At 44.3% G+C, this 72,089-nt stretch overlaps 1 long non-coding RNA gene across 1 annotated transcript; it reads right to left on the bottom strand.

Annotated features, from left to right (window-relative positions):
- Positions 1–38,796: 38,796 nt before the first annotated feature.
- Positions 38,797–66,974, bottom strand: LOC135982071 (uncharacterized). The gene is made up of 3 exons (XR_010599279.1): positions 66,411–66,974; positions 48,933–49,079; positions 38,797–39,965 (listed from the first exon to the last, which is right to left on the bottom strand). It is a non-coding gene; the product is annotated as an uncharacterized LOC135982071 (long non-coding RNA).
- Positions 66,975–72,089: the final 5,115 nt, after the last annotated feature.

Genomic DNA, 72,089 nt, shown 5'->3' with positions numbered 1-72,089 from the left:
ACCTCTTCCACCTGGTTAGGTGGCCTGTAGTAGACTCCTAGCATGACATCTCCCTTGTTTTTTGCCCCTTTTAGCCTAACCCAGAGACACTCAACACTTTCGTCTCCTATGTCCATCTCTACCTCAGTCCAAGTGTGTACATTTTTAATATATAAGGCAACACCTCCTCCCTTTTCCCCCTGTCTATCCTTCCTGAGCAAGCTGTACCCATCCACACCAACATTCCAATCATGTGTATTATCCCACCAAGTTTCAGTGATGCCAACAATGTCATAGTTGTATTTATTTATTAGCACTTCCAGTTCTTCCTGCTTATTCCCCATACTTCTCGCATTTGTATATAGGCATCTAAGATACTGGTTTGATCTTTCCTCCCAGTTTTGTCCTGACCCTCCTTTCTCTCTGACAATATAGCCCACACTCCCTCTCGTTTCCGACCCATCTCCCCGGTCTCCATGTTCCCCACTTACCTGTGGGCTTTGCTCACCTGTCCCCGTCAAACCTAGTTTAAAGCCCTCCTCACTAGGTTAGCCAGTCTGTGTCCAAATAGGGTCTTTCCTCTCCTCGAAAGGTGAACGCCATCTCTGCCTAGCAGTCCTTCCTCGAATAGCATCCCGTGGTCTAGGAAGCCAAAGCCCTCCTGGCGACACCATCTTCGCAGCCAGGCATTCACCTCCATGATGCATCTGTCTCTGCCCGGGCCCCTACCTTTGACAGGAAGAATTGAAGAGAATACCACCTGCGCTCCAAACTCCTTCACCCGTACTCCCAGAGCCCTGTAGTCACTCTTGATCTGCTCAGTGTCACACCGCGCAGTATCATTTGTGCCCACATGGATGAGTAGCATGGGGTAGTAGTCAGAGGGCTGGATAATCCTCGACAATGCCTCCGTAACGTCTCGGATACGGGCCCCCGGCAGGCAGCATACCTCCCGAGATGAAACGTCAGGGCGACAGATGGGCGCCTCCGTCCCCCTCAGCAGAGAGTCTCCGACCACCACTACCCTACGTTTCCTATTCGCAGTGGTGGCAGCAGACTCTCCAGCCTTAGGGGTACGAGGCTTCTCCTCCTTTACTGTAGGGAGTGATTCCTTCTTTCCTGTTTCAAGAAGAGCATAACGGTTACCTATAACCATGGCAGGAGGGTTCGGAGCAAGGGTGGAGCACTGCCTGCTGCCAGAAGTAACCAGCTGCCAGTGTCCACCCTGAGCCATCTCCTCCTCCACCAGTGGTGTATCAGCAGTCCTGTGTACTGGGACAGCTACCTCAGCTGTCTCCACATGGACACTGTCGAGGAATTGCTCGTGGATTCGGATGCTCCTCAACCTAGCCACCTCCTCCTGTAGCTCTCCCACCTGCTGCCTGAGAGATTCCACCAGCAGGCACCTCTCACATTGGATGGTCCCCGCAGCCTGGATATCAGTAAGTGGAAATTGCAAGTTACAGTCTTTGCAAAACCACACCAGGATCTGGGTAGAGGCATCCATGCTCAGGCGCTCTGTCTGGCTACAGGCAGAGGTGGAGGAGACAGTAGCAGTGCTGGCACAGGTGTTGCGGGTCTTCCTAACCATCGTAAGCCTCCCTCTGTCAAACTCCCGTCTGCAGCCCCCTGTCGGCTGAAAGGGTTGTTTAAGCAAGAAGTTTTGAATGTAGTTGGTTTATAGGTATTAAGGGGAATAAAGAGAAAACAGATGGAACCGGCAAGGGACCCTCGCCCCCTTCCTGCTCCCTTCCAAACTCCCTTGCGAAACTCCCTGTTAGCAGGCCCTGGTCGCTTGTGCGCTGCTTTATAAAGCCCTGGCCTGTATGAATGCCCCGCCCACTGATTAAGGCTCAGCTACTTACCAGAGGCTTCTAGCTTTCAAACCTTCCTTTGAAGCTCACAGCTTCCAACTGCCAGCCACAGCACACGGTCCTTCAAACAACCAAAACAAACAAACAGACTGACAAACACAAGCTCAGCACACAGCAAGTAACCCTCAAACACAAACAAACACACACTACAGACAGTCACTTACCCCAAAAGTTGCTTCTATCTCTGCCCGAACCACATGCTGCAATGCTGCCGGGTTGGCCTCAGTGCTGATTTGATGGATGCCTTCTCAGCAGGTGTTGTTGCCTTCCTCTTCCCCTTGAATAAAACGTGGTTAAAGGGACAGGGAGGTGTTGAGAGGGATTGGGGCTGGGTTCACTGCCTTGAATTGCTGCTAGTCTCCCTCCTCTTAACCTGAAAAAGGAGTCAGCAGAAAATTGCTCATCACCCCCTTCCTAACCTGGGCAGGAATGCCCGATGGGTGCTCCCTCCCCACACCTAGCCAGCAGACACTACATCTGGGGGGAATCCCACATGGCTCCCCAGTCCCTGAGGGTGGGGGAAATCCCCTGCAGCTCCCCAGCCACTGCAGCTGGGGGGGAATCCCCCACAGCTCCCCAGCTGCCATGGGCCATGGGTAAGGGGGTGGTGGGGAAATCCCCTGTGGCCCCCATGCTGGTGCTTGGGGGCTAAGCTGGGATCCGATGAGAGAGAGCTGGTCCAGCTAGTGTGGGAAGTGTTGGATCTGGCCCGCAAGAAGGTATTTCTCTGAGTATGGCCCCCCCAGCCTCAGGAGGGGAGGGGAGGCTGCTGGAATGGATTGCCTGGGCACGTTCAGCAGGGGGCTCTCTGGTGGGGGATTAAAACAATCGGCTAACTAGCTGTCAAAGGGAGTTGGGGCTAGTGCCTGCGAGCATTGAACCTCGGCTAGGAGCGCAAATGGAGTTAGGCGACAGCCCAGACCACTCCCTGACAGGGGTTGTGGTCAAGCAAACAACATCCACCAAGCCACATGGCACATCCACCCACACGGGCTTTTCTCCTGGGCCTCCAGTTTGCAGGGCAGCTGTCCTACATGCGAGTGGGCACTGAAGGGGGAAATGCAAAGCCCTGCTTCCCACAAGCCCTCCCTGGCCTGGGAGCTTGCTTGGAAAGGCGGGCATGGGGGAGCAGAGAGTGCTGACTTCTTTCTTCCTCAGAGGTGGGGATCCTAGATGAAGTGCTGGTCAGACCCGAGCACTTGGTTGTTTCCTTGCAGTCGTCTGTCATGACCAAGCTTTCATTGAAGATCGTTGGGTTTTAGTTCTTTCCTTGAATTTCTTTATTAAACTTACTGAAACTTTATTTCTTTTCTGCATGTGAGCTGGGGTAGGGACAGACTCCAGCGTGACCAATCTTATCCCCACAAAGTACAGGGGTGCTCTCTTCCTCTTTCCTAATAACCAGGAGTTGCCATAACTCATTGCTGCAATGCTGCTCATTTAAAAAGGCTCTTATTAAGAAGTGCAGAATTGAAGAAAAAAAAAAAAGAAGAAGAAGAAAAAAAGCCCCAGTGAGTCTGATGCCGGCCCTGCTTGACTGAGCCCCTGAATCCTGCTCATGGCTCTGGACCCCAGGTTGGGAACCACTGCTATATACTACAGTCATAGCTAGTGCTCTCCTGTTTTCTTTTTTTTATAATAAAAAAACCTAGCTAGCTAGTGTTACATGGGCCATCTAAAAAGAAACCAAAAACCTACAACTTCCATTTGGAATGGGAAAGTGAATTTCTGTTCACAACAATGAAAGATAAGTGCATATGTCTTCTATGTCACACAACTATATCGATAAGTAAAAAGGGGAATTTAGAATGACGCCACCAAACAATGCATAGTAAATTCAAGGATAATTTTCCCCTGAATAGTGTGTGCTGTACAAAGAAAGTTAATGAATTCAAGGCCTTTTTCAAAGCTCAACAGTCATGTTTTACTAAACCAGCAGCAAAATGGAAGACCTCTACTGAAGCATCATTTCATGTTTGCCATCTGCTGGCAAAACACAAGAAATCATTTACAGATGGAGAAGTATTTAAAGATGCAATGACTGTGGCAGTGGACTCCTTATTTAAAAACTTTAAAAACAAAGAGGAAATAATGAAGGCAATCCAGAGCATATCACTTGGTGCTTCCACATAGCAAGACGTGTGGAATCTTTGTCTGAAGACATCTTTTAGCAGCTACAGCAGGGTTTGAGTGACTGCGAATGCTTTTCACTGCAGTTTGATGAATCAGTCGACATGACCGACACAGCCCAGGTAATTGTTTTTGTTTGAATGGTTTTAAAGGAAGCAACAACTAAAGAGGACCTTCTGACTGTCTTGCCCATTAAAGAGAGAACAAGAGGTGAAGATATCAACAACGAATTCAAAAAGTATTTGCTTGAGAAAATCATTCCAATCAAGAAACTTGTTTTGATCACAATGGTTGGTACACCTGCCATGCTTGGCGCACATGCAGGCTTTGTTGCATTTTGCAGAAATGATCTAGATATTCCTTCATTTGTGAATTACCACTGTATAATCTACCAGCAAGCACTAGTGAGTAAAGGTATGGACTTCTCACATGTAATGAAAATTGTTGTCAGAATTGTAAAGTCAATTCGAGTAAGAGCCCTCCAGCACCACTTGTTTAAATCCTTTCTTGATGAAGTGGTTGCTGTTTACGGTGAGCTGCTCCTCCATGCAGATATGAGGTAGTTAAGCAGGGGGAAAGTCCTGCAAAGATTTTTGGATCTAATGCCCGAAATCATCACTTTTCTAAAATCAAGGAACGACGTGTGCAATGAGCTGTCAGACAATGCATGGCTGCTAGACTTCGGGTTCCTTACTGACACAACATCCAAATTGAACGAGCTGAACTGAGAACTGCAGGGAAAGGGCAGAGATTATCACATATGATCAGTGTGGTAAATGCATTCAAATTGAAACTGGGTCCCGAGTCTGGAGAAAATACTAGAAAAAATTGAAGACAAAGAAAAATAGTTCCACCCACAAAAGTTCTGTGCACAGCCGACCAAATTATCAGAGGAATTCAACAGGCGATTTAAAGAACTAGATGTGATGGAATCAATCGTCATGTGTATCTCAAATCCATTCCTTCCAGCAGAAATTGGTTGGTTGGCTGCGACATTCCATTAGGTGTTTGATTTACAAAATAGTGGAATTGATATGGAAATAATTACCATGCAAAGTGAAATTGAGCTGAAAGTCAGATCAAGGGACAGCAATTTTTGGGGACTTGTAAACCAAGAAAAGTAGCCCCCCCTATTGTACTGTGTTTTAAAAGTGAAAGAATACTTTGGTTCCACCTATCTGTGTGAGACGGCGTTCTCAAAAATGAAAATTATCAAGTCCAAGTATCGCACCCGACTTAGAGATGCTCATCTGCAGGACTGCATCCGACCAGCTATTTCAAATTACAACCCAAATTTCAAGACGCTGGCAGATAATGTGCACAAGTGTCACACTGAGACTCAGTAAGTAGGGAAAATGTATAATTATGTATGTTAAGCACTTGATCTCAGCTTTATATAACATCATAAACTGTTATTTCTACATTTTTTTAGGTAGAACCTGGATTGCACTTAAATTCAAAAAGTGATCTTGTGCTTAAAAAGGTTGGAGACCACTGTATTAGAGGAACAGAGGAACAGCCATCAATTTACTAGATTTGACCTCACATGTTTTTCTCTTTGCCATTTTGAGGATTAAGGAAACTTCATTTGTGCTAAAGAATTGGCACTGAAGACAAGATCAATTCTTCATTTTCTGTACTGGTTGTGTATATAGTGATGGAAATCAGTGTGTGTGCATTGAATGGATACAAAGAGTATAGATATGATGGGGCTATACAGACTGCTTGCCATGAATACTTCCATTACAGATACTGATCTTTCTATTTAGAACTATTTATAAATTACACACAAAAAACTAAGTTAAGAATGTTTTTAAGGTTGCAAAGTCATGCACTCAAAAGTTAGAAATGCCAGAATTAGGGTTGCCGGTGCAACCATAATTTTGCCCCCCTTGTGTATATGCATTATGATACAGTTTTTAAATTTAGGATATATATTATTTTTTCCACAGGATCCCTGCCTAATTCAGTGCACAGGATGGATGGTGCTCATTGAATGAGCAGCTAGTCAATATTTTGTTTTCTCCTCACTGTTCAGTGTGGGCCCCATGTCTTATTTACTGCACACTGTTCAAATCCTGCTTTGAATACAGAATTATTAATTTCTTCATGGGTTTTTTTATGATGCGCATGGCTGTAGTATTGGAATGCTATACAAATATTAATGCATTTATTTTCACAACATTCCTGCGACATGAGGTGGTATTACTTTCTCCATTTTACTGATGGAGCCTGGGTGCTTGAGCTAAAATGATCCTGGCAAGGGCATGGCAGACTTAGTTTTCTGAAGTTCCTGGCTCCGTCCAAAGATCATCCATTCACTCTTCCCCTGAGACTGGATCTCTTGTCACAGCAGATCAGACAGCCTACCATATGGCACATTCCACAAAGACAGGATAGTATGCAGGGATCACTGACACATTTCTGACTAAAGACTTTCATCTTGATCAGCCTGTATCACTGCTGGTGCTTTCCTTAAAGCCCCATAGACAATTGAGGGAGGCGACGTTATACCTCCTGGATATTAAAAGCTATTAGTTACTACTTAGACAAATAAGCTGTTTAGAAAGTTGGAGACTATTTGTGGCTTTTGGATAAAATTCTAGAAGTCAGGCATCTCAGCTCAAAGATTTTTTTTCTCCAGTCATGTCAGTAGCAATAACCTCTGGAGCTGGTGGATACTGACGTCTGTCATTTCAACAGAGTATTAGGCTTGGGACCTTAAACCCATTTTGTTTGACTTGGGCCATGGAAATAGTTTCGGTTTCTTGACTCCTATGGGTCTGACTTGTATAACAATGTTATGAACTAGCTGATGTTCCTATGTCTGAATATCTCAAGGCTCATTAAATTAGGGGGATGTCACCATCAATGACAGGCATCCATTGTGCGCCCCTATCTAAAAATCTGTGGAGACATTAGGAGTAGTTCAGCTCACACCTTCACAAATCACTATCTTCTCAATGTTGCATCAAAACCAGAGATGAGTTTTTCAAGAAGGCAGTGCTTCAATCACTGTTCAGCTGGCCATGCTCTCAGTCTACATCATTGGTTCTCAACTAGGGGTACAGGTACCCATGCAGAGGTCTTCCAGGGGCTACATCAACTGATTTAGATATTTGGCTAGTTTTACAACAGCCTACATAAAAAGCAGGAGCGAAGTCAGTACAAACTAAAATTTCATACAGACGACGACTTGTTTATAGTGCTCCATATACTATACACTGAAATGTAAGTACAATATTTATATTCCAATTGATTTATTTTATAATTATATGGTAAAAATGCAAAGTAAGCAATGTTTCAGTAATAGTGTTCTCTAACACTTTTTTGTATTTTTATATCTGATTTTGTAAGCAAGTAGTTTTTAGGTGAGGTGAAACTTGGGGTATGCAAGACAAGCCAGAGTCCTGAAAGAGGTCTGAAAAGGTTGAGAGCCACTGGCCTAGATTGATGCTACTTAGTCTGACAGAATCAGACTTAGTGCATGAGGCCGTACCGCATGAGCTGAAAGCCAACTGGAAGACTTTCTCTCTCTCTCTCCCTCCCCCTCCATCCCTCTCTCTCCCTCTCTTTCTCCCTCTCCCTCTCTCAATCTCTCTCTCCCCCCTCTCCCTGCCTCTCCCTACCATTCCCTCCCTCTCCTGCTCTCTCCCTCTCTCCCTCCCCTCGGTGTCACTAAATGGGACAGAACACCACGTGGTCTCTCTCCCTCTGTCCCCTTTCCTTCTCCCTCTCTCTCTCTCTCCCCCTCCCTCTCCATCTCTTTCCTGTTCCCCCTCACCATCTCTCTCCTTCTCCTTCTCTCTCCCTCTGTCCCCCTCTCCCTCCCTCCCTCTCTCTCTCCATCTCCCTCTCCCTCCCCTTGGTGCCACTAGATTCTCTCTCTCTCCATCTCTCTCCCTCCCTCCCCCTCCTTCTCCCTCTCCCTCCCACTTTCTCCCCCCTCCCTCTCTCCCTCTTCCACTCTCTCGCTCCCTACCATTCCCCCTCTCCCTCCCTCTCCCTGTCCATCTTTCCCCCTCCTCCTCTCTTCCCCTCTCCCTCTCTCTCCCTCCCCCTCCCCATTCCCCCCTTTGCCTCTCTCTCCCTCCCACTCCTCTCTCTCTCCTTCCCCCTCTCCCTCCCTCCCTCACTCTCTCTCTCTATCTCCCTCTCCCTCCCCTTGATGCCACTAGATGGGACAGAACACCACGTGGGTTACACAAGATACTGGCAACATCCTGAAAGATGCTGAGAACCATCAATTCTGAGTGGCTGCTGAGTGCATTCAACACCTGACAGCGTTGGGCCTTTATGGTGCATAGAAATGCTTCACAGTGGGTTACAACAGCTTTCCTAGGGAGGGTTTTCATGGTTTGTGATTGACTCTCTATATTATGGTCCAGTAGGTTTAATCAGATTGAAGTGTCTAATGCTAAGAACCCTCTTTTATTTTCAATTTGAATATGAAATGTTCATACAAAAGCAAGACCAGTGTTGGCTTAAAAATGGGCCTTTTCTTGAGCTGACTTTTCCCTGCAACATACAGACACTTCAAAATTTTGCATCACTTCACAGCCAAATTACCCTGATTTACATTTCAGAAAAAAACATCCCTCCACTCCTGGAATGTGGCTGGTGCAGAAACAGGTGAAACAAAAATGTAGACATTTTTGCATAGCCTGTAGCTTAGTCAGCTACTTACCTGACTAGTGGTTTGTAAGCTCTAGTTAGTGTTTGAACGGTATTCTGGAAACATCAGAGTGCTGTATAAGCACTCCAAAGAAGTGAGGTTTTTACTCACGAAAGCTTATGCCCAAATAAATCTGTTAGTCTTTAAGGTGCCACCAGACTCCTTGTTGTTTTTGTAGATACAGACTAACACGGCTACCCCCTGATACTGTATAAGCAGTAAGTATTATGTAGTTGGACAAAGATTTTCAAAACTAGGTGTCTAAAGTTAGGTTCCCAAGCCAGACTGAAGTACTAATTGGACATATTTTCAAATGTGCTGAGCACCCAGCAGCCAATAGTGAGGTCAATAGGAGCTTCTGGGTGCTCAGCACTATGAAAATCTATTTAAGTACCTAAGTATGGATTTAGGCTCTTAACTTAAGGCACCCATTTTTGAAAATCTTGCATCCTATCTATCCTATGTTTTGCACTGGTGCAGCTACATGAATGTAACTATATGTAACATCTGTGCCACTTACCCTGGTAAATAGCAGTAGTGCAGTGTATCTATATTAGGGGTTTGGTGTAGTTAGATTTGATGCAATCTTGTTACTACAGTGCAAATTTCACTAGTCTAGTCAAGGCCTATGTTTATATGTCAGTTTGGAATGGAACTGAAACACTTGGGGTCATGTTAATCCCCTGTGTAATTTACTCGCTTCATTAGTATCAGATGCCATGCAGCTGAATTCCAATGCAGAACATGCAAGCACAGAAAGTGTCTGTGTAGTTTACGAGATGTGTGAGCAGATTACGTATATTTGCTGCAAAGTGGTATGTTTGCAAAGGGTAAATAAGCTTTCACCTGGCTCCTGTGAACAGTTCTGACAAACCAAACGCACAGTGAAAATATATATATATATATATATACTCTTTGAAAGTGGGTACTTCAGATAGAAAATACTGCAAACATTTTTTCCCGTACATAAAAAAAATAAAATTGTGCTATTCAGGGAGAGCCCACTGCTACATAAATATATATTCCTGGAAGTATGCATCTGCTGATTGGCACAAAATGAGCTCAGTCTGCAAAGAATCATTATCTACTGAAGATGAAAATGTTCTCCTATACCTCAAGCATTTAAAAGCAAGAGAGACTTCTGGCTGTACATCAAATGGAAACGGCATCAAAATGTACTGATCTCCACATGCAGAGTTTTTAGGACTGTGAGGCAAAGGACTAGTCTTCGGCACAAGCTCCGTGACATTGTTTTACTTCCAAATTTGAGTCCCCCAGCCTAGTTTCACTCCATATATCTAGTCAATTGTGTGTGCACAGGGTGGGATTTTTCAAAAGCATCTAAGTGAGCTAGATGCTGTAGTAAGAGGAGGCCCTGAAACATAAATCCTTGTATCAGAGGCCTGGTATGAGGCCTAAGGCCTGAACTAAAGTAATGGTCAAGACTTTGCTAACATAAAGCAAAGGTAAGCTGTGAGCCAGAGGCAGGCCCGGCTCACAGAAGCTGGCAAGGAAAGGGCTGATGCTGCAAAAAGATACATACCTAAAAGGTACTGGACACTAGATATCAGAACAGTCGGATACTGGCACATTCCACACAGATAACAAGGAACAAGCTGACCCACCCTAAAGACAGGGTCAAAAGGGTAATATGATGGATAGAGTTGTTTTGTTCAAACCAACATGTACGAGGTGAGAGGCGGCACCTTACTGCGTAGAGGGGTTGTACCTCAATACGTCAGGAGTGATGTCTAACTTGTTTGTACCTGTGTATAAGAATGCATCCCTGGGGCAGTGTCTTTGTCTGGTCTAGAGGGCAGTGGAAAGTCCTGCCACTGATGGAGCCGGTCCATTGCCAGGGAGCACATATGTACTAGCTAGCAGCACCTTAGATATCTAATCCGGGGAGCTAGAGACTGTGTTTCTCTTCGACAATAAACCTGGCCCAGGTGCCTTCGTACTTTACTAAAGTCTGTGGTCATGGGGGGTCCTCTCGGAGTCTGCTGTGTCAGCTATCTGCGCAGAGCCGGGACAGCACGCAGAGGGAACACATGCACACAGCCGACTGATATCAACATTGAAGAGAGCAGAGCACCACACCGGTGGGCATCTGACAACAGATGCCTAATTTCCATTGAAAGCCAATGGGTGTTGGGCACCTAACTCCCTTAGGTATTTTTGAAAATCTGATTTTTAAATTTTTTTTTTACATAGGGTTATATTCTGTTTGCAATACTTGGATCTTTAAAGCTCTTAAAAGGGATTAGGGTTGCACCATATATCCCTAAACCGTAGGGGTGTCCAGACTGATGAAACAAATGTTTAAATATTCTATCTTTTACTCCATCTGGATTGTCCATTCAGGGCCAGATCTTTATGCCTGCCGGGTGGTACCTTACTCAGCACTTAATTACATTGATTTCAGCAGGGCTATTTGAAAGGTATCGTATTACTTAGCATAGCAAAGGTGGCAAAATCTGCGTCTAATTATTATCATTATTATTTTAGGCATGTGTTAGGCACCCATCACTGAAATGTCAGGGTGCACTTTACAAGGCTTAAACTGGGACATTTGATGATATAACACCCCCTCAAAAAACCTTAAACCCCATCATAAAGTGATGCTGCTTGCAGCTTGCCATCATAGAATCATAGGAATATAGGGCTGGAAGGGACCTTGAGGCCATCTAGTCCATGTGCCCACACAAAGGTCATGGAGATGCATCTTGCAACTTTTTTTGACTATGGCCAGGTTTGTGCTCATGTGTTTCTCTTCAGAATAAATTGCCGAAGCACTGTCCCTTTTCCGAGAATGTTTTGTCTCTAGTTCCTGTTAGCTTTATCCTTGGGACATCAACTTCCAATTTTTGGATGAGTGCAGGGGGTGGAGGTAGTGAAGTGGTCAGTAAGGTAACCTACACCATTTAGTGCTTTGTATACAGCAACCATGATTTTGAATTTCACACTACAATCAGTTGACAGTAGGCATAGAGATCAGAGCACAGGTGTGATGTTTCTTTCATCAGTCCATCTCACCCATAAGGTAGGAGGGGCCATAGTTTTCCCACCTATGTTGTAGAGTCAGGGGTGGGGGGAGGGTGAAGTATTCTTTCTAGCTAGGTGGCTAAGAACGCATAATATTATTTGACCCTAAAACCTTGAGACATCTTTCAAAATACTCCCCGTTCCTTAAGGACAGCCATTTTTTACAGTCACAACTAAGCACCATATTTAAGATCATTTGGCAACTTCGGCATGGTTGACTTGAGAGGAAAATCTACATTAAAGCAAAAGGAATAAAAAATTTACTTGTTCCTTTCAGGAACCTCTGAGACTTTGGAGACTGAGATAAAATGGGGCCTGAGGCAGAATCATTACTATGTTTGGTTTTAAAAATTAAACTAATTCTTTGTTTATGCCTATATCTACAGACTTGAAAAGATTGTTATGCATCATGTTGCTACCATGAGTTCAGGACTTTCTTTGTCTTGCAATAACCGATGGTATTGCTAATGCCTAAAGTAATACATCATGTTGGGAGGAGGGATAGCTTAGTGGTTTGAGCATTGGCCTCCTAAACTGAGGGTTGTGAGTTCAATCCTTGAGGGGGCTACTTAGGGATCTGGGGCAAAATCAGTACTTAGTCCTGCTAGTGAAGGTAGGGGGCTGGACTCAAGGTCCCTTCCAGTTCTAGGAGATAGGATATCTTCATTAATTTAATTTAATGGAGATTGGGGGATTGTGTTACAACCTTCATTCACACTAATATTTTATTTATGTGGGTATCTGTGTGGGGCTTATAAATGTGGTCATATGTGTTTCAACCTCACAGATACGATGGTGTCTGCAGACTGTCCATAATGGGCAACCTGGAGAGTCTAATGCCCCTCCCTTTCTTTTCTACAGCTCAGACCCTTCTCCATACCTAGCCTACCATCTCTGGGGTGGTTCCTCTTGTGCATCAGAAACAGGGCTGGTTTACAATGGCTGAGAAACATGTGGTGACAGGTGGCCCTGGGTAGGGATGGGCTTTAGACAGAGGAAGGTCTTATGAGCATGCTTACTCCTCAAACCACCCCCAGTATTTATAAGGACCAACTGAATGAACTGTGCTACATATTGCTCTGTGAAGATACTCCAATGCCAAGCTGTCCCAAACACTACCATGATTTTTTGGGTCTGTTGTTGGCCAGTATTTAAATACATGACCTGCTATGATCCCATCCCCCACAATGAAACACTTGATATTGGAACAGGAAGTGAGTCTCTCTTCTTCTCTTGTCTTATATGCTGCTCCCACCACTGGGAGTTGAGCCTGGATGGTGCATCCCCTGACAGCTAGAATCTTTAATATGACCAACTCCTTTTTATTGAGAGGTGCTCCGAGGCACCCAGCACATGATCACCGCCTGTTGGGATGGTCTGTGTCTGCACTCCCCTCTTGTACTCCTCATTTGTCTCTCCATCACTGAGGATTCAGAAAAATTGAACATTTATATAGGGGCCTTCTAGGGCCATCAGGATATATTTGGTCCAGAGCTGGAAACCTCATGTAGCAGAGCTAATGGGTTACAAGGTGCTCATGAGACTTCTTTGAGCTTTTCAGATGCCAGGCTAGATAATTTCGCAATCAATTACCAACTCCCCTGGAAAAAACAGTCACAAAATCTAGATATGGAGTTTGGGCCATACCATTTTTGATCTCTAATCTTCTGGTATCAGAACAATTACCCAAAAGTGGTAATTTTTCAAATATACGTCAAATATAGAAACAACAATGGTCGTTCCACTGGTGTGCTGAGGCTACTGCTTACCATGCTGGCCAATATTGTTTCCTTGTGCTCCCCATCTGTTTGTCTGTGTCTCATTGTATATAGATCTTTTGGGGTAGGGACTGTCTTTTGTTCTGGATTTGTACAACTCCTAGCACAATGGGATCCTGATCCATAAATAGGGCTATGGAGGGGGGGCCACAATGAGATTGCTTAATCATGACAAACAACAAAGAATGCAGCAGACGATCCACCAAATTGGTAGTTATTTCTAATATTTAGATTCACCAAACCAGCAACAAAACAGCTTCTACAATACCCTTACTGGTTATCCAGAAGCCAAAAACACAGTTCCCTTAAAGCAACCCAACCTTAAGATACCATCCTGACAGCCAAGTCAAATATGATCAGGTTTACTGAAAATCTTGTTCATCAGATAAAAAGTTCTACCAATCCCAAAGGATCAGACACATTACCCACCAGGTCAATTAATATATCAGATCTTATCCAAATATATGCTTACAGCCAATTCTTATTAACTAAAATGTATTAAAAGAGAAAGCGTATTGGTTAAAAGATCATTATACATACAGATATGAATAAAGTTCTTAGGTCAGTTTCCTAATAGAGATGGTGACTTCAGAGTTTTAAAAAAAAATTCAGAATTAATCCCATAGGTTATAGTCCATTATCCAGACTGGAGCTAGAGACCTCAGTCTTGCAACTCAAACATCCCTGATGAAGTTTAAGCAGAGCTGAGGGTATATCTACACTACGAAATTAGGTTGATTTAATAGAAGTTGATTTTTTAGAAATCGATTTGATACAGTCGATTGTGTGTGTGTTCCCACTAAGTGCATTAAGTCGGCGGTGTGCGTCCACAGTACCGAGGCTAGCATCAACTTTCAGAGCGTTGTACTGTGGTAGGTATCCCACAGTTCCCGCAGTCTCCGCTGCCCATTGGAATTCTGGGTTGAGCTCCCAATGCCTGATGGGGCAAAAACATTGTCGCAGGTGGTTCTGGGTACATGTCGTCAGGCATGAAAGCAACGGCAAAAAATCATTTCTTGCCTTTTTTCCTGTGTTATCCGTGCAGATGACATACCACGGCAAGCATGGAGCTCGCTCAGTGCACTGTCACCGTATGTCTCCTGGGTGCTGCTGGCAGACGCAGTACTGCAGTGCTACACAGCAGCATCCCCTTGCCTTGCCTTGCGGATGGCAGACAGTGCAATACGACTGCTAACCATCATTGTTGTCCCATGAGTGCTCCTGGCTGACCTCGGTTAGGTTGGTCGGGAGCACCTGGGCAGACATGAGTGCTCCTGGCCGGCCTCGGTGAGGTTGGTTGGGGGCGCCTGGACAAAAATGGGAATGACTCCAGGTCATTCTCTTCTTTAAGTTTCGTCTAATGGAGATTCAATCCTGCCTGGAATATCATGCCAGCTGGAGGCTTCTGCCTCAGGCTGCTCTCCCAGTTGGCAGCACCACGTGGTCGCACCTACCCCAGCCTACCTCTTGCTCCCATGGCTCATGAAGCCTGGACAGTAGTAAGGAGCAGTTCAACTATAGCTGAGCAAGTGCATAATGGTGGTAGAATGTGCCTTTGGATGTTTAAAAGCTCGCTGGCACAGTTTACTGACTCACTGCTTGTGGGGAGCCACCCGAGGTGAGTGCCGCCCAGATCAGGCACCCTAAAACCCCTCCCATGCCCCAACCCACTGCCCTGAGCCCCCTCCCACAACTAAACTCCCTCCCAGAGCCCCTGCCCCACACCCCTTCCCGCACTCTGAACCCCTTGTGGCCATTCCTCTTCTTAGGAACAGCAGAGACATGTTGCCACTTCCGGGGTGCCATGCAGAGCCATGTAGGGAGCCTGCCAGCCCTGTGCCAACCAAACTATAATGACTTTCAATGAAGATCAGAAATGCCGGTTTATGGAGCTTTCCAGTTGGTAAAGTGTCGGATAACACAGCTTTTACTGTATATGTAAATGTACACAAAAATACAATAATTATCTTTTAATATGTCTCTAAAGGTTGAATCTGGGTATGTTAGCCTCCTAGTTGTATAACCCTTTCTGGCCCTGTGTCACATATGCCTTCCTAATCCATGAGTGTCTTCTGGGAGGGGGTAAAGGTCAGAGAGTCTATATAATCAATACATATAGAATTATTATTAATAATAATTAATGTTGTTGCAACTTTCAACTTTAAACTACAATCTTGCAAAAAATTTGAAACTGTCCAATCTCTGTGCATCCCACAGAGAGCATTGTGCTACAGGTCTATGTGAGAGCTCAGATCTTCTGGGGAGCAAGGAATATTGAGCTCGGCATATCCTGGAGCATCTCTGAGTGGCAGGGCTTGCCACACCTTCTGGGCCCTGTGATCAGATGCTGAAGACAAGAGGAAGGGAAGAAAGTAGTTTGCAGAGGGAGGGAGGGACGGGGGGAAACGGGCAGTTAGGATAAATATCTTATCCTATATCCTTCCAAAGTTGAATGGATCACTACATTTTCAATGCTTAATTATTTTTATTCTCTGAAAATACACCATGTCATATGAAAATATTTAAACACTTATTCCCTTTGAAACAGTAAAGATGGAGAGATGAGGTGGAGCTGTGTGAACTCTGCAGGAGTCTGTCCACGAGGGAGTTCACACGCTCAGCTGTGCAATCTGTCTTGTAAGAACATAGCAGTGCACCACTCCTTTCCTGTTCACTTGGAGGTTAGAGATGAAGATGGGAGTTCTTCTTGAGGAATATCTCCCCTTTCCTCATGATTCTGCTAACCAGACTCCTACTTGCAAAGCTTTTGGGGCTCTCACCTGATCATAAATAAATACCCTTCACTCTTAGTCAAGGCTAAATTGGGCATGGTGGTCTCCTTCTCTTGTTTTTCGTGGCACGGCACCTCATCTGCAGCACACTCTTGTGGAGTCACCAAGTATGTGCTGCTGCCTTTCTAATCTGTAAGTGTCTTCTTGGATGGGATAAAGGCCAGAGAACCTGTGTAATTAATGAATCCAGGGCACATGTATATGGGCAGAAGAATGGGAACAAAGGCATGGAGAGATTGAGCTGAAGGTCACCCAAGGGAAGTCTGTGACAGAGTTGGGAACTGAATCCAAATCATCTTATTATAGGTCCATTACTTTAACTACAAGACCTCTATTTCTCCCTGTTGCGGAGCAAGTGCACCCCATTCCCTTTTGGGGTGGGGTAAGGGTCATTATAACCCAGTGGCTAAGTCTGAGCCATCACCCTCAGTCTTAAGGTAGTGTGTTCTAAGGAATAAGTCCATATGGCTACCCTCTCCCTTAGGGCTGTGTGGTCCAGTGATCAGAATCTCTATGGCTGCCTTCTCCTTTGGGGCTGTGTGGCCCAATAGCCAGAGTCTATATGACTGCCCACTCCCTCGGGGCTGTGTGGCCTAGCGGCCAGTCAGGGAATTGGGACAGCACTTAGGGATGGGTGGTGGCTGGGGTAGAGGGACCCAGGTGCTCCCATCTCTACTGGGTCCCAGTCCAGGGCCCTGGCAGTGGAAAGTATGCTTGCCGCTGCATCAGAGGGGATCTGACTGAAACACGCTAACACCCCCGGTACAATGACTAGTTCCCCTGGGCTACTTCCTGCCTTGTCCCTGATGCAGTGCTCCAGGCATCTCCGAGGTCTCTGGGCTCCTCGGCCTGTGCAGCTCTCAGCAGCTCCAATCCTTCTTGAGCGTCCGTAGGTGCGTGGGCATCCTCTTGGGTCTCAGTGCCTCTGGCTCCTGCAGTCTTGGGCTTCAGCAGCTCCCAGGCTGGAGCCTGCAATGTGTGTCCCCCCTTCTTGGCAGTCAGCCCCAACTGAACCAAATTGCTCCCTTTTATTCCTGGTCTCCCGTCGGACCACGTCCAGTAGGGCCGAGGGGGCATGGCCTGGCTGGGATGATTTAGTTGGGATTAGGTCCTGCTTTGAGCAGGGGGTTGGACTAGATGACTTCCTGAGGTCCCTTCCAACCCTGATATTCTATGATTCTATGATTCTAAGGTCAGTCGTTCATGTTGGTCCCGCTTTTGGCTGTTGAGATGAACTGGGTGTAGGAGAAAAGTCTCTCCCCATGTTCCCTGTTCTCCCTTGAGCCAGGAGCCCCCTCTTCTGTGGACATGTCTTGTCTTCCTCTGGTGCCTGATGATTCCAATCCTGGAAAATCTCACTGAACCCTTGCCAATCTCATCCCAGGATCATGGGGTAGGCTAGTGTTGGGGCCAAGCTGACCCATCACACCTCTGTGTGGTGTCCATCCATGACAAACCCAGGCAGTAGGGTACAATTGTATATCCCCATGGACACATAGCAGGAGGATGGGAGCCCCAGCTGGATCAGGAGACTTTACCAGATTGCCTCTTACCAGCATCTAGCTGCAGCCCAAGTCAACTAGTGCTATCACCAGAATGCTTTGCACCCACAGGATCACCAGTAGTTTAGTGGGGGCTCTTTTTCTCACCCTGTAGCCTGTGGCCAGCACTTGGCTGTTGCTGCAGTCCATGAATGCTCTTGCAACGGAAATGTCCTTCCTGCCCACACTCATAACATTTCCCCAGGGCCACCCCCTCTGATGGCTCTGGAGTCACATCCACCGATCCTCCCTGTGGGTCAGTTTTCCCTCAACCTGGTGGCGGGTTGACTGATTGCCTTCTGGCCAGCGTTCCCTCTGCCTTTAGCGGATTAGGTTGGGGATTCAGTTCCCCCAGCTCATGTCTGCAGGTGACTCACTCTGGCAGATGGCTCAGGTCCCAAGGAGTCTCAGTCATTCAGCCTCATGCCTCCAACCCCTCGGCAGCCAGATAGTCATCCATCAAGGAGAGTGTTTCTGCAAGTGAGGTCGGCAATATCACTTTACCCACTGCTTTCCTCCAGTGGGGAGGATCTGTGTAAATTGCTCCAATACCTCTGCCTCCGCCACCTGGGCCCCCATAAGCTTCTCTGGTTCCAGCCAACCACAGCAGTAGTCCTGGAGCTTCTGGGCCATGGCCCTTGGCCTGGATCAGGGTGTATGTATGGGGGTATCATTCCTGCCAGAATTGTTGTCGGTATGTCTTGGGGTTGATGCTTGTCCGGTTAAGGATGGCGGCCTTGACCTTGCAGTACTCTAATGCATCCTAGGGGTCCAGATTGCGGTAGTCTGCCTATGCTGGGCCAGTCAAATACAGAGCCAGCAAGGTGGCCCAGTGCTCCCCCAGGCAACCATCAAGTAGTGGTGGCAACCCTTTCAAAGGTTACTAGAATAGCCTCTGGGTCATCACTGGGTCCCATCTTATTCAGTCATATGGGGAGTCCCATTACACCGCTCATAGCTCCTATCCTGCAGGTATGGAAGTCCAGTGGAGAAGTGGGCTGCAATAGTGTTGCTATTCATTGCACCAGGTGCTCCTTTGGGGCCTGGTGTAGGGCAGACATCTCCTGCAGCAATTGTTGCTCCTGCTCTTGGTGCTGGGCCAGTTGCTGCTGCCATTTGTTGTAGTAGCTGCACCTGATGTTGCTGCTGCTGGGCTGCCTGCTGTTGGCTCTTCAGCAGCCATTTCAGGACCTTCTCTGCTTCCATCTTCCTAGTTCACACTGGGACAATCACAGCAACAATAAAAGAAAGGAATATCAGAAAAGAAAGGGAAAGGGGCATGGTCGCAGCCCTCCCCTGGTGGACCTCTCAGCACCGCATTCTCCTCCCACATCACTATGTGTCCCTGCATCCCACTCCCCCCATAGGATGGAGTTAAGCCCTGCAAGATTAGTGTGGGGCAAGCACATCCAGTCACACTCCCCAACAAACTATCAAACGGTATTTATATTGCTTAGCTTTTATATACTCAGCATTTTTTTTCTGTCTATAGCAGAAACTCATTGTTGTTACTTTACACTGTTCTATCACTATTCTATGCATGAAGATGCCTTCCTTTCAGCTTGGGAACACCCCTAATGTCAGTGGGTTAAAGGAGTGTTGCTAGAAGTCCTGTGGTCCATGGGTAGACTCTTCTTTAACTCTTGCTAAGGCATTGGCCTCAGAAAAAAGCCAGAGATAAAGTATTGTAATAATAAACTGCCTTGGGGAGTAGGAGAAACTAAAACAGTAGCCCAGAAATATGGCTGGGATTAGCTGGGGTTTGATGGTTTGATGATGTTTGAGGTTCACTATCCTGACACCATGCACCCACTGCTGCCAAATTAAAATTCATTTTCACTTGGTTTCCAGGTTTTTATTTCTACACAACTGTTTTCCTTAACATACAAGCCTGTAAGACCACAGAGGCATCTCCCCTTTTAAGCATGGAAGAGGAATATGAAGATGTGATTATCATTGCAGCATCCAGTATGCTGTGTGGACAGCACACAGTGCTGGACACAGTTACAAAGGCTACAGGCATCTATTTGAGCAGTTCTCATGCACCTCAAACTGGCACATGAGATTTCCATGACAAGCTGGCATGAAATTCAAATTATGGGCAGCTATTGCTTTCCATTCTGCTGACAATTTACTGGGAGTGACACTAAATTCAGGCCATTTCTATATCTTAACTTGACCTGACAGACAGAACCCATTGCAGGGCGTCATAATGCCATACATCACACAGAACATTTGGTGAAAATGAGAGGTCTTGAGGAAAGAAATACATTTCAAGGTTTTCTACGAAAAGAGGAACACTAGCCAAGAAAGTTCAGGAGGGAGAAAACTGGCTCAGATTTACTCCCAAAATGTGTGCTATTGAATACAGTAACTCCTCACTTAACGTTGTAGTTATGTTCCTGAAAAATGTGACTTTAAGCAAAACGATGTTAAGCTAATTCAATTTCCCCATAAGAATTATGTAAATGAGGGGGTTAGGTTCCAGGGAATTTTTTTTCACCAGACAAAAGACTATATTATATTTAATTGTTAATATATTTAATTGTTCAGTCCAATTTCTCTCACTCTTCCCTTCTCCAGTCTTTCTCATATTGGCTGTTTGCTATACAGAGCACAAACTCATAAGCCTTGCAGTGTGAGCCAAACTATTCAATCCACCTTGTTTGAGTGGATTTGAAATTAGATAAAACAAGTTTGTCTATCCCTAATAAATGAGTTTCAGCATAGTATTATTAAATTAGTCTTAGCAAATCTGATGTTAAGGCCCCTGTAGCTTTTGAGATATTTTGAAGTGTAGTGAGGGGGTGTGGCCTACCTTTGAGATTTTCAAGAAGACCATGCCTGCCCAGTTGGAAGTGGTGGGGCAGGACAGGAAGTACAAAAGGCGGGCCCTGCTGCTCATTTGCACTAGAACCGCTGAGGGAGACAGATGCTCCCCACCCGCTGCTGGAACGGGAACCTGAATCATAGAATCATAGAAGATTAGGGTTGGAAGAAACCTCAGTAGGTCATCTGCTCAATCCCCTGCTCAAAGCAGGACTAACCCCAACTAAATCATCACAGCCAGGTCTTTGTCAAGCCAGGCCTTAAAAACCTCTAAGGATGGAGATTCCACCACCTCCCTAGTTAACCCATTCCAGTGCTTCACCACCCTCCTAGAGAAAAAGTTTTTCCTAATATCTAATCTAAACCTCCCCCACTGCAACTTGAAACCATTACTCCTTGTTCTGTCATCTGGTAACACTGAGAACAGTCTAGATCCATCCTCTTTGGAACCCCCTTTCAGGTAGCTGAAAGCAGCTATCAAATCCTCCCTCATTCTTCTCTTCTGCAGACTAACCAATCCCAGTTCTCTCAGCCTCTCCTAATAAGTCATGTGCTCCAGCCCACTAATCATTTTTGTTGCCCTCCGCTGGACTCTCTCCAATTTGTCCACATCCTTTCTGTAATGGGGGGCCCAAAACTGGGCACAGTACTCCAGTGCTGAATAGAGGGGAATGTGACAGTGCCCCCCATAAGGCTCTATGGAATATGCTTAAGATTGTATATGTGACATAAATGGAATATGTTTTAGGCTACATATGCCCTGTAACATATCTATGTAAAGGTTATGATCTACTGAATGTATTCATCCTATTTGTGTGCATGTGTCTTTTTTGTATTTGAAGTTATGAATATTGGCTGTGTACTGGCTTGATTTTATCTAGCCTAGTAGAGCATTTGGTCAGCTTCTTGAGAAAAGTGCAAATTAAGTGCCCAATCAAAAACCATTTAAGGCAACAATGAACTTGAAGATGCCAATCCACATCTGAGCCTTTCCAGGAATGTGGCTTGGCTGGTAAAAACTGAGTCATGCTTTATGTATAAGTTTTATACAGGGTAAAACGGATTTATCTGGGGTTTAGACCCCACTGGGAGTTGGGCATCTGAGTGCTAAAGTCAGGAACACTTCTGTAAACTGCTTTCAGGTTAAGACTTCAGCTTTGGGGCATGTGATTCAGACCCTGGGTCTGTGTTGGACCAGATGTGCGTGTCTGGCTAAGCAAGATAGGGAGCTGGAGTCCTAAGCTGCCAGGGCAGGAAAGCAGGGGCAGAAGTAGTCTTGGCACATTGGTTGGCAGTTCCCAAGGGGGTTTCTGTGATCCAACCCATCACAGTGGCATAGTCGAGCAGGATCTGTGCACAGCTGATTGCTTTGAGATACTGGTAGTGATTTTAAGTGAGTTTTAAGTGTGGTGGCTGGAGAACAGACAAAGTCATTACTGGTTTGTTATCTTCTGTTTGCTTATTTCGGGTAAGGGAAGTAGGGACAGAAAAGGAAGCAAAATAAGTAAGAGGGAAGATCAAAAGAAGCTAAAACTGCACAGGTTGCAAATTACTCAGAAAGACTGAACACTGGGCACTGGGAAAGTCTCTGTTAACTAAGAAGCCCCTGAGCTGAATATCCCAATTTCAGTGAACTGCAGAGGGGGTGTGGCCCAGCACAAGAAAGCAGGAAAATGACTACCAGTGAAGCACCAATTAAACTAAAGCTGGCTAGAGTGGAAGCAAAAGGGAAAGAAAACGAACATAAAAGACGGATGGAGAGGGAGGAAGCTGCCCACAAGAGAGATGTGGAAGCAGAAGAGGCTGCCCACAAAAGAGCTATGGAGGCCCAGATTGAGGCCCAGAAGCATGAACTGGCTGTTATGGAGTTGAAGAGACAAAACCCTTCAGCTGCTGGCTCCACTTCCCCAAAAATCCACAAATGGGAGTGACTATGTCCACAGTATGATGAATCCAGTGATATTGCCGAATATTTCATCACTTTTAAGAGACTGTGCACCCTCCATGCAATCCCTGGAGATCGGAAGATGACCACATTGATAGCAAAATTGACTGGCAGAGCTCTGGACATATTCAATAAGATGCCTATTGATGATGCTTCAAACTATGGTAAATTTAAGGAACCGGTTTTGAAACAGTTTCAGGTTACACCAGAAACCTACAGGGTTAAATTCAGGAGTCTTAAGAGGGGATCTGGATTAAGTAATGTGGTTTATGTAAATGAAATGAGAGATTTGGTAGATAAGTGGGTGAGGGGGAAAGGCATTACAAGCTTTGAAGGAATGTGTAATTTGGTTACTCAGGAACAATTCCTGAATATGTGCAGTGATGATGTAAAACAGTATTTGTGGGACAAAAAGGTGAATGCAGTGGGTGAATAAGCTGGGTTTGTAGATTCTTATGAGCAAGCTCAGGCTGCAATTAAACATAATCCACTGGCAGAGTTGTACAGGGTTGGGGGAAAGCAGAATCTCCATTTTACCCCTACGAAAAAGGAGGCTGGGCGTTCACCTCCCCATTCCTCTGTTACTCGTCCCAAATTTCCTGTACAGGCAGAGGAGCCCAAGTGGTGCTATCATTGTAAGTCCACTGAGCACCTGAGGAATCAGTGTCCCTTGCTGACTGGGAACAAGCAGCAAGTAACACATGAAGGTGCTGCTTCTCAGAGCCCAGCTACTGCCTCTTTCCACACTGGATTTGTAAAGCTTGCTTCTACACAACCAAGCAGTGAGCATATGCATGCTGTTAAATTGAATGGGAAAGCGCTTCTTGGATTAAGAGATATGGGGGCTGAAATTTCTGTGGTCAGGAGGGACCTGATCCAGAAGGATTTGTTGCCAGGGAAAATGGCAGAATTGGAGCTGGTGGGGGGTTACAAAGTCCTTGCACCTTTAGCCAAAGTACACATGCAGACTGGGGGTCTGCAGGCTGAGCTGACTATTGCAATAGTGACACACAATTTTGCACCATTTCTACTGGGGAACGATTTCTTTAATGTGGCAGAGTCTGTCCCAGGGTTGATTAAGAGTGAGAAGGAATCTTGTGCTAAAAGCCCCCCCGGGGGGGGGAAGGGGTGAAGTCACATGGACTGCTGGGGGAATAGGAGGGTGTCTCTTAGATTCCTCTGTAGCAGTAAAGAATGCAGCTTTGGGGACAGGAAAGGTTGTAGCCAGTTCCTGTAGCCCCGGTGTTCAAGGCAAGTCCCAGAGGGAGGGGCTGGGCAAAGCCAGCTCCTGTCCTGTAATCATCTCCCCAGGGCAGGGGAATGTACCTTGTAGCAAGGGGGCCATTCCTGCTGCTGACTGCCAGGAAGTTGCAGGTCAGCAGAGGGCAGGGCCTGCCCTGGGGTGCACAGAGACGTGTGTCCCGAAGGTGGAAGTTGGGATCTTGGTGACCGTTGCAGTGGGAACAGACCCCAAGGACACTGTAGCTGGAAGCAAGCCCAACCTGAGTGAAAAGAGGGGAATTTTGCTGACCAGTGAAGGGTTTGTCATAGCTGGTAGCTGCGAGCCCACAGCTGGACCAGGGTCACCTTCCCTTTTTGGGGACACAGGAGTGTCTGACCCAGAGGGAAGCCCAGAGAGGGAAATCCAGACAGATGGTGATGGTGGACCAGAGAGTCTGCCCACCTTTTGTAGGGAGGATCTTTCCCAGGAGGAGGGTAAAAAGTCTGTATTTAAAATGCCAGACCCCTCCCCTGTGGATCAGGTTTTGAGGGAAAACTGGGGGACAGATCACCTGGAGGGGAGGACCCTCCTGACTGACCTGTTGGGAACAGAAAGTGGGGTGTCCAAAGGGGTTTTACCCAACCAAGGCACTCCATTGAAAGATGTTCCTGCTACGCTTGTAAGAGATAAAACTGCCTCTTCAAGGCAGGAGGGAAAAAAAATCTCTGCATGGGTGAAACTTCACAAGGAAGTGGGGTCCAGCCCAGAGAAATTCCAGAGGGAGGGGCCGAGGGCAGGCATGGTTGCAGTGCACGCTTTCCTTGCCAAAGCCTCAAACACATGCCTGAATTAGAAGCCTTTCCCAAAGAGGCAGAAGGTTATGCATCAGAGGGCCTACCAGGGTGCACAAAGAAATGAGAAAATGCAATAGACACTAAACAAGCCAAAGTGAGTGAACAAAGCCTGTCCACCTTAGATTTGCTGTTAACCTTGTGTCTGTTGCTAATTAATCTATGGGTTAAAACAAAAGAGTTAATACTAGTGGTAAACGCTTTAAAGAGATGTGACATACCTGATTGGTGGAAGAGACTGTTGTACATGCTAGGGATAGTGACAAGACAATCCCAAAAGCATGTTACTTTTCAGCCTATACCTGTAAACAGACTGAAAGCTTTGCACAGCAGCAAAAGCATAACAGGCCCATGCTGCTGTGTAGAAGGGGAAACTGAGGCACACTGCCTCATGGCATTTGTGGCTAAATGCCAAGACACCTACATTTTAACAGATATTACTGTCTGCATTCTGTTAGCAATACTACACTCCAACCTGTTTTCAGCATCTGGGGACCAGGAACCCCAAAATTTGCTAGAACACTTATGAATGACATCATATGGTTTAAAGGTACTGAATGGGAGTGTGACCAAAGACAAACAGGGATTTTACATGTACTGCCTCCCTGGCAGTAAGTTCATGGGGAGGGTGTGATGGTGCCCCCAATAAGGCTTTATGGAATATGCTTAAGATTGTATATGTGACATAGCTGGAATATGTTTTAGACTACATTTGCCCTGTAAAAAATCTATGTAAAGGTTATGATCTACTGAATGTATTCATCCTATTTGTATGCATGTATCATTTTTGTATTTGAAGTTATGAATATTGGCTGTGTACTGGCTTGATTTTAACTAGCCTAGTAGAGCATTTGGTCAGCTTCTTGAGAAAAGTGGAAATTAAGTGCCCAATCAAAAACAACTGAAGCCAACAATGAACACGTGATTCAGACCCTGGGTCTGGGTTGGAGCAGATGGGCGTGTCTGGCTCAGCGGGACAGGGAGCTGGAGTCCTAAGCTGCCAGGGCAGGAAAGCAGGGGCAGAAGTAGACTTGGCACATTGGTTAGCAGTTCCCAAGGGGAATAGACAAATTGGAGGATTGGGCCAAAAGAAATCTGATGAGGTTCAACGAGGACAAGTGTAGAGTCCTGTACTTATGACGGAAGTATCCCATGCACCGCTACAGGCTGGGGACCCACTAAGTGGAAAGCTCTGCAGAGAAGGACCTGGGTATTACAGTGGGCGAGAAGCTGGATATGAGTCAGCAGTATGCCCTTGTTGCCAATAAGGCCAATGGCATACTGGGCTCTATAAGTAGGAGCATTGCCAGCAGATCGAGGGAAGTGATTATTCTCCTCTATTCGACACTGGTGAGGCCACACCTGGAGTATTGCGTCCAGTTTTAGTCCCCCCACTACAGACGGGATATGGACAAATTGGAGAGAGTCCAGCAGAGGGCAACAAAAATGATTAGGGGGCTGGGGCACATGACTTATGAGAAGAGGCTTAGGGAACTGGGGTTATTTAGTCTGCAGAATTGAAGAGTGAGGGTGGAATTTGATAGCAGCCTTTGGGGGTTCCATAGAGGATGTATCTAGACTGTTCTCAGTGGTGGCAGATGACAGAACAAGGAATAATGGTCTCCAGTTGCAGTGGGGGAGGTCTAGACTGAATATTAGGAAACACCACCCTTTTCACTAGGAGGGTGGTGAAGCACTGGAATGGCTGACATAGGGAGGTGGTGGAATCTCCATCCTTAGAGGTTTTTAAGGCCCGGCTTGACAAAGCCCTGGCTGGGATGATTTAGTTGGTGTTGGTCCTGCTTTGAGCAGGGAATTGGACTAGATGACCTTCTGAGGTCTCTTCCAACCCTAATATTCTACAATTCTATTATTCTAAGTGCTCAATCATGAAACACTTAACTGACAATGAACTTTGGGAGACACCAATCCACATCTGAGCTTTCCTGGGAACATTCAAACTAACATGTAAACAATGGCATCAGCCTGCAAACTAAGTCATACATGGACATGTATCTTGTCCATATGACTCCAGACTCCATCTTGCTGCTGTGATTTTCCACAGTAAGAACAAAGGGGTGTCCTTCCACAGGTAGAGAATATAAAAGGCCCTGGCAACCCCTCCATTTTGTCTTAAATCCTGCTTCTTATTTCTGGAGGAACATTGCTACAAACTGAAGCTCTGAACAAAGGACTGAATGACCCATCCCAGCTGTGGATGTACTCCAGAGACTTAATTTGAACCTGCAGTTTATTCCATCACCACTACAGGCCTGAACCAAGAACTTTGCCATTATTGTATGTAATTGATTCCATTTAACCACTTTTAGCTCTCATCTATATCTTTTTCCTTTTATGGCTAAACCTTTAGATTTTAGGTTCTAAAGGTTTGGCAAAAGTGTGATTTGTGGGTAAGATCTAATTTGTATATTGGCCTGGGCCTGGGGCTTGGTCCTTTGGGATCGAGAGAACCTTTTTTCTTTTACTGGGTATTGGTTTTCATAACCATTCATCACCATAATGAGTGGCACTGGTGGTGATACTGGGAAACTGGAGTGTCTAAGGGAATTGCTTGTATGTCTTATGGTTAGCCCGTGGGGTAAAATCAAAGTCCTCTCTGTCTGGCTGGTTTGGTGTGCCTTAGAAGTGGAGAAACCCCAGTCTTGGGCTGTAACTGCCCTGCTTTAAGCAATTTGTCCTGAATTGATACTCTCAGAAGTGTCCCACAAAAGGCAGCATCAGGTACAGAGACACATAGCGATGGGGGAAGGGGGTTGGTTGAGGGATTGCAGGGACACATGGGCAGAGCGGGAGGATGTGCACAGCTACAGGGGGGGAAGGAGGATGGCTGAGTGGGGGCACAGAGACATGTAGGGATGGGGGAGGGGGTACACAGACACATGGTGACAGGGGAAGGGGGTGAAGAGCCACATGGGGATGGGGGGAGTGAGTGGGGGGTGGCGGGACACCTATGGACATGGGGTGCAAGCACACAGGGTGGTACAGAAACACATGGGGACAGGAGCAGACTGAATAGGAGAGACTAGATGTCAAACAGGGACTGCATTGGGGACACTCCTTAACCATCCCTCCCTCCAAAAAAATTTGTTCCATATTTTTCCCACCCATACACAACAACCTTTCAAGTTCATATCCAGGCTCCTTCCCAGCAATTACTTCCCTCTCCCTCAGCTCCTCCATTACCCCTGACTCCCGCAAGCCTTTGCACTGCTTCTGAGCGGTGCAGGAAATATGGTTCTGTATTGTAGTTTAAATAAATTATTACTCAGAGTTCTGTATTAATTTGCTTTGTAAGGAGTCTATTTTTCAAAAAAACATTTCCTAAATCTTTTTTTATTTTCTGTATTGTTACAGACATACTTGCTGACAGGTATTTTGAAACAAATTACCAAAATAATTGAAACTGGTGTGATTATATCATGTTATTTTGAGAAATAAAATATGCAGAATTTTGCAGAATTTTAAAATATTGTGTGCAGAATTTTTAATTTTTTGGGGCATAATTTTTAATATTTTGGTGCAGAATTCCTGCAGTAGAGGATTCAGACGGCTATTGTTTACATGCAAATAATTTTTCTAACTAGTTTTGCAAAGACATAGAGGAAAGAAATGTTACTGTGCTTTATTTGAAGAAATGCCCCAGTGCCAAAGTCCCCTCCTAAAACATGACAACTTACAAACTTTGTCTAGGGTCAGTTTTATCTTTTGTAATATAGATAAATAAACTCATAAGTGTAAAGGGAGCAGCAGGAGACACAGTACACTGCACTGTACATCTCAATGGGTTTCTCTTTTGCTGTGTTTTCCAATAGCATGTTTGCTGTCAGGATGATTTGATTTAGTTGGGAATTGGTCCTGCTTTGAGCAGGGGGTTGGACTAGATGACCTCCTGAGGTCCCTTCCAACCGTGATATTCTATGATTCTATGACAGATTTACTTGTCAGGTTCCCCGCATCCCCTCAGAAAACATTAGAAAAGTTGACAACAATACATCCCTAGGGGCTATGTGCCCAGAGCTAATCTTATAATTTCTCCCAAGGCTATGCAGAATTGCCTCAGGATCACCAGTTTGTTAGCAAAGTAGCCAGCAAGCAATTTACTTGGGACAGCAATGACGCAAACTCAAAGGAGCAAGGGATGAGGAAAGCACCGTGTGAATACACATATCTGAGATTTCTCAGATGTAGGTGTTCCAGACCCCCGTTGATGCACCAGGTTTGTATCGCAATATCATATCTTCCTGCAGCACCTACAGATACTGGAGTAACAACTTTCCAGTGGTTTTAACTACATGGTTCATATCACAGGAAGCTATTGTGTTTAATGTTTCGTGGAGGTACATAGAACTATTGAGTACAGTAGTCATGAATCATAATCAGTAAAAGACTGCAGTGTTAATAATCTCTGTGTAACACTGTGCATACATTATGCTTCCTGGAGATCCAAAGGGACTTTCTATGGCAAACATATCTTGGGCACATGAGAGGAAGGTGGCCTTTCAGCTAAAATGGCATGTAATGAAGGCTGTTGATAGAGGAAATGGGAAGAAGTACATTTAAGGAAGAGATTAAGCCTGGTTCTCCACTTACTTGCTCCATGTTTGGTCTTTGAGATCTATTCCAGGTGAGTTTAAAATACTACCAGATGAGACAAAAAGCATTTTACACCCTCCTTGCACTCACTTTGCACAGGTGTGGATGACTCTACAAGACATAGGGAAGTGGAGAATCAGACTCACCAATTTCAGCTGATGTAACTTAGAATAATTCTGGTGAAGACACAAATCTTCTGGGTAGCAGAGTAGCTGAAATAGCTAGGAGGGCTTTAAATAAGCATCTAAATAGGAGTGTTCTAAATGGATTAACACAGTACATATGTTCAAACGTATAACTCAGACTCAAGGAAGCATGAATATAAAGAATCAAGGCATCAAGGGATGTAAAGAGAAGAAATTCTTCAATTGTCTAGATACCCATATGAGAAGCCTGGGTAATAAACACTATTCAATATTTTTATCAATGATCTGGAAGAAAATAGAAAATCGTTGCTGGTAAAGTTTGAAGATGATACCAAGGTTGATGAAGTAGTAAACAATGACAGGGACAGGTTAGTTATACAGACTGACTTGGAGTGCTGGATAAAATGGGCTCATTTGAATACCACACATTTTAACCCAGCCACATGTGTTACACATCTAGGAATACAGAATATAGGTCATATTTATAAGATGCAGGATTGTATCCTGGAAAGAAGTGACCCTGAAAAGGACTAGATGCCATGGTAGATAACCAGTTGAACATGAGCTCCTAGTGCAATGTTATAGCGAAATGGATGAACACAATCCTTGGATGTATATGCAGGGGAATATCAAATAGGAGTGGTGGAGGTATTACCTCTGTATTTGGCATTAGTGAGACCATTGCTGGAATGCTGTGCCCAATGCTGGTGTCCACACTTCAAAAAGGGTGTTGAAAAATGGGAAACATGCCTGAGAATGAGCTTCATTAGTCTCCCACTATACTTAGTTTATCAAAGAATAGGTTGAGAGCAGGAGCGGTGCCAGGGTTTTTGCCGCCCTAGGCGGCAGCGCTCCTCCTCTGAGCATTCGGGGGCGGGGGTCCTTCCACTCCACATCTTCAGGGCACTTCGGCGGCGGGTCCCGGAGTGAGTGAAGGACCCGCCACCGAATTTCCGCCGAGGACGGCAAAATGCCGCCCCCCAAATCCTGCCGCCCTAGGCGACCGCCTAGGGTCGCCTAGTGGAAGCGCCGGCCCTGGTTGAGAGGCGACTTCATCACGGTCTACAAATATCTATATGTGGAAGAGATTTCTGATAGTAGATATCTCTTTAATCTATCAGAAAAAAGCATAACAAAGAGGAAGCCAGACAAATTTAGATGAAAAATAAGGCACACATTTTTAACAGTTGGAACAACTTATCTAGGGATATGGTGGATTCTCCATAAATTTCAGTCATCAAGCTTAGATAGTTCTGAAAGATATATCTAACTCAAACATAAGTGAGGGGCCTGATGTGGAGATTACTGGGTGAGATTCTTTGGCTTGTGATACAGGAGGTCAGACTAGATGAGCAGAATGGTCCCTTCTGTTCTTAAAATCTATACATCAATGAAAGTCAAGGGAGCTCTTCCAATTTAAATGGCTGAGGCTCTATCCCAATGAATGTAATAGACCTGAACCTGCAAAATAATGTGCAACTCCCTTGAGGTCATGAGTGCCCTCAAATTCCACCAGCTTTAATGGTAATTAAGGGTGCTCAGAACCCCAGAGAATTGAGCCCGTTTGAACTGGCAGTTCAGTTGTACTGCAGATTTGTTGTTGCTGAAATAGCATTAATTGATTTCTCATGCTTTAGAGCTTTAATGATGTTGTATAGGTTCAGCTTTGCCATTGCAGGGAAATACTTCTTTTTCCTTATGCACAGAAGTGCTCAGTTTAGAAAAACCAAACCATCTTCACAATCTCAGGCCTCACAATAAAAGTCTCTAGCTGGAAAAATTGTAGAATACCCTTCCAGCTTATTTGAAATCAAAGCCTTAGATACCATTTTTGAGGGAATCATTTTACTTTAAAGTATCTTGTTTGTGGTATATATTAAAATGTGGTTTGCTATAATCTACTTCTGTACTTGCCAGTGCAATCTAAAAGAAGATATGATGCAATGAGTGCACTGACCCGAGACATTTGCCATCACCTTGTCATACTTGTAAAAGCCAAATGAAACAAGTGTTTTCAATACTACGTAAATAAATATGTATTTTAATAACACCTAATATCAGGAGAAAGCACATTGGGAGCACTCTTGAAAGAAGAATAGTCTCAGTGCAATGGCCTTTGAGAGCAAGGCTCAAAAAACAAAATAAAAAAACTCCACCAACCCCCCAGCCCCCCAAACAAACAAACAAAAAAAACCTCAACATGCAAAAAAAGTTCCCAGCTCCACTTTGCTCTTTCTTCCTTATGAAAGGTTGAAAGTGGAAAAGCATTATTATGGTATATCAATCACATTTTTGTGGGACCTTTATTGCATAATATTAGCATTTTATACAGTATTGGCAATTTCCCTTCATATTTGTTTATATAGTACATCAAACTAATGTCTGTTTTTCCCTATGTGAAAGGTATAATAATAATTTTTTAAAAGTGCAGGCCTTGAATAATGCATGTTCACAAAGTGCTCTCTGATACTTCAAAATTATCCACTTTTGGCAGATATGTAGCTGTTAAATTTTCATCATAGAGAAATGGAGGAAGATCTTTTTCAGCATGTCTCACAAACCTTATGATTACTCATGGTGAGCACTCCTCCCCACCCTTGTCCTGAAATTATACAAGTGCCTCTTGTGATGAATATAGAGTGTAAAGGTGAATGTAGAACAAATTATAGGTACATAGATAATTAATGTGCAAAAAAGTCAAGACTGGTTGCACTTAGAGATTGGCCCGCATCACAAATTTCAGATCAAGATCTGATCAGTTGCAAAGTTCAGGAGTGTTTGGACCCTGGACTTTGATTCAGCTCATTATAGAGTTAGGGTCAATCCACAAAGTTTGGATCCAGGACCCACCATCTCCAAAATTGTTGTTATATTTATAATTTGAACAGCACCAAAAATACGCATAGTGAGTAAATGCATCGTTATGCTGTGGTGTGTACTGTGACATTACTGAAAAGGCCCTACTAGCCATTCTAAACATTACTTTGGATAATCCATGTCCCCACTAATTCTCTGATATGGGTTGACTGCTGATACTGTGTTTCCATTTTTGGAACTTCAACTTCTTGGATGGTACTTCTGTAAGTCTCAGAAAACCTCTGTTAAAACATACCCACTCCCTGTTAGAAGTGAACAGATGACCTTATGAACTGAAGGGGAATGGAGGATTCAGGAGATGTGAGTCCAATTTCCAGCTCAGCCACTGACTTCCTGTGTGATCTTAGGCAAGTCAGTTACCCTGTGCCCCTATTCACTATCTGTAAAATGGGGCTATCCCTTCTCTGTTCTATAGGGATGCTGTGAGGATAAAGTCCATTAGTGACTGGGAGGTATTCAGATATTAGGATGATGTAGGTCACAAAAATTCTACCTTGTTTGTAGTTTTGTGAGGCTAGACACTCCTCGCCATGGTTACCCACTAACCATCAGAAAACACTCCAAAGAAATAGGGAAAAAATCAAATGTAAGACTATTTTTTAAAAGAAAAATCCTTACATAACCTAAATATTCAGCACAAGCTTCCTGTGGCTACACTACCTCATCAATGTCAGAATACAGCTCTGCATCTTTAGAAGAACAGTCTTTGGTGCACTAATACATCATTAATGTGTCTGCTCCTCACTCAGTGAGATCACAGTTATCCTGCAGGGGACCTCTGTCAGACAGTACAACAAGATTACTCTCTGAGAGGAAAAGCCTGCTGCTTTATGGCTCTCTGGTATTGCAAAGCAGACTTAGGCTGGGCTAACATCTGTCCTAAAATAGTAGCTATCATGTTGCATCATGAGTCATATATGAATGATATATAATATATTTAAAAGATTTCTCTTGACATGACTCACTTAATGACATTGACCCCTTGCAGCGGTCTGGCAATGGCAGGGGTGGTGCTGGGGTGGGGGGGAGGGGCTTGTGAGGGCTATTGCCACCTCAAAATTTGTCTTAGCCCCCCCCCCATACCTTCCTCCCAGTGCAAAGGTCAAACATTATGCAGAAGTAAGGATGGTACTGCTACCCTTTCTTCTCCACTGCTGCTGGAGGCAGCACCACATTCAGAGTTGGGCAGCCAGCTCTGAAGGCAACACCACTGCCAGTACCAGTGGAACCACCCTTACTTCTGCACTGCTTCTGGTGGCAGTGCTGCCTTCAGAGCTGGGCGCTTGGCCAGCAGTCACTGCTCTCCGGCGTCCAGCTCTGAAAGAAGAGTGGAGAGAACAGTGGCTGCTGGCTGGGCACCCAGCTCTGTAGGCAGCACCACCATCATCAGCAGCACAGAAGTAAGGGTGGCAATGCCATACCATGCCATCCTTACATCTGCAGTTCTGTGCTGCTGCTTTCAGAGCTGCCAGAAGCCACTGCTATCTGGCTGCCCAGTTCTGAATGTTGACGATGTCCAGGGTTTGCCTTAGGGGAAATGGTGCTTTGGGCAAATGGGGAATGGAGGGGGCAGCTCCCCATACAGTGACCCTTCCCCCTATGGCTGAGGAGTGATGGGGGAAAGGAAGTGGGGAGGGGCATGAGGAACTTCCTGCACCCAGGGGAGGTTCCCAGAAGTGGGTCTGACCTGGTCCCAGGAGTGGCACATGTAGGGGAAGAGGAAGTCCCATCCTTCCCCAGCCTGACTGGGACTAGCAGCTGGAGCCTGGCACACAGTAGGAACCTCTGGCTGGGGTATCCCCAGCCCTGCCCCTCCCCAACTCTGGGCCCAGGACTCAGAGGTTAAAGGGGCCTTCAGAGATGCCAAGGATTGGCTGACCTTAAGAGTGAGATTTACACCCCAAAGCCATTCAAACCAGTGGATTTGATTAAAAACAATGTATTTTTTATCACCTTGTCATAGTGATCATCGATTTGGAAAACACCTTACAGTACAAATATTATTTGGTTTGTATATTATTGCTCATATTACATTTACAGCAAAGTAAAGTAATTGGATTCCAAAATAAATAAATGCAAAATAAATTAATTAAAATTAAATAATTAAAATAAAACACAACCAAACAATACATTTAATGAATGTAAAAATAAAGAAAGTGATTAAATTGAATTTAATTAATTTGATGCTAACAAACCATAGATAAAGAATCCAGATTTCATATTTCTTTTAATATCAAATTTGGTTTCACATTTTATTCGTGTGCTTTTTTATATTGCCATGTGCCCTCCTTTCTGTTTTTATAACTTCTTTTGGTAGCTCAATCTTGAAACACGGCTCAGGATTTGCCAACTTCACTTGGATAATAGAGGACAATAGCCCATCTAGTCCAAGGTTTAGTCTGAATGGTGTCTTATTCTTTCAAACAAGACTGAACACTCTTCTCTGGCATTTGAGTGGGTGTGATGGGATGGACTAGGCCCAGTGGCTCCGTGCTGGAGGCCTCAGGATCCTGCCACATCCTGTCCCAAAGAGGGCAGAAAGCAAGTCCTCCAAGCAGCCTAGAGTGGCTGCAGGGGAAGCACCCATACATAGGGGCTGCAGGACTGGCCAGCCAGGGGCCAGAAGGGACATATAAAAAGGAGCAGCAGAGACAGAGCAAGTCAGTTGCTGCCTGGAGCTGGAAGAGAGAGAACCATGTTCCTGGCTGGCTGAAAGAGCAGCAGGACCATGGACAAGCTCAGTGCGGGCAGGACCAGGGAGCTAAGGAGGAGTTTCTGCCTGGCTGCAGGAGTGAGGAAGGACTCAGCCCAGGGACCTTGTCTCCAGGGGGAAGCCCTGGAGCTATGGCCCCCTACCAGGGCCGGGACTATTTAAAGACTGTATACCCTGAAAGGGGTTTGTTCTGTTCTGTCTGCATACACTGTGTGTATGACTCAGTCAGAGGTCTGAGTCACTGAAGACTGGCCGAAGAAACCATTGACCAAATGGGTGCTCGCAAGAGGCGGGTACCACCCTGTTCCAAAGACTGAGTGATTGCAGACCCGCTATGGCTACACTACGAGGCTTTTAGTGACACGGCTGTGCCGCTACAGCCATGCCGCTAAAAGGCGCGCAGTGTAGCTGCTGTTTGTCGGCAGAAGAGAGTGCTTCTGTTGACAAAGCACTGTTCACACTGGCGCTTTTAGTCGGTAAAACTTTTGTCGTTTGAGTGAGTTTTTTTAACATCCTGAATGACAAAAGTTTTGCTGACCAAGTACCAGCATAGACAAAGCCTAAGACAGGGGTCGGCAACCTTCAGCATGTGTCCCATCAGGGTAATCCGCTGGCAGGCTGTGAGACATTTTGTTTACGTTGACTGTCCACAGGCACGATCCCTGTAGCTCCCAGTGGCTGTGGTTTGCCATTCCTGGCCAACGGGAGCTGCGGGGGGCTGTGCCTGCGGACAGTCAACATAATCAAAATGTCTCGCGGCCTGCCAGCAGATTACCCTGATGGGCTGCGTGCCGAAGGTTGCTGACCCCTGACCTAAGACAAGCCTGGCAACTTTGGCCAGTAATGGGAACTTGAGAAGACCACTAGGGCTTTTGACATTGCTAAGATATACCCACACAGTCTCCATCTTGTATTGCACAGTAGTGCTGTCTGTGTCAGTTTGTAGTGCTGCCTCATCCCATACACACTGAAGGATAGCTGATTTCTGCATCAACAAACTTGCTGCTTTGCTATCTCAGATGGAGAGAGATTGAACATGTGCTGGTATCTGCCAACAATGTGTTCAAAGGTGCAGTTTTCCCTAATCTCGAAGTTCACAAATGCTGTCATCTTTAACATTTCATCATTCAAAGGTAGACTCTCACATGCATACTAGGCTACACTAGTATAGAATGTGCTTCTGCACAAAAGAACTTCCATTTTGCAAGAGATCTAATATCCCCTTGCTCTTCCAACTTCTGCACAACCTGTTTTGTGACCAAACCTACAATTACTGTTTGTTGTCTCTTTCAGTATCTGAGTAAAAATATTTTAAATCTTTATATATTTACTCAAAACAAGTGACATAAGCTTAGGAATGTGTGTGAGAGTGAGAGAGCATGCTTATGAACGAGTCTCACACCTGAAGAGTGAGACTTGACATGACTGGATCTTGGGCTGGCTGTACGTGTGTGTGTTGGGGGGATTCTGTATATTGCAGCCCCCCCGAATATTCTGTCTAGCCCAACTCAGCCCACCCACCAGGAAGAGGTTGGAGCTGCCCCTTGACAATGGTTCCAAATGATTCAAATTTTTCTTATTGCGTGTGTGTGCGTGAAACAAGAGGCAAGTTTCCTTGTAATAATTTCTTTTATGATCATGGGTTGAAATAATCAATCAAATTCAGTAACTCTTCCTCTCCCCTGCCCCCCCATCTCTGGTGGTGTAAAATACTTTCAATCAAATTCAAAGCCATGTAAAACTCTCCTGGTTTCCAGTACCTGATCAGTTTCAGCTGCATTTTCTTTGAGCCTTTGAACCTGTGTATCTTCAGTTGAAATTGAAAGTGGAATACTTTTACTGTATCTGGAGCTAAGTTCCCTCTAAGCTGCGTGGCTGCACAGCAGCCTATTAAATGTTATGCAGGTGCTCAGGGCTGGCAGCAGGGAGATATGCCTCTCCCCCAGCTCCGGACCTGCCGCGGCCGGGGGAAAGGAGTCCTTCCCCTGACCCCAGCCCAGCCTCAGACCTGCTGCGGCCAGGGGAGAGCTGTCCTCCCCTGGCCCCAGCCCCAGCCCCAGCCCAGACCTGCCATGGCTGGGGAAGAGGTGCCCCTCCCCTGGCCCCAATTGAGCCCCAGCCCAGACCTGCCGTGGCCGGGGAAGAGTTGACCCTCCCCCCCAGCCCAGGTGCTGCTGCGGGAAGAGAGAGCTGGGGGGGAGTCCTCTCTCCCAGTCATAGCCCTGGGGCAGTCTGCACCCCAAACCCCTCATCCCTGGCCCCACCCCAGAGCTGGATCCCTCAAACGACCACGCCCCAAGCCTCTGCCCTAGCCCTGAACCCCCTCCCACACTCTGAACCCCTTGGCCCCACCCCACCATATGATTTTTGTTATGTGCACCAATATGGAGGTGATTTGTGACACATCAACTCCATATTGGTGCACAGAACAAAATTCATTCCACACATGCATGGGAAAAATTTGACAGAAGCACAGATTTCTGGTGGCAGAGGGCTTGGCTACACTTGCAAGTTAGAGTGCATTAAAGCAGCCCCATGAGCCCTAACTCCCAACCCCTCCACACTGGCAAGGCACTTAAAGCGCCTGGACTCTGCAACTGGAGTGCTCCTGGTAATCTACCTCCATGAGAAACATAACACTTGTTGCGCCTCGGCTGAAATGCCCCAGTGTCAGTGTGAATGAGGTGTTACATTATTGCACTTTGATTGGCCTCCAGACACATCCCATAATCCCCTTAAGTCAAGTGGCTACTCTTGTCATTGTTTTGGAATCGGCTGTAGGAATACAGATATGCCCTTTCAAAGCTCCAATTCTGACAACCAGCATCCTTATCTGCTCCGGGACAAAGCAAGCCATTAGTGTGGAATGTTGCTTGCTGTGAGTGTGTGAGAGAGAGGCGGGAGGAAGGGGGGTCTGAACTTACAAGACAGCATGCTGAGACACTCAGCACCCCAAAAACCCACTCTCTCTCCCCCCACATACACACAACACACTCCCTGTCACACTCCACCCCACCCCACACATTTGAAAAGCATGTTGCAGCCACTTGAACGCTGGGATAGCTACCACAATGAACTGTTCTTTGTGGGGTTCCAAGAGCTGCTAATGTGGCCACACCAGTGCGCTTCCAGCTGAGAGCGTAAACACTCAGCAGCATTTTCCCTACTGTGGTCTCCGAAGGTTGGTTTAACTCCCAGCGCTCTACATTTGCAAGTGTAGCCATGCCCAGTGTATTGCTGACTTGTTTCAGGATAGATTCAGAGTTACGTCTAAGACTATGTCTACACTAGAGAGCTTACAGCAGCACAGCTGTACAATGCAGTGGCGCCGCTGTAAGATCTTTTGTGTAGCTACTCTATGCCAATGGGAGAGAGGTCTCTCGTCGACATAATTAAACCACCCCTAACAAGCAGTGGTAGCTATGTTGGTGGGAGAAGCTCTCCCACTGACATAGTGTAACTTCTAATTAGTTTTTAAAAACAGAATTATTATTTTCGTAACTATCTAATGAAGCAATTAAAGAAGGAAGGAGGGTTTTCTGAAAATTATTTCTGGCCTTAGTTGTAAGTTCAGCTAGTAATTTAACCTCTAGATAGAAAATGTAGTGGGAGAAAGACATTATGGTGCTTTATAGACAAATGAAAAACAAAACATAAGCAATATTAATAATATAGTACTTGACTGTGCTATAATTATAAGCTGTTCTCAGCTTATAATTAAGGCCTCAAACACAGTCACAGCAGCAGAAGCTCTAAGACATTTTTATTTCATGTATGATCGCTAGTATTAACTTAATCTACAATTCCATCTGTACAGTATCTTGCGAAACCACAAAACCTATTATTTTCACACAAATAAGCCCTCTTCCATATCTCAGGAAAGACTGAATAACAGAGACAGTGTTGTACTGAGTTCCTGTATTACCAAATTTCATTATTTTTACAAAATGTAGGGCAGAGCATTTAGTAGGCAGTATTACCAAATAACAACCTGACCACTACTATTCAAATAAATGAACAGAGCACATTTGGTGTTGCAGTTGTTAAACTGCTCCCTAAATCACAGAATTCCTCAATTCGCAATGCAATAGGTCTCCTACTCTAAAGAGCAGGGAACTGCTGTAATTTCATTTTGCAGGCCAGAATCCCCTGCCATACAGGAAACACAGCAGGTGCTAAAGTAAGCAGCAGCAAAAGCCTAAGAAATTTTCAATCCTCAGTGACCCTGTATCTGGCTGTCTAGCTAATAATCACATTTTTAAAGTGGAAAATATTATTTTATTTTGCAGGCCAGAGTACCTTGCCTGCTGTTAGGTCACATAAATAACTATTTAATAATACTTGCAAAACAATAATATTAGTAATAGATGGTCAGTAGCAATAATAGCAGAGATGGCCTTTCACGTCTAAAAAACCCTCACAGGCTACATTCCTCAGAAATAAAATGACCTATTATCTTGAATTCTAGTTTCATTTTTCCTTCTAATTTCATGCACACCCTTCTTGCCATCAGATTCTCAGTTTCCTCCCTGATCCTCTGCTTGTGTCCTAGCATTTTCAAAGCCTTTGCCTTCTTAGCTGCTGAGATTATTGTGATACAAATTCTTCTAGTCCTCATCGATGTTCTTGTTGACCTTATACTAGAAGTCCATTTCATTCACTTCCTGTGCAAATGCCTCTTAATTGAAGTGCCATTTTCGTTTTGGTTTCTGGCTTCTCTTGACTCGATCTTCATAGGCATTATCAACGCATAGTTTTGAGCGCAACATATGATGGTCTGAGCCTGTGCAAATGATTTGTTCTCCTATTATCGCTACATTACTGAAGATTCTTCCGGTATCCATCAATACATAATCAATCTGATTCAGTGTGACTCCATCCAGGCTTTTCCATGTCCACTGCCAACGTTGTTTTTTTTTAAATAGTGTGTTCATTACCTGGAGATGGTTTGCCTCTGCGAATGCAACCCCAAGATAAAATTAGAATTTGCCTCAAGATGAAATTCGTCCTTTTCTGGGTAGCACACTGACAAATTTTAGGCTGTGGAAGCCAGAAAAAATATTAAGGTGAATACACTTGACAAAGTAAATAATTACAAGAAGAATGAGATGGCTGGTTTTGCTGGTAAGTGAGATTTTTCTGCCAGGCTCTTGTAAGAGTCATTAATATGTGGTGACGTAGGGCTCATTGTTACATCTGATAAGAAGCATATTGCTTACACAAATCTCCTAGTTCCTGCCAGCTCCAGGAAGGAGAGATACAGTACAGAAATAGAATTTGGGTATCTTGCACACAGCACAACAGAAACCACCACTCCCCACCTCAGCTGCACCGTGCTGTCTCAGCCTGGTCACTTGTTTGTGCTTATTAACTTTTTTATTCCTTTCAGATGATGTTAAAAGGTAGAAAGCAAAAAATGCAGAATGTTTCCTATCCAGAGGGAATTAAATTAGTATATACAGAAAAAGGAATAGAATTAAAAAATACAGATTGTCCAAGTGTTAGTTGTTTTGCTGAGGAATGTATATGCCTTCTACTGCATTTGTAATGATTTACACATCAGTGCCCAGGCTCTGCTCAGTTTTTTGTGAGTGCCCAAGGGAGAATGGGTGCAAAGAACCTCCCAAACTTACTCCCTTGAAAAAATCCAGGGCACTTTATGTCCTTTCCGTATCACCCACCAGTCAGGGTGGAACATGTGCTGCGCCTTCTAACAAAATGCCACAGTGGCTGTTCTCCCTTTGCACTGCTCATGCCTCCAGGAGACATTGCATACCCTTTTATTTTTTCCAACTATCATGCACATTTTCCCTCCGCTAGTCTGCTGAGCTACTATCAGTAGAAGTACTGGAAAATTCTGCAGGATAGTTCCTGGCTACTTTACTGACTCCATAGAGCATTGTTTTCAGTATACGGTAGTTTATTGAGTCTCATCCATTCAGGGGAGATTTCAGGGGAGATGGAGGCACCATGTAACTTCCCCCCAAGAAACATATGCACACACCTGACCATTGATTATGGAGGTTCCCATTGGCAGTAAGCAGAGAACAGTATGAGTGACACTATATTTACCACTCTAATTGAAGGAACCCTTAGACATAAGAACTACCTATTGGTCTAGGTATATTATTACCATACTTGTGGCAATAAGTTTTCTGTTGTTCTTAACAAAGAAAGAAACTCTCTCTGTATGGGTATGTAATTTTGCATTTTACAAACAGAAAAAAGAGATTACAGTTTGCTTCAATAACAGCTAAATTACTTGGCTTAGTCTGCAGCTGTGTGGGGGAGAGAGCAGTTTGGAATTTCATACTTTGAATGATTCATTTTCAGGTTTGCCAGAGAACAGCACTGACAAGGAAACTCCCCATATTACTAAAGCAAAGGGCCCTGTGGCTGCACAGAAAGGCACAGGACTGACACTGGACTGTGATGGATGGCAACCACCCACAATGCCTGTTTAGCTGGGAGATAGTACCTTTGACATGACACTACCTATTAGATAGTGCCATCAGCTGTGGTTCTTACTGGGACCATCCTGACCACTGCTGATGGCATAGGAGCTGATTCTGCGGAAAAAAAATAGTGGGTGCTCAGCACCCACCAGCAGCCCTGCGGATTAGCTCTTCTCCATTCCCCCCCAGCACTTCCCACCCATCGGCAGCCCTGCCGATAAACTCCTCCTGCTCCCTCTGCGTGCATGCCATGGATCAGCTGCTCAGAGGTGTGCAGGAGGCACTGGGTGGGGGAGGGGAGGAGCGGGGGCAGGAAGAGGTGGGGTATGGTGGAGGTTCGGGAGAAGGGGTGGAGTTGGGGTGGAGCGGAGGTTGAGCAGCCCCCAGGAACAGAGGAAGTTGGTGCCTATGGCTGACGGCTATACCTAATAGACTGATTTAAATGAAATGGCGGCCAGACCACCCTGTACAGAGAAGGTGATGGGAATACTACACCAGGGCCATGGCACAGTGACACTATGTTTACTATGTCCTGTTCCTTTTGCCTATGCTCCCACATTTTCCTCCTGAGGCTGGTGGAGTGGGACATCTCAGGAAAAGGGTTGAAGTGTGATTTATCTTGCAGTCTCTGCATGTCCTTTTCTCCTACAGTTCCCCAGGGTGGGAGTCTCCTACACCCCCATTTCTGCAGCTCAGACATGCAAGCATGCCTGCATGCCTCTGTCCAATGGAAATGGTGTATTGGGCATGCTTCTCCTGGCTTCTGGCCATGGGGAATGGTGGGACAGACCCTAATCCCATTGAAGTCAATGGCAAATCTTCCATCAATTTTAAAGGGCCCAATGTATCCTGAAGACTTCCCCTGATGTTTGGGTGTACTTTAGGCCTGATCATTTTAGGTGCTGAGCACCCACCTCGTCCACTAACTTCAGTGGCAGTTGGGGGTATCTCTGACATCACGTCATTTATGAACAGATGGCCCCATAGACCTTGTGCTGCCAGGGCATGATTGGCATTTGCACTCAAATTTTCCTTGCCGTGAACTCTGTTGTATTCCCAGAGGTAAAACGTTTGAATTTTATTTTAAATAATTTTGTTCATGGGAAATAAATCGTATAAAAAGTTCTGAAGTTTTAACTAAAACTATAAAAATTTCTCAGCTGCTGCTGTCACAACCCTGGCTTCCATGTCCTTCTCTGAACCTGAATCTCCAACAAGAAAGACTCACGTTGTGTTGCCAGAAAGCAAGCCTAGAATTTATTATTATTATTATTTTACTATTATAAAGTGACTACTGTGAAAACCAATCATAATAAATTCCTCTGGGAGGTGATAGTCTGAATGTGATTAAAGAAACTTGGGAAGCACACCTGAGAGGGAACACTTTTAATTTGCTCACATGTGAAATCAGTCACCGTATCTCCAAGGACCGCATTACTGCATCTGCATGGTCCTTCGGATAGAACAATAGACTAATTGCAATGTACTGTCAGCATGCCTGCATCACAAGAGAGAAAGATGGTTGCTATGGAAAGGGCTGTAGGTTTGTAAGCACAGTACATAAAAGCACTGCAAAGTCAAAAGTTCTTCAGCATAATCAATGTACACTTTCCTGAAGCATGAAAATTCATTGGCTATATAGAATCACAGAATCATAGAATATTAGGTTTGGAAGAGACCTCAGGAGGTCATCTAGTCCAATTTCCTGCTCAAAGCAGGACCAACACCAATTAAATCATCCCAGCCAGGGCTTTGTCAAGCTGAACCTTAAACACCTCTAAGGATGGAGATTCCACCACTTCCCTAGGTAACCCAGTCCAGTGCTTCACCACCTTCTTAGTGAAACAGTATTTATTAATATCCAACCTAGACTTCCCAAACTACAACTTGAGACCATTGCTTCTTCTTCTGTCATCTGCCACCACTGAGAACAGTGAGCTCCATCCTCTTTGGAACCCCCCTTCAGGTAGTGAAGGCTGCTATCAAATCCTCCCTCACTCTTCTCTTCTGCAGACTAAATAACCCCAGCTCTCTCAGCCTCTCCTCATAAGTCCTCATATGTGCCCCAGCCCTCTAATCATTTTTGCTGCCCTCTGCTGGACTCTCTCCAATTTGTCCACATCCCTTCTGTAGTGGGGGACCAAAACTGGATACAATCCTCCAGATATGGCCTCACGAATGTTGAATAGAGGGGAATAATCACTTCCCTACACAGTGCTGACTCATATCCAGCTTCTCATCCACTGTAATCCCTAGATCCTTTTCTGCAGAACTGCTGCTTAGCCAGTCGGTCCCCAGCCTGTAGGGGTTCATGGGATTCTTTCTTCCTAAGTGAAGGACTCTGCACTTGTCCTCGTTGAACCTCATCAGATTTCTTTTGGCCCAATCCTCCAATTTGTCTAGGTCACTCTGGACCCTATCCCTACACTCCAGCATATCTAACTCCTCTCCCAGCTTAGTGTCACCTGCGAACTTGCTGAGGGTGCAATTCATCCCATCATCCAGATCATTAATAAAGATGTTGAACAAAACCAGCCCCAGGACTGACCCCTGGGCCACTCCACTTGATACTGGCTGCCAAGTAGACATCGAGCCGTTGATCAGTATCCACTAAGCCCGACAATCTAGCCAGCTTTCTATCCACCTTATAGTCCATTTATCCAATCCATACTTCTTTAACCTGCTGGCAAGAATACTGTGGGAGACTGTATCAAAAGCTTTGCTAAAGTCAAGATATATCACATCAACTGCTTTCCCCATATTCAGAGAGCCAGTCATTTAATCATAGAAGGCAATCAGGTTGGTCAGGCATGACTTGCACTTGGTGAATCCATGCTGACTGTTCCTGATCACCTTCGTCTCCTCCAAGTGCTTCAAAATGGATTCCTTGAGGACCTGCGCCATGATTTTGCTGGGGACTGAAGTGAGGCTGACTGGTCTGTAATTCCCTGGGTTCTCTTTCTTCCCTTTTTTAAAGATGGGCACTATATTTGCCTTTTTTCAATAGTCTGGGACCTCCCCCGATCACCACAAGTTTTCAAAGATAATGGCCAATGGCTCTGTAATCACATCAGCCAACTCCCTCAGCACCCTTGGATGCATTAGATCTGGACCCATGGTCTTGTGCATGTCCAGCTTTTCTAAATAGTCCTTAACCTGTTGTTTCACCACTGAGGGCTGCTCACCTCCTTCCCATACTGTGTTGCCCAGTGCAGCAGTGTGGGAGCTGACCTGGTCTATGAATACCGAGGCAAAAAAAGCATTGAGTACTTCAGCTTTTTCCATATTGACTGTCACTATGTTGCCTCCCCCATTCAGTAAGGGTCCCACACTTTCCCTGACCTTCTTCTTGTTGCTAACATAATTGTAGAAACCCTTCTTGTTAGCCTTCACATCCCTTGCAACTCCAATTGTGCCTTGGCCTTCCTGATTATACCACTGCATACGCTAGCAATATTTTTATACTCCTCCATGGTCATTTGTCGAATCTTCCACTTCTTGTAAGCTTCTTTTTTGTGTTTAAGATCAGCAAGGATTTCACTGTTAAGCCAAGCTGGTCGCCTGCCATATTTACTATTCTTTCTGCACATTGGGATGGATTGTTCCTGCATCCTCAATAAGGCTTCTTTAAAATACAGCCAGCTCTCCTGGACTCCTTTCCCCCTCATATTAGCCTCCCAGGGGATCCTGCCCATCAGTTCCCTAAGGGAGACTAAGTCTGCTTTTCTGAAGTCCAGGGGCTGTATTTTGCTACTCTCCTTTCTTCCTTTTGTCAGGATCCTGAACTCAACCATCTCACAGTCACTGCTGCCTAGGTTGCCACCCACTTCTACTTCCCCTACCAATTCTTCCCTGTTTGTAAGCAGCAGGGCGAGAGGAACTGAATATAGAAGAGGAGGTCAGTATAGAAGAGGAAGTCAATATAGAAACTGTTAATTCAAAATAACTATCATTTTAATTGATTTATAAATGGCAACCATCACCTGAGCACTTGGACACCTTCTGTTTAAAGAACAAAAATATCATTCAGAAAATGGAGGTCAAAAGAGATCTTTGTCCCTCAGACACATGAGAGCAATTCCCAGTGGGACAAAAACTCTAAGGTCCTGCATATTTGCTTTTCCCACTGGCTTTTCTTTACATGGATCCTCAAGGCAGGAGCTCAGGAGCTCTTTCACTTATGGGGCCACTGGGCCCAAGAATCTGAGTGCAGAACTGAGACTTCTATGTAGAAATACCTGTATATCTTGTCCCTAAAATTGCCCAGAGGTCTGTTAAGAGTTTGGACCAAACAAATGCATTTTATGTTGCACCCTGAAATGTGCCAGACTTTATAGATGTAAAGCAAATACAACGGATACATGCGGATTATTATTTTGCATTTTGTGTATCACACAAATATCTTACCATTATTTTGTTATGTACAGGAAAAAAAGTACAGATGCAAGGGCTAGGGTGTGTTTGTTTTAATTCCCACCCTGAAGAGGAGCAGAGTGGAGTGGAGAGATGACAGTATTTTTAGTCTCAGTCAAGGGCGAATCATCATAGAATATCAGGGTTGGAAGGAACCTCAGGAGGTCATCTAGTCCAACCCCCTGCTCAAAGCAGGACCAATTCCCAACTAAATCATCCCAGCCAAGGCTTTGTCAAGCCTGACTTTAAAAACCTCTAAGGAAGGAGATTCCACCACCTCCCTCGGTAACCCATTGCAGTGCTTCACCACCCTCCTAGTGAAAAAGTTTTTCCTAATATCCAACCTAAACCTCCCCCACTGCAACTTGAGACCATTACTCCTTCTTCTGTCATCTGCTACCACTAAGAACAGTCTAGATGTATCCTCTTTGGAACCCCCTTTCAGGTAGTTGAAAGCAGCTATCAAATCCCCCCTCATTCTTCTCTTCTGCAGACTAAACAAGCCCAGTTCCCTCAGCCTCTCCTCATAGGTCATGTGCTCCAGCCCCCTAATCACTTTTGTTGCCCTCCGCTGGACTCTTTCCAATTTTTCCACATCCTTCTTGTAGAGTGGGGCCCAAAACTGGACACAGTACTCCAGATGAGGCCTCACCAATGTCGAATAGAGGGGAATGATCACGTCCCTCGATCTGCTGGCAATGCCCCTACTTAGACAGCCTAAAATGCGATTAGCCTTCTTGGCAACAAGGGCACACTGTTGACTCATATCCAGCTTCTTGTCCACTGTAACTCCTAGGTCCTTTTCTGCAAAACTGTTTCCTAGCCATTCGCTCCTTAGTCTGTAACAGTGCATGGGATTCTTCCGCCCTAAGTGCAGGACTCTGCACTTGTTCTTGTTGAACCTCAGATTTCTTTTGGCCCAATCCTCTAATTTGTTTAGGTCCTTCTGCATCCTATCCCTACCCTCCAGCGTATCTACCACTCCTCCCAGATTGGTGTCATCTGCAAACTTACTGAGAGTGCAGTCCATGCCATCCTCCAGATCATTAAGGAAGATATTGAACAAAACCAGCCCCAGGACCGACCCTGGGGGCACTCCACTTGAAACCCGATGCCAACTAGACATGGAGTCGTTGATCATACCCGTTGAGCCCGATGATCTAGCCAGCTTTCTATCCACCTCATAGTCCATTCATCCAGCCCATACTTCTTTAACTTGCTGACAAGAATACTGTGGGAGACAGTATCAAAAGCTTTGCTAAAGTCAAGGAATAACACATCCACTGCTTTCCCCTCATCCACAGACCCAGTTATCTCGACATAGAAGGCAATTAGGTTAGTCAGGCATGACTTGCCCTTGGTGAATACATGCTGACTGTTCCTGATCACTTTCTTCTCCTCTAAGAGCTTCAGAATTGATTCCTTGAGGACCTGCTCCATGATTTTTCCAGGGACTGAGGTGAGGCTGATTGTTCCCCGGATCCTCCTTCCCTTTTTTAAAGATGGGCACTATATTAGTCTTTTTCTAGTCATCTGGGACCTCCCCCGATCGCCATGAGTTTTCAAAGATAATGGCCAATGGCTCTGCAATCACATCCGCCAACTCCTTTAACACCCTCGGATGCAGCGCTTCTGGCCCCATGGACTTGTGCTTATCCAGTTTTTTTAAATAGTCCCGACCACTTGTTTCTCCATAGAGGGCTGGTCACCTCCTCCCCATGCTGTACTGCCCAGTGCAGCAGTCTGGGAGCTGACCTTGTTTGTGAAGACAGAGGCAAAAAAAGCATTGAGTACATTAGCTTTTTCCACATCCTTGGACACTAGATTGCCTCCCTCATTCAGTAAGGGGCCCACACTTTTCTTGACTTTCTTCTTGTTGCTAACATACCTGAAGAAACCCTTCTTGTTACTCTTAACATCTTTTGCTAGCTGCAACACCAAGCGTGATTTGGCCTTCCTGATTTCACTCCTGCATGCCTGAGCAACATTTTTATACTCCTTCCTGGTCATTTGTCCAATCTTTCACTTCTTGTAAGTTTCTTTTTTGCGTTTAAGATCAGCAAGGATTTCACTGTTAAGCCAAGCTGGTCGCCTGCCATATTTACTATTCTTTCTACACATCGGGATGTTTTTTTCCTGCAACCTCAATAAGGTTTCTTTAAAATACATCCACCTCTCCTGGACTCCTTTCCCCCTCATGTTATTCTCCCAGGGGATCCTGCCCATCAGTTCCCTGAGGGAATTAAAGTTTGCTTTTCTGAAGTCCACGGTTCATATTCTGCTGCTCTCCTTTCTTCCTTTTGTCAGGATCCTGACCTTGACCATCTCATGATAACTTTCGCCCAGGTTCCCATCCACTTTTGCTTCCCCTACTAATTCTTCCCGGTTTGTGATCAGTAGGTCTAGAAGAGCTCTGCCCCTAGTTGGTTCCTCCAGCACTTGCACCAGGACATTGTCCCCTACACTTTCCAAAAACTTCCTGGATTGTCTATTCACTGCTGTATTGCTCTCCCAGCAGATATCAGGGTGATTGAAGTCTCCCATGAGAACCGGGGCCTGTGATCTAGTAACTTCTGCTAGTTGCTGGAAGAAAGTCTCGTCCCCCTCATCCCCCTGGTCTGGTGGTCTATAGCACACTCCCACCACGACATCACCCTTGTTGCTCACACTTCTAAAGTTAATACAGAGATTCTTAGGTTTTTCTGCAGTTTCATACCGGAGCTCTGAGCAGTCATACTCCTCTTTTACATACAATGCAACTCCCCCACCTTTTCTGCCCTGCCTGTCCTTCCTGAACAGTTTATATCTATCCATGACAGTACTCCAGTCATGTGAGTTATCCCACCAAGTCTCTGTTATTCGAATCACATCATAGTTCCTTGACTGTGCCAGGACTTCCAGTTCTCCCTGCTTGTTTACCAGGCTTCTTGCATTGTGTATAGGCACTTAAGATAACTCACTGATCGTCCTGCTTTCTCAGTATGAGACAGGAGTCCTCACCTCTTGCCCTTTTCTACTCATGCTTCTTCCCAGTATCCCATTTCCCCACTTACCTCAGGGCTTTGGTCTCCTTCCCTCGGTGAACCTAGTTTAAAGCCCTCCTCAGTAGGTTAGCCAGCCTGCCTGCGAAGATGCTCTTCCCTCTCTCCGTTCTTAGCGAAAGAACGAGTTAATCCATCACTGAATCACAGGACAGAATACTGCAAGGGCAGAGGAGGAAAAATACTTAATACCATTTTTGGAACCTCTCAGAGAAGAAGGGATAAACTAACAATTTATAAGATTCCTTTCTATAGTGTTCTGAGATACCCTACTTATCAATCCGGTGATACTGAATTCAGGGAAGTATATTGCCTGGTGGTGCTTCTTTCTGAACATGATCATAAAACTTAGAAGATTATGGTACACAGATATTGGTCTTTGTTAAAATTGGTAAATTCCCATAATGTAATTAACAGTTTCAATAATAACTTATAATTACAGTAACTGGACTGGACTTAATCTCCATGAGCCTATGAACTCTTCTGGAGGAACCATATTCTTTGGTTACAAAAGTCCCTTCCAAACAGGAGTCTAAACCCTGTGGGGTTTCTCTGTGTTAGGCAGATGTGTCTCCATTTTGGTCTTCATTCTAATCTTCAGGATTGAGTTTCTCCATGTGTCCATCTCTTTACTTCTGAATGGAACTGTGAACGGGCTCCTGGTGAGGCATCCCTCCCAACAAACCTTCCTGCACTCTCATTATTGTACCTATTTGAACGCCATTAGCTCAGTGTTTGCTTTCAGAACTGAAGTGTCTCAAAGTTGGCACCACTCCTCAAAGGTGAGTGTCTAAAAGTCACCACAGTAGTGGAAAAATGAGAGTGGTAGGAAAGTGAGGGATAAGAAAGGGAGAGAGAGCAGAGCTGCTCAGGAAATGAAAAAAAAAAAAAAACATTCCATGAAATATTTGGAAATTTTGTTCCCATTTCTCAAGGCTCATTTCTTGGCAGATTTTGAGGTACATGAAAATGTAATGATTGTTCTCATTATTAAAATGGTTATCAAAATATCTCACTTGCCAAAAAAAGCCAGTTTGTGGTAACTGAAAAATGTCTAACCGTTTCATAACAACTTCAAGGTAATTTTGGATAAAAATATTGACAAAAATCTTGCAAAAAAATTTCACAAAACCAAAAAATTGGGGAAAAGTCAAGTTTTTCATAAAAATGTTTTTGAAAAAAAGATCATACTTCAATGAAAAGTTTTTCACTTGAAAAAATTTCAGTCAGTTCTAAAAGATATAGAAGGTCAGAAAGGAGAAAAATTGTGCACTGGGGTCAGAGGAGGGCCCTGAAGCCAAATGTATCAGGAAGAGATTGGACCTGAAATGGGGACAAAAGGAAATGGAAAGGTTGATGTGTAAAGGTTGGTGGAGTGAGGGGTATGAGAGAGAAAATATTGAGAGGAAGTACAGACAAAGGAGGTGGAGAGAAATTGGTTCTGAAAGTGGAGAGTGTGATGGACTATATGAAAAAGGAGGTCAAAAAATGTGTGAAGTATCTGTACTAACTAGCAAAAAGTTAGTTTTTGCTGTTACAGACTAACACGGCTACCACTCTGAAACCTGTACTAACTAGATGACTTTAAAACCTTAGACATAATTCTCCAGCAATCAAGGCCCCTTTGTTCCTCCTCTGCACAATAATAAATAAATGGAATAAAAAACTATGTTGCTTTTAGCTCTTAAGATTCTTCCCCTACTACACACATACATACAATGTACAGAACAGGCAGGAATGCATGGAGGACAGAGCCTGCAAATGCTACAGAGGTCAGGTTTCTGTGGGAAACTCTGACTCAGTCCCTCAGATTCTAGGCCAAATGTCCAGATGGTCTCTCATTCAAGAACTTTGAGCAGCAGCATAGTGGACTCCTGCTTATATTAGCTTTGGCTACTAGCTACTTTCTGGGAGACTTCTAATGATAGAATAATAGAACTGTAGGGGTGGAAGGGACCTCAAGCGGTCATCTAGTTCATCTCCCCATAACACAGTGTACCCAGTGCTGTTCAAGTGCTATCTTTATTTTTTGTGTCTCAGCACTTAACACACAATAGTAAAGGTGTGGAGAACAAGCCACATGGCAGGAATCCCTGGCCTCATCTTTGCTTCCTGGCCACATCCCCTTAATATCCATGTAGATGTTTTGCAGAAAGACAGAGGAGGCTACGTAGTGTTGGAGGAAATATTCAGCCTTCTGGCTTCTCTCCTCCTTGCAGTCCTTTGAACTCTTTCCAGGCATTCCCTGGTTTTACTCCCTATGTACCACACAGCAGAGGGCAGATTGCAGGCCCAGTTATTTCACATGCCATTGACTGTAGCTTACTCTCATACTTTGTATGGAGAAGACCAATGTAAGTTGTCATGGGATAAAAGGGAAGGTCCTTTCATGGACTGAGAACTGGTTAAAAGACAGGGAACAAAGGGTAGGAATTAATGGCAAATTCTCAGAATGGAGAGAGGTAACTAGTGGTGTTCCCAAGGGTCAGTCTAGACCAATCCTATTCAACTTATTCATAAATGATCTGGAGAAAGGGATAAAAAGTGAGGTGGCAAAGTTTGCAGATGATACAAAACTGCTCAAGATAGTTAAGACCAAAGCAGACAGTGAAGAACTTCAAAAAGATCTCACAAAACTAAGTGATTGGGCAACAAAATGGCAAATGAAATTTAATGTGGATAAATGTAAAGTAATGCACATTGGAAAAAATAACCCCAACTATACATACAATATGATGGGGGCTAATTTAGCAACAACGAATCAGGAAAAAGATCTTGGAGTCATCATGGATAGTTCTCTGAAGACATCCACGGCATGTGCAAAGGCGGTCAAAAAAGCAAACAGGATGTTAGGAATCATTAAAAAGGGGATAGAGAATAAGAAGGAGAATATATTATTGCCCTTATATAAATCGATGGTATGCCCACATCTTGAATACTGCATACAGATGTGGTCTCCTCATCTCAAAAAAGATATACTGGCACTAGGAAAGGTTCAGAGACGGGCAACTAAAATGATTAGGGGTTTGGAACGGGTCCCACATGAGGAGAGATTAAAGAGGCTAGGACTTTTCAGCTTGGAAAAGAGGAGACTAAGGGGGGATATGATAGAGGTATATAAAATCATGAGTGATGTGGAGAAAGTAGATAAGGAAAAGTTATTTACTTATTCCCATAATACAAGAACTAGGGGTCACCAAATGAAATTAATAGGCAGCAGGTTTAAAACAAATACAAGGAAGTTCTTCTTCAAACAGCGCACAGTCAACCTGTGGAACTCCTTGCCTGAGGAGGTTGTGAAGGCTAGGACTATAACAGCGTTTAAAAGAGAACTGGATAAATTCATGGAGGTTAAGTCCATTAATGGCTATTAGCCAGGATGGGTAAGGAATGGTGTCCCTAGCCTCTGTTTGTCAGAGGGTGGAGATGGATGGCAGAAGAGAGATCACTTGATCATTACCTGTTAGGTTCACTCCCTCTGGGACACCTGGCATTGGTCACTGTCAGTAGACAGGATACTGGGCTAGATGGACCTTTGGTCTGACCCAGTACGGCCGTTCTTATGTAAATACGCTAATGGCTTCGTCCTGTTTTCCAATATATAGAACGTGTTGCTGGATACCTTGGGAAATCCTTTAGTACATTTATATGCACAAGTTCAGGAGCTGATTTGCCAAGATACACACCATTGATAACACTGAGGTTTGGAGACCAGACATGAGATTTTAGTCTACAAACACATCTGTAAACAACCCCCATTCACCCACTAACATATACATTTTTAATAGCTACAACATTTTAATAAGGATCTACTGTACAATGGCTGCTTCTTCCAGTTCCTGGTCATTTTTCTCATCAGAGATGGGAAGGTATGTGTTCCCTTTACTCCCCTCATAGAAAGTTGCAAAAAGCATCCCCAAACTCAAGGAGTTAAACATTCAATGACATCACTTACAAAAATTGTTAAAAACAGTACTGTGTTCTGAATGATGACAAGACATTTGTGCAAATCCCACTATCTATAAGAAAAAGAATTTTTGCTTTGCTTTTAGGCAAAATGTATATATTTGCCTTGATTAAAATAGGTTAGATTTTTCCAGTTATGACAATACAACAACTCCATTCTAGGAACCTCATCTTCAGTTTGGCCTCTCTATTGGCTATGAACTCTCTCTGGGATGCCTCCTTTTCCATCAAATTAGCCAGTAACCTGCCTGTACCTCTGATTTAAACAAAATGTGTTTACTTAGAAAGGTTAGAAAATGGAACAGTGGATTCTAACCTTCTGTTCTCTTGCCCATGTTTTTATTGCTCTATCTAGTTTGGCAGGCTGCAGGGCAATGTAAGGATTCATAGTTTCTGGCTGGCTTTTAATTGGGGCTTTCAGCTCTGTCTGTTCTATGCTGGGGAGGTCACTAATGGTGTGCTAGTAGTGTAGCTTTTGTACAACAAAGATCTGATCCATCTCCCACTGAAGTCCATGGAAATACTCTGACTTCAATAAGAGGTGGATATGCCCCCAATTTAGTGAGTAGGTGTGTCATAACTATAAAGGGAAGGGTAATAGCTGTCCTGTGTACAGTACTATAAAACCCCTCCTGGCCAGAGACTCCAAAATCCTTTTCCCTGTAAAGGGTTAAGAAGCTCAGGTAACCTGGCTGGCATCTGACCTAAAGGACCAATAAGGGGACAAGATACTTTCAAATATTGGGTGGGGGAAGGCTGTTGTTTGTGTTCTTTGTTTGGGAGTGTGTTCGCTCTCGGGACTGAGAGGGACCAGACATCAATCCAGGTTCTCCACATCTTTCTAAACAAGTCTCTCCTATTTCAACTTGTAAGTAAATAGCCAGGCAAGGCGTGTTAGTTTTCCTTTGTTTTTCTCAACTTGTAAATGTACCTTTTACTAGAGTGTTTATCTTTGTTTGCTGTACTTTGAACCTGAGACTAGAGGGGAGTCCTCTGAGCTCTAAGTTTGATTACCCTGTAAGGTTAATTTCCATACTGATTTTACAGAGATGATTTTTACCTTTTTCTTTAATTAAAAACCTTCTTTTTAAGAACCTGATTGATTTTTCCTTGTTTTAAGATCCAAGGGTTTTGGATCTTGATTTACCAGGAGTTGGTGGGAGGAAGGAGGGGGGATGGTTAATTTCCCCTTGTTTTAAGATCCAAGGGGTTTGGATCTTGATTTACCAGGAGTTGGTGGGAGGAAGGAGGGGGGATGGTTAATTTCCCCTTGTTTTAAGATCCAAGGGGTTTGGATTTGTTTTCACCAGGGATTTGGTGAAGGTTTTTCAAGGCTTCCCAGGGAGGGAATCTATTGAAATGGTGGCAGCCGAACCAGAGCTAAGCTGGTAGTTAAGCTTAGAAGTTTTTCCATGCAGGCCCCTACATTTGTACCCTAAAGTTCAAAGTGGGGATCCAGCCTTGACAAGGTGTGACATTCCCCAGGATATAATCTCAACTGCTGAAAAGCTGTGTCTCCTCAATTCTACAGCTTGGGATACCTTTTACACTGCTTCTCTATGAGAGCTACCACTCCTGGCCTGCTCACACACAGCCTCTAGTATGTAAATTACTCCCAGTTGAATTATATGAGTTCTCTTAGCCATCTATTCATGAATTATATTTGAGTGACACCAGCAAATTCCCAGTCCCAGACTTGTCCCCAGAAATGTGTGTCTTGTACTGCCCAGCTTTTTCCTTCTGGACACTACAAGCTCATAGAAAGTTAATCATTTTATTAATAGAAAATGATATGCATGAATCTTGTTAAACCCAAATGAAGTTTCCCAAACACTTCAATCCAAACACACACTGGTTTAGATAAAACAATAAAAAAAGTTTATTAACTACAGGAAGATAGATTTTAAGTGATTAAAAGTAATGAGGCAGAAAAATTAGATTGGTTACAAAGAAATAAAAGGTAAAATGCAAGTTAATACCTAATTTAACAAACTAAGTAAACTTCAAGCAAAAGGGTTTCTCTTAGCACATGCTTACAGCAGTGTGGCCGGATACCTTCAGCTAGGATCCCTGGGTTGGAAAAGACCCCAGGAGGTCATCTAGTCCAACCCCCTGCTCAAAGCAGGACCAACACAAACTAAATCATCCCATCCAGGGCTTTGTCAAGCTGGGCCTTAAAAACCTCTAAGGATGGAGATTCCACCACCTCCCTTGGTAACCCAGTCCAGTGCATCACCATCCTCCTAGTGAAATAGTGTTTCCTAATATCCAACCTAAACCTCCCCCACTGCAACTTGAGACCACTGCTACATGTTCTGTTATCTGCCACCACTAAGAACAGCTGGCCCCTTCAGGTAGTTGAAGGCTGCTATCAAATCCCCCCTTACTCTTCTCTTCTGCAGACTAAACAAGCCCAGTTACCTCAGCCTCTTTGTAAGTCATGTGCTCCAGCCCCCTCATCATTTTCGTTGCCCTCCGCTGGACTTTCTCCAATTTGTCCATATCCTTTCTGTAGTGGGGGGGGGGGGGGCAAAACTGGATGCAATACTCCAGATGTGGCCTCACCAGTGCCGAATAGAGGAGAATAATCACTTCCCTCGATCTGCCAGCAATGCTCTTACTAATGCAGACCAATGTGCCATTAGCCTTCCTGGCAACAAGGGCACAGTGTTGATTCATATCCAGCTTCTCATCCACTGTAATCCCTAGGTCCTTTTCTGCAGAACTGCTGCTTAGCCAGTCAGTCCCCAGCCTGTAGCATTCTTCCATCCTAAATGCAGGACTCTGCACTTGTCCTTGTTGAACCTCAGATTTCTTTTAGCACAATCCTTCAATTTGTCTAGGTCCCTCTGTATCCTACCCCTACCCTCCAGCATATCTACCACTCCTCCCAGTTTAGTGTAATCTGCGAATTTGCTGAGGGTGCAAATTATTCCATCATTCAGATCATTAATAAAGATGTTGAACAAAACCGGCCCCAGGACTGACCCCTGGGGTACTACGCTTGATACCTTCGGTACTAAACTGCCAACAAGACATTGAGCCGGTGATCATTACGTGTTGAGCCTGACAACCTAGCCAGCTTTCTATCCACTTTATATTCCACCTTGTAGAGGAGGCAAGCGGGGAGTGCTTGGTTTCTTTGAACAATTATTAATAGGCCATAGGTATTTACTTTTGGAGATATTCACACTTGTGCACAGAGTCAACATATAGCTTGTGCATCACTTATGCCCTATTTTCAAGACCTTTAGTGAAAATTAAATGGTGCATAGGGCTTGTGCTAGTTCTCTGACTTTTACCTCCAGTGCAGAACATCACAGTTCCTATGCACTACATTAACTTCACTTAAGAAAAGTGGGGTTTAAGTGTTGCATTGAGGTCTTCAAAAGCCTTCTGCACTGGGGTGAGTTTTATGCTTCTTGAAAAAATGGATTTCTTGAACTTGCTACTGTTTCATTTGAAAGTTGCAGAGAAATTTCATGTGACCTTTTTTGAGTCATTGTTTTCAAAATTACCCCAGTATTTAAAACAACAAATATTTTAAAAAAGATTTTAAAAGTCCCTATAGGATAAGATCCTCTCCTCCTCTTGACCAGCTGAGGTTCACAACCCCTGCAACTCATTGATAGCAGCATATGTGCCTGTTGGGAAAGGAGACACTAGATTGGGCACTAGAATTATTTCCGACCTACAGGATCTTTAATTGCCTGGGGAGTAACTAGAAGCCATTTAGACCTGGCAAGAAACTCAAGACTAGAATTAACATAGGACAGTTATAAAACAAAAAAATGTTTGCTAATTAATTATTTCCAAAGAAAGAGCAGACTGAGACATTCCTGAATAGTTCTCTCTCCGCTGGAAACTAGTGAACACTCTTGTTCATGCTGAGATATTTAGGGATCACTCCCTCCACTACTGAAATGCTGCCATTGCTGGAGTGAAAGATGGCTGGAGTGAAACAATGTAACACTTTGCAAGAGCTTAGAGTTAGGGAGGTAGCAAAAGAGTAACAGATCTAGTTGAAATAATGGTGAGAACTTTAGGGAAGTAAAACATAATTATACATCTTGTAATTTGGCCACTTTGCCCTTAGGATGACCCTGAGCAGTCAGGATCCTAGTCTTGTGTTTTCTGAAAGGCAGGACTTAAAACAGCAATGGGGCATTCCTTCAGTATGGAGGAGAGGAAGGAGTGCCTCTACTTTCTCATAACTGCCAAATAAAAGGACGTTCTTCTTCACACAGTACACAGTCAACCTGTGGAACTCTTTGCCTGAGGAGGTTGTGAAGGCTAGGACTAGAACAGGGTTTAAAAGAAGAGAGAACTAGATAAATTCATGGAGATTAAATTCATTAATGGCTATTAGCCAGGATGGGTAAGGAATGGTGTCCCTAGCCTGTTTGTCAGAGGGTGGAGATGGATGGCAGGAGAGAGATCACTTGATCATTACCTGTTAGGTTCACTCCCTCAGGGGCACCTGGCATTGGCCACTGTTGGCAGACAGGATACTAGGCTGGATGAACCTTTGGTCTGATCCAGTGTGGCCATTCTTATGTTCTGATGTTCTTATGTAGTCCATGTGTTATCTTTCTCAGGGACATGAGCAAGCCACCCAGGGGTTGATGGTGGGAGAATGGGGATGCCAGGGACAGAGTAGGGGCTGCTGGTTGAGTGGGGATGCCAAGAATAATGGATTGTCAAGGCTAATTCCCCATTCTGGCACTTTGAGTGCAGAAGGTGGGGGCCTGAAAGGATTCCAAAAATTAATACTGGCCACTCCAGGCTTGTATTAAACTCGCAAGGTTACAGCTTTTTTCGGACCTTGGATTGGTAGATGCTGCCACCACCCAAGTGCAGAACCCCTTTGAGAGGCCAGGAAGGCACACTTGGAAATTCCTTCCTGTGGGGTACCCTCAAGCCCTTTCATCCCCCTCTGGGGAAGAGATGAAAAAGAAAAAAAATAAAAAAAAAAAAAAAAAAAAGGAAATCAGCTGTTGCCACCAGCTAATTAAACATGCACAAACCTCTTAGGACACAAAAATCCAATTATGTTCTAAAAAGGTAAATTTTATTAATAAAAAAAGAGAAAGAAAATGCATCTGGGAACTCAGGCTAGTGCTAGATTTTAATAGAGCAACTACAAGGATTAAGCACCAAGAATAGCTTTCTTGAGGGCCAGCTTAAAGGTTACAAGCAAAACAAAAGCACCTGGGGCTAGCAGAGAGGAATCCACAAGCCATAATGAAATAAAAGAAACCTAATTGCGTCTTCCTAGACATTTCCTGATCTACTTACATATCTGGGGGGGGGAAAGAAAAAAAAACCCAATGAGGAGTCCTTGTGGCACCCTAGATACTAACAAATTTATTTGGGCACGAGCTTTCGTGGGCTAAAACCCACTTCATCAGATACATGGGGTGAAAAATACAGTAAGCAGTATATATATTACAGTATATGAAAAGATGGGAATTGCCTTACCAAGTGGGGGGGGGGGTCAGTGCTAATGAGGCCAAATTCAATGACACTCTACTTGGCAAGGCAACTCCCATCTTTTCGTGTGCTGTAATATATATATACTGCTTACTGTATTTTTCACTCCATGCATCTGATGAAGTGGGTTTTAGCCCACAAAAGCTTATGCCCAAATAAATTTGTTAGTCTCTAATGTGCCACAAGGACTCCTTGTTGTTTTTGCTGATACAGACTAACACGGCTACCACTCTGAAACCAGTTACATATCAGGGGTTTTAAATGAGTAGGTTCTAGGTATGATACTGATGTTTTTTTTCATACCTGGCCCAAGCTTCTCACAGCATAGCTGCTGCCCCTGTCTCCTCTCCCTGGGAGAACAACCACAGACAGACAAAAGGGGAGTCTTTCAATTTTAAAAAAGTTCTAGCGTTCCCATTGGCTCTTTTGGCCAGGTGCCCACTCACTTCCTTTTACGTGTGCATATCATTGAGACTGTTTAACCCTTTACAGGTAGAGTAATTAGAAAACAGCTACTAAGAGGGATTTTATAGCTACTGGGTGTCCATAAAAGGGAGCTACCCCCCCATTCCATTTATCACAGGGAGCTAATGGTGAAACAGGGGTCTTGGACTGTTGGGTGGGTAGGGTTGGTAGTGCAGTGCCTGGAGAGAGTTCCTAGGGCAGCTATGTGTTTGTGTGTGAGGAGAATAGTGGTTTGTGCTGTGTGTTTACAGCAGCTAAGTGGGGTGGTTCTCTGTGACCAGCTGGGGTTGGGAATAGTTGTGATGGGGGAACCTGTCACATAGGGGTTGGTGGGGGAGTGCTGCTGGGTGGGAGCTGGCTGGGTAGAGCAGCAGGATTGGAGGGTTTCTAGGACAGCTGAGGCTAGTGCTCTCTCCTCACCTTCTGTCACTGCTGCTGTTGGTTCTACTGCCTCAGCGTTCCCCCTGCTTTGCTGCTGGCAGTGGGGAAGGTGAACGTCAGAGGCATCCCTGGGGCCTGCCTACTGTTCTGATGGACATGGACGATCCCAGTGGGGAGGCAGGCAGGTGTGAGAGGGCTGCTAGGTGCATCAATGCCCTGTAAGCTGTGTGACCCTTGGCAGTCATGGCTTTCTTGAGATGCTCCATTCAACTACTAACCTAGCCTAAACCTGTTTAGTTTGTCAGGTCAGAAGGAATCACACCACTGCTTAGTACTGGGGATGGGGGTGTCAGGTGTGTCACAGACTGGTGTCTTTGCCTAGTTTAAACAGACTTTGTGTATGGCACCTAATCCTCCACATGGATGGTTGTCAAAGGCGCCTCTACTTATCACTTTGTCTGAAGGATGGGCCTCCCTATCTCCCTTCCCTGAAGTAGTAGCATCAGAGATGAGATCCAGTCTCATTGTGGAACTTGAAGTTAAGGTTTCAGAATCTGAGATGCACAAAAACTATTTGGGAATATCCATGATGAGGTAAGACCCTTTATCAGTAGGAGGCTTTGATTTTCCTCTCTCTCTGTCTCTCTTTAATTCTAGCTATCAGAAAAATAATCACCAAAAATTAGCCTAAAAATGCACAGATCTGCAGGAACAAAAATATTTTAGGGAGACTAAGTAACAGAGTCATCCTGTTACTACAGCAATATTATAAACAGTATAAAATGCTGCAGCAGAAATAGATATTTAACAAAGCAGGATTATGGAAAAAATCTGCTTACTAAAGCAATTTATTAACTTCACTATTGCTGAATGTTCCAGGTAACCCTGGCAGCAAGCTGTGCTAATGCTGCTGGCTCTACAGTACTTGGTACTGTGGCAAGACACAGGACTGGACATTAGGACATCTGGGTTCTAGGACTGACTCTACCACACTCTTCTTATATGCCCTTGAGTAAATTATCTATATTTAAATTTTCAAAAGTTCTCTCTAATTTTGGGTAGTTCAGACTTTGGTGTCCAGTTTGACACATTTGGGTCTTGTCTGCTTTAGAGAAATTGGTCATGCTTACCACATTTGACATACTGGTAACATGCCATGTGTCCTCACACATGAATGCTTCCAATGGGGACCGGGTGATCACACCAATGTTTAGATTAGACTTTGAATAAGACTAAGTACCATTTGAACCTCCAACATTCCAGCTTTCATTGGTGTAGGACTGGTGTGGCTAGAAAGCACTGGCTTAAGTGCCCCAACAGTGTAAATAGTCATTTCAGGACCACCCCACAGGGCATAGTCACTGCCTAGGTGACTGGTGTGATCTGCCATCTGCACTCAAGTTTGGTGGAAACCACTTACTTGCATAAATAGTGATGAACAAACTGTGGAGCTCATATGTGTGCTATTTTGCCTGCATTAGCATCTTCCGTACTGATCTCCATTCATAGCAAGCATATCTCAGAGGAAGCATGCTACCGGCTGGGGAGAGGCAGACCTGTGGACACTCAAGATTTTTCCACACTGATCAATTCTCTCAGCCTCATGGTCTGGTGTTGCAATGCCAGGGCAAGCTCACCAAAAAGGTACAGAAGAGGTTCCATCCCCATTCTAAAGTGATGCAGCTACTACCGGTGATCTCAGATTTTAAGATCAACTTGACCTCCAACACTCTGTGGTCATGTTTTGGACCCAAAAGTGTTGCTCCACCTCATGACACTAATCCTGAATCAGAATCAGTCAGTCCATGAAGGGGAATGACCCTTGCATCAATAAATCCTTTATCTGCTGGTCTCAGGCTCTGGCTTCTGCAGATACTATTGGAATACCTTCCACCATCTCTCTCCTTTTTTAAAGCTCTAGACTATCCTTTCTTCCTGAATGACAGCTGAGCATTCATCCTGACCTCCATTTTGAAAATAGAACTGGGCATGGTGCTTGTTCCTAGGGTCCTATTAGAGTGCACCATAGAATTGTGAGAGAGTTTGACCTCTTCTCCCACAATCTCTCTGGCCTCCCTGAAAGCCTTCAGAAATATCCCATAAATGCTTGTTGCAGGGAGCTGTGTTAGGACCTGTAGTCAGAGGGCAGAGCAAACACAAGATGCAATCAAGTGCTAGTGTGGACATGGCTGAGGCAGACAAGCACCATTAGAACTCACATCCCTGCAGTGTTTCTGGTTCAATTGCAACAGGTCCATTCTCTAGTGTAAAGAACTTCTGGGTGCCCAACTTAAAGCCTGAGTTCCAGAGAAGCAACAGCTCCTGTACAAGTCAATAAGAGCTTCTGAAAGTCAGGCCCTCACTGTTTACATTTTTGCACCCCAAAATCATGACACCTAAAATTAGGGGCCAGTTTTGACATTCAGAGGATAATGATGCTTGCTCACAAACCCTTGCTCACAGGGTTGTCTGAGGTATTGAGAAGCACAGAACAAAGGTGCTGTCTAGGTGGCAAATTCATTTTTTTAATTGGACTATTCATAGAATGCAGCAGTGCGGACTCTGGACCTGAGGATCAGCAGCAAATATATTAAATGAATGGAAAATGTTCTGTAGGCAATGTGCGACTGTGCAGTAAACAACACCTGAATGTGAAAAAATAGAACATGGCCTCCTTAAAAGCTTCTTCAGCAACTAATGAGTGTCTCAGTTGTGACCACATTGGATGCATGGGATTGGAACATGTGAAAAGATGCCACCTGCCAAGCAGCAATGAGAACTGATATTACTATGGGTGTTCGACAGAGGCTGGTACAGAGTGAAAAGCCATTACAACACAGTGGTGTGGAGGGAAGTACAGTAGAAGGAGACATAATGGAAGCAGATAGAAGAGACAATCAGATAGGGTTTACAGTCTAGGGTAGAATTAATCCCTTGGCTAGTGCAGAGCGTGGCACAGGGGCTGAGAGGGGAGGGTCTGTGCCTCCCCACGAGCTGCAGTCCTTAGAGCACATTGGTGCAGTTTGAGGGCTGATCTAATTTGCTCCCCCCTCCAGCAGCTGCCATATCCCTATGAGCCTTGCAATGGCAAGGAAGCACTGGATGTAGAACCTCATTGGCCCTGCCTCCTGACTGCTCCAGACCACCCCCAAACCTGCCTCTGGCACACTCTGGAATGCCCTGTGCCTTGGGTGGGTCTGTGGAGACAAAGCAGAGCCAGCAAGAGGCTGTTCCAGAGGCTATTTATCAGGTCGGGGCATGCAGCTATTTGCATCCCCTTGGTGTTATCTCTAGGGGGATAAAAACTATTTAAATACTTAAAATAGATAGGGACAGACCGTACAAAGCTGGCACATACAGTCCAGTGAACATAGAAGCAAGAAGGGCATTCTGTATTGCCATTTAGTACTGAGGAAGTATTAAAAGGTTCCTATCACCATGGGATCTGGATGCGTTTTACATAGGAATGTTTCTGTCTGGAACATAAGCTAAGTACAGGGAGCATGTACCCCACCACCTACTCACAGCTATATAGCTTGAATGGACTAAGATGAGATAAGCCTAACTTGGAGGTTGAATGCTAGGGGTGCCTGATTACAGCAAGAGCCCGGATAATGGGTCTGACGGGTTGGATCACAGAAACCCCCTTGGGAGCTGCCAACCGATGTGCCAAGACTATTTCTATTCCTGTTTTCCCTGCCAGCTCAGGACTCCAGCACTCTGTCTTGCTGAGCCAGACACTCCCGTCTGCTCCAACACAGACCGAGGGCCTGAATTACTTGCCCCAAAGCTACAGGTTTACCTGAAAACAGCTCACAGAAGTGTGCTTGTCTGTAGCACTCAGATGCCCAACTCCCAATGGGGTCTAAACCCAAATAAATCTGTTTTACCCTGTATAAAGCTTATACAGGGTAAACTCATAAATTGTTCGCCCTCTATAACACTGATAGAGAGATATGCACAGTTGTTTGCTCCCCCAGGTATTAATACATACTCTGAGTTAATAAGTAAAAAGTGATTTTATTAAATACAGAAAGTAGGATTTAAGTGGTTCCAAGTAGTAACAGACAGAATAAAGTAAGTCACCAAGCAAAATAAAATAAAATCCTCAAATCTATGTCTAATCAAACTGAATACAGATAATCTCACCCTCAGAGAGGCTTCAGTAAGTTTTTTCTCAGACTGGACACCTTCCAGTTCTGGGCACAATTCTTTCCCCTGGTACAGCTCTTGTTCCAGCTCAGGTGATAGCTACGGGATTCTTCATGATGGCTCCTCTCTCTTCTTGTTCTCTTCCACCCCTTTATATATATCTTTTGCATAAGGCGGGAACCCTTTGTCCCTCTGGGTCCCCCCCCCCCACTGGAAAAGCACCAGGTTAAAGATGGATTCCAGTTCAGGTGACATGATCACATGTCACTGCAAGATTTCATTACCCACTTGCCAGCACACACATATACAGGAAGACTTACAGGTAAAACACAGCCATCTGCAGACAATGGTCCTGGTTAATGGGAGTCATCAAGATTCCAAACCACCATTAATGGCCCACACTTTGCATAATTACAATAGGCCCTCAGAGTTATATTTCATATTTCTAGTTTTAGATACAAGAGTGGTACATTTATACAAATAGGATGATCACACTTAGTAGATTTTGTAAATTTGAAATTGTGGAAAAGCAACATCACTTGCCCCATAACCTCAGCCATGCAGAACACAACTCCATCTACAGCCTCAGGAACAACTCTGACATCATAATCAAAAAGGCTGACAAACGAGGTGCTGTCGTCATCATGAATAAATTGGAATATGACTAAGATGCTGCTAGACAGCTCTCTAACACCACATTCTACAGGCCATTATCCTCTGATCCCACTGAGGATTACCTAAGGAAACTACACCATCTGCTAAAAAGACTCCCTGACAAAGCACAGAAACAAATCTGTACAGACATATGCCTAGAACCCCGACCAGGGGTATTCTATTTGCTACCCAAGATCCATAAACCTGGAAATCCTGGACGCCCCATCATCTCAGGCATTGGCACCCTAACATCAGTATTGTCTGAGGAGAGAGTCCACATAGCCAGACCCTACGCTACCAGCACTCCCAGCTATCTTCGAGACACCACTGACTTCCTGAGGAAACTACAATCCATCTGTGATCTTCCAGAAAACACCATCCTGGCCACTATGGATGTAGAAGCCCTCTACACCAATATTCCACACAAAGATGGACTACAAGCTATCAGGAACAGTATCCCCGATAATGTCACAGCTAACCTAGTGGCTGAACTTTGTGACTTTGTCCTCACCCACAACTATTTCACATTTGGGGACAATATATACCTTCAAGTCAGCAGCACTGCTATGGGTACCTGCATGGCCCCACAGTATGCCAACATTTTTATGGCTGACTTAGAACAATGCTTCCTTAGCTCTCATCCCCTAGCACTCCTACTCTACTTGCGCCGCTACATTGATGACATCTTCATCATCTGAACCCATGGAAAAAAAACCCTGAGGAATTCCACCATGATTTCAATAATTTCCATCCCACCATCAACCTCAGCATAGATCAATCCACACAAGCAGTCCATTTCCTGGACACTACTGTGCTAATAAGCGATGGTCACATAAATACCACCCCATACCAGAAACCTACTGACTGCTATACTTACCTATATGCCTCCAGCTTCCATCCAGGACACACCACACTTGTTTACAGCCAAGCTCTAAGATATAACTGCATTTGCTCCAATCACTCAGACAGAGACAAGCACCTACAAGATCTCTATCAAGCATTCTTAAAACTACAATACCCACCAGCTGAAGTGAAAAAACAGATTCACAGAACCAGATGAGTACCCAGAAGTCACCTCCTACAAGACAGGCCCAACAAAGAAAATAACAGAACACCACTAGCTGTCACCTTCAGCCCCCAACTAAAACCTCTCCAGTGCATCAAAGATCTACAACCTATCCTGAAAGATGATCCCTCGCTCTCACAGATCTTGGGAGACAGACCTGTCCTCGCTTACAGACAACCCCCCAACCTGAAGCAAATACTCACCAGCAACCACACACCACTGAACAAAAACACTGACCCAGGAACCTATCCTTGCAACAAAGCCTGATGCCAACTCTGTCCACATATCTATTCAAGTGACATCATCATAGGACCTAATCACATCAGCCATACCATCAGGGGCTCGTTCACCTGCACATCCACAAATGTGATATATGCCATCATGTGCCAGCAATGCCCCTCTGCCATGTACATTGGCCAAAGCGGACAGTCTCTACGCAAAAGACTAAATGGACACAAATCTGATATCAGGAATCATAACATTCAAAAACCAGTAGGAGAACACTTTAACCTGTCTGGTCACTCAATAGCAGACCTGAGGGTGGCAATTTTGCAACAGAAAAGCTTCAAAAACAGACTCCAACAAGAAACTGCTGAACTTGAATTGATATGCAAACTAGATACAATCAACTTAGGCTTGAATAGAGACTGGGAATGGCTGAGCCATTACAAACATTGAATCTATCTCCCCATGTAAGTATTCTCACACTTCTTATCAAACTGTCTGTACTGGGCTATCTTTATTATCACTTCAAAAGTTTTTTCTCTTACTTAATTGGCCTCTCAGAGTTGGTAAGACAACTCCCAACTTTTCATGCCCGCTGTATGTGTATATATATCTCCTCAATATATGTTCCATTCTATGCATCTGAAGAAGTGGGCTGTAGCCCACGAAAACTTATGCTCAAATAAATTTGTTAGTCTCTAATGTGCCACAAGTACTCCTGTTCTTTTTGTGGATACAGACTAACATGGCTGCTACTCTGAAACCACTCAGTAGATTATAAGCTTTGTAATGATACCTTACAAGAGACCTTTTGCATGAAGCATATCCCAGTTACATTATATTCACTTATTATCATATTTTTATAAAACCATATAGACTGCACCATCACAATGGGAATGGGGCCAAGCTTGAACTTGGATATAGCAAGAGTAAACTAATAATGTGAGAACCACTCAACTCAAGTCTTCTGCAAACTTGCTGAGGGTGCAGTCCACGCCATCCTCCAGATCATTAATGAAGATATTGAACAAAACCAGCCCCAGGACAGACCCTTGGGGAACTCCGCTTGATACCCGCTGCCATATTACCTTTCTTCTAAGAGCTTCCTCAGCTGTTGCAGTAACTACTCAGAGAAGGCTGCAAGATGAAAGCCTCAGTGGGCCCTCCCCAGGCAAATTCCCAGTCAAACTCCCTCTGTTAGCCTCTTCACTGTTTGCCACTTGGCTGGTTTGCAGCTGACTGCCTTTTTATAACAGTCAGGCACACTCAAGGCCCACCTGGAACAAAGCACTCCCAATTCACAGTTTTCAAACAATCAAGCTCACGGTCAAACTGATAAACTGACAAACTGTCCTTGCAACAGACACTCAGATACTCACCAACACAGCCCCCTAATGCAGCACTTAGTGTACCTCCTCTTGGACAGATCCCAGGCAAACTCCCTCTGTTAGCCTCTTCACTGTTTGCCACTTGGCTGGTTCACAGCTGACTACCTTTTTATAACAGTCAGGCCCACTCAAGTCCTAGAATCTGCCATCCTTTTATGAAGTGTAGCATGTGCTTGTCAGTGCACCTTGCTCATTTTGCATTAGCTAACTCTTCCATGTGGCCTTTCAATTAGTCCCAGTGCAGCTTGTTGCAGTGATCCTTCCTGGGGGTTACAATGTCATGGTTGACAAGTGACACAATCTTCACCAGACAGAAAAGAGTGCACTTTTTTGGTAAGCTGAAGTAAAACACTTCTCAGTTTTTATCTCAGAAAACGTATTTTTAATCACATTCTGCATCAATTCCCTTGGAAAATCAATGTTTTCTGAAAAGGTGCTCAATTGATTTTTTTTAAAGAGTCCTCTGTAATTTCTTAAAACTTAAAATCTTTTCTGAGTGTTTCTGTCCCTAATTAAAGGTCAGCTACTGGTTAGTGAACAATTGTTAATGAACAGTTTAATTATGCAGATGCCAGCTATAAAAATCTTGCTCCTATGCTTGAATATTTTAAAGTGACAAGGCCCAAAATTTCATATAGGTGCCTGGACCCAAGTAGTATTCATTCTAAAGCCCAGCTGTAGGTAGCTATATGTATGTGCAACCCAGCTTTTCATGCACAATTCAATGGTGCATGCACTCACATTAAGAGCTGTGACACACTGTACCTCAGAACGACACTCTTTAATCCCAATATTCATCATTCATATATGGTTATGATATTTCATACAAAACATGCCAGGTAAGGAATCATATGAAAGGTCATAATCATCTGAAATCCGGTTTTCTGTCCAAATATGTATATCATTAGTGTGCATAAAGTTATGAGATTGTGCTATGTGATTTTTACTGAAATATGCTGTAAGTTTGCTAGTGGCATGCAAAGGGTCCCTGCCCAGGTGGGTGTTGAGCACCCATTAATCAACTATGTGACTCAACTATGCAAGCACCACACAATGGGAACTGAGCAATCTAGGGGCTGCTTGTTCACTGTGACTCAGCAAAGCCCCCCCTCCCCACAGGACATCCCTGGGATAGTGTCAGCCAGGCACATGGGCCAAGGGTATAAAACAAGGAACAGTTGCAGCATGAAGGGGCCTTTCTCCTCCCCCACATACGCTGGAAACAAGGAAGCCGAGAAGATGGAGATCATCTGAGAAGACTGGTCCAGACTTTAGGAGGGAATTATGTACATTAAGGACTGTAGCATCCAGTGGGGTGAGAAAACTACTCAATCTAAATACTGCATAGTGTAATTAGGTTTAAGATTTAGATTGTGTGCTTATTTTTATTTTCTTTGGTAACCATCTCTGTCCTTTTATACCTCGCATTTATAATCACTTAAAAGCTATCTTTCTGTAGTTAATAAACTTGTTTTATACTTTACCTAAAATTGTGTATTTTGCTTGAAGTGCTTGGGAAATCTCTGCTCAGTGTACAAAAGCCGGTGGATGTGTACATGTCCTCCCCACATTGTGGGAGGGGTGGACCGGGTAATAAGCTTACACTGGTCAGGCTTCTGACCAGGGCAAGACAATGCAGTTCTGGGGTCCTAGGCTGGGGAGCTGAAGGAAATTGGCTGGTGCCTTTATCTGTGTGATTCATGAGAGGCTTTGGGTGCCTTCTGGCTGGGTGTGGGGCTTCACATGCTGTTGTGCTGAGTGATAACAGCTCACAGAGGGGTTTGCTGCTTTTCACTAGCAAAGCATTCTGAGAGTCAACCCATACCAGAGAGTTAAAGGGAAACAGTGGTCTCCCAGTTCCAGGTTGTATCCTCGGAATCCTGTCACAAGAGTGTAAGTAGCTGTGTGTATGTGTACACACCTTTAAACATTTGAACTTGAATCTCTTCTTGTGTACAGTATATTCTTTTTTAAGGATAAATCACTTCTGAATATTATTGCCACCTCTTGAAAACAAAGATGTCTAAATACAAAGTAGGATTGTCTCCTAGGTCCACAACAGAATTATCAAGAGGGAGCCCACAGAAAGGAAGTGGAGTAAGATGATTTGGTATTGGGTTATGGCACCTGACTTGCATTCAGATCATCAGTTCAGAGCCAGACCACCTCTATAATGAATATATCTTTTTCTGTACACACACACCCTCTGTTGGAAAATGTTAAAGAAATGGATTTGTTAAAATACATCTGCTAAAGAGCCACTGATATCATAGAGAATTCTGGAAAACATTCTATTGTGTCAAACCAACCTAATAGCTTTCTTTGACAGGGTAAGAAACCTTGAGGATGGGGGGAAATGGTAGATGTGGTATATTTTGACTTTAGTAAGGCTTTTGATACTGTCTCACATGATGTCAAGTATCAGAGGGGTAGCCGTGTTAGTCTGGATCTGTAAAAAGCAACAGAGAGTCCTGTGGCATCTTTAAGACTAACAGATGTATTGAAGCATAAACTTTTGTGGGTGATAACAGCTCCCAGAGGGGTTTGCTGCTTGGGTATTCACCCACGAAAGCTTATGCGCCAATACATCTGTTAGTCTTAAAGGTGCCACAGGACTCTCTGTTGTTTCACATAAGCAGCTCATAAACAAACTAGGGAAATACAACCTGGATGGATCTACTATAAGGTGGGTTCATAACTGGTTGGAAAACCATTCCCACAGAAGAGTTATAAGTGGTTCACAGTCAAGCTGGAAGGACATATCAAGTGGGGTGCCATAGAGATCAGTCCTGGTTCTGGTTCTGTTCAATATCTTCATAATGATTTAGATAATGGCATAGAAAATACACTTATAAAGTTTGCAGACAATACCAAGCTGGGAGGGGTTGCAAGTGCTTTGGAGGATAAGATTAACATTTAAAATGATCTGGATAAACTGGAGAAATGGTCTGAAGTAAATAGGATGAAATTCTATAAAGACAAATATAAAGTACTCCATTTAGGAAGGCACAAACAGTTGTATACATACAAAATGGGAAATTACTGCCTAGGAAGGAGTACTGCAGAAAGGAACCTGGGGTCCCCTCATAGTTAATCACAAACTAAATATGAGTGAACAGTGTAACACTGATGTAAAAAAAGCAAACATCATTCTGGGATGTATTAGCAGGAGTGTTTTCGTAAGCAAGACATGGGAAGTAATTCTTCCGCTCTACTCCACGCTGATTAGGCCCCAACTGGCACATTGTGTCCAGTTCTGGGTGTAAGAAAAGATGTGGATAAATTGGGGACAGTCCAGAAAAGAACAACAAAAATGATTAAAGGTCAAGAAAACATGACTTTTGAGGGAAGATTAAAAAAAATGGGTTTGTTTAGTCTGGATAAGAGAAGACCGAGAGGGGACATGGTAACAGCTTTCAAGTACATAAAAGGTTGTTACAAAGAGAATGGAGAAAAAATGTTCTCTTTAACCTCTGAGGATAGGACAAAAAGTAATGGGCTTAAATTGTAGCAAGGAAGGTTTAGGTTGAACATTTGGAAAAACTTCTTAACTGTCAGGGTGTTTAAGCACTGGAATAAATTGCCTAGGGAGGGTGTGGAATCTCCATCATTGGAGATTTTTAAGAGCAGGTTAGACAAACAGCTGTAGGGGTGTGTGTGTGTGTGTGTGTGTGTGTGTGTGTAGATTAATACTTAGTCCTGCCTTGAGCGCAGGGGACTGGACTAGATGACCTCTTGAGGTCCCTTCCAGTCCTATGATTCTATGCTGCTATGATTTGTGCTTGTAGACCATATTTTGGGCAATATTGTTTCCTGAGTTTTTTATTAATGAGGGTATTCCTGACTGAGAAAGACCAACTTTTAAAGAATCCAGCTGATCCTGCTATATATGTATTCATCTGAAATCTTTATTCATAAATTCTAAGTTAGTTCTACAGAAAGTATATCCTCGCTTTCTTTTTAAAGTTAACTTGGTGCTAGTGAAAGGGTCTAGATTACCAACTGTGCTATAGAGACAGATATTCTATATTTATCCAGAGAAAAATGTCACATAAGAAGTGTCTACTGTGGTGCTCATGTTGCCCCAATGGTGTGTTTGAACCTTGTGTGATACTGAGTAATTTATCCTTCAAGTCCCTTCTTGGCTTTTGGTGACACTTCACGCCAATGGTTCCAATTACCCTTAACAGTGCTTGTGTTTTTTTTATGTGGACACTTGTCCACAGGAGCTGAGGCTACTAGTCCATTTCACATTGTCTGATAATGGTAATGAATGGTATTCACTCACTACCAACTTGGACCATATCTGAACCTGTTGTTTCTCAGACAAAGTAAGAGGTCCTATATCTTTTTAACCAATCCCCTAAACATTCCACTCCTGAGGAAGTTATGTTGTCAAAAACACAAAGACAGTTTTATGATGATTATAAAGGAGGCAGATTTGCTGACCCTTCAGCCCCCTTTTGCCATTCAGCTGGTGAAAAGGGAATGGAGATTGACCACATCTAACTAACTGGGAATTCCCATGACATGGGGGAGTCTCCAGCAGGCATTGATCTGGCATAGCTGGCTCATATGCCCCAACCATTCCTCTCCCACTCCCTGACTGTAGGGGACATGTCAGGGAAGGGAGGAAATGTGACCAGAAGACACTGCAACTCTAGTCATCTTCAGCTGGCAGATGGTCTCTTGGGACCCATTGCCAGCTGGCACAGGTTATAGCAGCCACTGGGCCCTTCTAACATGAGCCAGAGATTGGCCGAGAATCAGGTCCATCATGCCCCCCCCTTCTCTGAGTGTAAACTAAGCAAAGCAGAGAATCTAGTCCCTTGTTTAAAAAAAAAGGTAGAATATGGTTATGTTATTTGTATGCATGTATCATTTTTGACACAGTGCTGACCCAACCAAAAAGTTGTGGTTTCTCAAAGCACATACTGTGTCTCCAAGCTGTACTGCCTCTTTCATTCGGTTCTTAATGACTAGTCGGGCCCAACCTCCCTTGCCCGTGGACCGGTTCATTTGTGCTGAGCACGACCCATCTGTGCTTTATTTCTTTACAACAAGATGTGTTTATGTAATCTCCTCCTTGTATTGCCATTTTCACACTGGGATAATGCTATTTATACATCCCATTCTCCATTGTATCCAGACTGTTAACATATGCCAATTTTTTTAGGATTCCCGGTCCATCTAGGAAGAGCAATCATTATTGGCACAGTCAAATTATTAATTTCATGTGGTGCCCAAGGTCCAGGACCTTCTAGCTTTGCAAATTGCAAATTTTCTTCCCCAATGTGGTCCAGATCAGCGTGCTGTTTAATAATCTTGACCATTCCCTCCCCCCCGTCCTATCCCCTGGAATCTCTTGCCTCTGAGGCT

The sequence above is a fragment of the Chrysemys picta genome, chromosome 3 (genome assembly GCF_011386835.1).
Source record: "Chrysemys picta bellii isolate R12L10 chromosome 3, ASM1138683v2, whole genome shotgun sequence".
Lineage (NCBI taxonomy): Eukaryota > Metazoa > Chordata > Testudines > Emydidae > Chrysemys > Chrysemys picta.
Note: the sequence above shows the minus strand (reverse complement) of the source record. Positions and strands in the feature narration are given on the sequence as shown.